Source organism: Astatotilapia calliptera, chromosome 4 (genome assembly GCF_964374335.1).
Source record: "Astatotilapia calliptera chromosome 4, fAstCal68.1, whole genome shotgun sequence".
Lineage (NCBI taxonomy): Eukaryota > Metazoa > Chordata > Actinopteri > Cichliformes > Cichlidae > Astatotilapia > Astatotilapia calliptera.
In genome coordinates, this window is record NC_137425.1 from 4,402,709 (window position 1) to 4,473,929 (window position 71,221).

A 71,221-nucleotide genomic window follows, 5' to 3' on the forward strand; every position below is an offset into this window, starting at 1 on the left:
TTGTTGTATTTCTCTTTAACAATATTGAAAATTAAACTTCATAAGCATAGAATTTGAGAGTAACATTTCAAAAGGCCATTCAACCATTTATTTGCTCTTTGGCCTAATTAATTATTAAAATTACATACATTAACCTGTATTTTTTTTCATGTAATGTAAAAATAGCAGTTATCTTACTTTTTAGGGAACGCTCATTTCAGACGACGGTAAAAAACAAACAAACAACTGACGTACTACGTCGGCTGCTGCTGTAACACTGCAGGAAACACAGCGCTATACGGCCCTTCGCACTTCCTTTCATACCGGCGCTGTGTTGGGGCAGAGCAGCGTCAGAGAAACTGCTGGATTAAAAGACTCCATATACTGAAACAGAATTCACGGTAAGAGCAGAGAAAGCACACACAGACGTGTGAAAAGCGCCTGTTTTTAGCAGCATTTTCAGTCAAACATCAGAGTTTTGTGTTTACGCGCGTGACGCGCTCCACCCGGTTAGCTTAGCATTGCTAGCATGACCACCTGGCGGTGCCTAGGGTTAGCGTTAGCCACAATGAGCTAACGGTGCAGAAAAAGCGTTTCAATGCTGCTCTATTTCTTTTAAATAATTACACTGGCTGATCTCAAGTTAGCAACTGTGCGTTTAGTCTTAGTATGTCTAGTTTTTAAGCAGCGATTATTACCAGTTGGCTACCGAAAGCCCGTAAAGAGCCCATTTATTCGTTTTTAATATCACAAATCTTAAACATCAAATCAAACGATAAAATAATGTCCTTGGACGTGCTTATGGTTGAAATCTTAGAATCGTGAATGTACCAGCAGTGAGCACCGATCATTACTTTATGTTACCAACTTTAATGCAGCATTACAGGATGATGAAATGATCCACGTCAGGTCTACTGCGCACTCAATCTGCTTTGGAGATTGTCTTGATTGGTCTTTGTTCATCGGTCTTAAAAGACACCGCGTTAGTAGGAGATGTTTTATTTTAGCCACAGAGCGGTTCTTTGTTGGTGGGAGCATGCCAGATGTTATCTTGAAGGGCTCAACACAATACCGGTTCCTTGTTTTTTTTTTTAACTGTACCACCTAAACCTTACAAAGAAATATTTGACCCAGCTGTGGCCTACATTTGCAGCTTCCTTTGGCCTACATTTAGGCTTGACTCAGGATAAGTATGATGAATGCAACCTCAGGTCCATCTGAAATGGCCCAGATGTCCCACTTGTGGGTCAATCAACATTTAAAGCATTTAAATACTGTATTTGTGGCCTGTGGTTCATGTCTGTGGGGCATGCAGCATTTGCTGTGCTGTAACTGAGCCTTGAGTGTCAAAAGTAGACCAGATTTCTACAGGTCAAACTGCCCCACACTAAAATCATTTGGGGTGCATCCACACACATTCATTTTTGTTCAAAAGCCCTTCTGTTTTGCTTTATTGTAATTAAACAGCATTGTGGTATAGAAACCCCACGGCACCCTGCTGATTTAATTATAGAGTAACAGAGACACCCTCCACCCACGCTAATAGCTCAAAAGGTGTTTGTTACATGCTTAGGCAACAGCTTGTACCATAGGATCCCAAGTGGTGTACTGCAGGATCCTATGTTGATCATACAGCTGTAATGACTGATTCACGAGCTATGCAAGTACTTTTTAGGCACTCATGTACCAGAATTCTCTTTCTGTTTTTGTCAAAGGGATCCAAAATCTCTTTGTTGATAGATGGTGGGAAATACTACAGCATGACACATTAAAAGCATTTAATGATAAAAAAACAAAAATTGAGAAGGGGCAAACCACAACTAAACATCAGTTAGATCCACCACCTAAAGAAAAGAGAAATGTGGGAAGAAACTATCCCAAAGACTTGCTTATATTGGCTAATTATGCAGGAGATAAATGAAATAAAAACTCAAACAAGGCAATTGTTGTAAAGAAAATAATTATTGCAATTCGGTTTTAACAATCAGTGGAAGCCAAAATTGTAACTAAAACGAAAATTTGTTTAACTGAAGAATCCTGTCACTGTTTTAATATGTTGTATTATAGCCATAAATCATGGAGTTGACTTTCAGGGGTCAGTGATGACTAGCCCACTGCGCAAGCTGATCAATGCCTGTTTCTTTTAGTGCATTGCTGAAGAAATCAGTGCTGCTCATTGCCTGAGACCCTGTATGTGTACCATCAGTCAGCTAGACCCAGAAGGTTTTTAATGTTTGGTCTCATAGGGTTTGTCGTCTTTTTCCGTTTCCCCTCTGTCTTCAGGCCATGGCGAAGTTCCACGCCCCTGTGATCCAGGACAACCCATCCGGCTGGGGTCCTTGTGCGGTCCCTGAGAAATTTAAAGACATGCCCTACCAGCCGTTCAGCAAAGGAGATCGTCTGGGAAAGGTTTGTTATCAGTTTTGCTCTGAAAAGAGGAAAAAGGTTTTCCAGGGTTTGTTTTTTTACTGACTTTGTGTGTTTTGTGTTTGGTAGGTTGCAGACTGGACCGGAGCTACTTACCAAGACAAGAGATACACAAGTAAGTCACAGCTGTACATAGGGCTGTGCGATATGACCAAAATCTCATATCCCGATATAAGACATTTATCGTCCTGACAACGATATAAATCACAAAAATGTAACATTTTCTGTAAATTCGATGAATCTCGGGCAGTTCGACTTGGCGTGAAGTGTTTTCAGCTGGGCGTCCTTTACCTGGAGTCGAGTGTTTTAAACGATGCATGAAACTATACATTTTTACACATAGGTTGTAACGGCCGATGTTTTCTTTGTATTTATTACACGGCGTGCTGCGGGGAAAAGCCTGTTCTAACGTTTGAGTCTAAGGTTTATTTTTTTAGCACCTGGCGGCTCTTTTTGCTTCTCATCCATAAACTCTCTGCATACTATTTCACATGATTCTGTTTATTTTGAAAAGTCTCAACAGGATCTTGAGCTTTATTGTGAAAGGTTTACATGGAAAACAAACAAGCGGACAGCGGAGCCACGCAATGGTTTTACCGTTGTTGTTGCTAATGACAACTCATAAAAACAGGCGCTTGTCCGTCCGTAGTGTGGTTATATTAAATATAAGAGAAAGAGAGAACTTTAAGAAATTAATATAGCCACTACAGTGACCATCAAAACCATGAACAAATATTGCCGTAAACAGTTTATTTCACAACACCACGAAACAAACGATAGCGTGATAGGAAATGATAGACGTTTTTTTTATCATCATCCGATATATATCGCTATATCGAACAGCCCTAGCTGTACAAAATCTGCCTCTTTGGTACGTTTTATTTGGCAGATTTTCTTTGATTTTCTTATATCTAAAATAAAGTTTTTAGATGAAAATAGACTTGAATGTAGCTGGTTTTCAAGCGAATCTGTTACACCTAAATTATGTGGAAAAGATAATTTCTTGTGTTTCATTAGAATATCAGCAGGATTAGACCACGACATCTGTTTTATTTGTATGATATCACAGTTTCTTCTCTTTTATATTCTGATTTACGTTTCTGTTTGCACAAGCATTTCAAACATCATCAAAAAACCTTCAATTTATTTTGTGGTTTCTTGCTGATTTCTTAATTGTTTATGTTTATTTTGTCCTCAGATAAATATTCCTCTCAGTTTGGAGGCGGCAGTCAGTACGCCTACTTTCACGAGGAGGATGAGACGAGCTTCCAGCTGGTGGACACTGCCAAGACCCAGAAGACGGCTTACCAGAGGAACCGCATGAGGTTTGCTCAGGTACGACAGATCGTCGCAGAGTGGGTGATATTTAAATGTTTTTAATCTAACCTTTTAGGACTTTGGTAACAGTATGTTTTTGTTTTCACAGAGGAACCTGCGCAGGGACAAAGACCGCAGGAACATGACGCAGTTCAACATGCAAACGCTCCCGAAGAGCGCTAAGCAGAAAGAGAGGTGAGAGGAGAGCACATCTGAACGCTTTTGGTCACAGGCGGTGAAATCGTCACATCTTGAAGTTTGATCCCATGTTTTTGTCTTGTCAGAGAGCGAATGCGGCTGCAGAAGAAGTTCCAAAAGCAGTTTGGTGTCCGTCAGAAATGGGACCAAAAATCCCAGGTGTTTATTTACTGTTGAAATATAAATTCAATTTTTTGTGATGTAATAATGGGAAGGTTCATGTGTTTTTGCTTCAGGTTGTTTTGGATTTTTTCATTTTTATGATGTAAACAATTAATCGAGAAAATAACTGGAAGGTAAACTGATACTGGAAGTCCAGAAAGAATATTGTCCACAGCGTAAATTTGAGTTTCACACTCTGGCTGTTTCACAAATAAGCTTAAGAAGTAAATAAATCCCAGTGAGCCTGACCTCGTATCATTTAATATTGGCTAGTTTTGTAGTGCATCTCAGTCAAAGTAATGTCAGCATATGCTGCTTTAAATCTCAGCCCTTGCCAACAGTAAGAATTACATTTTTTTCTGGTATGATTGCTTTTGTGGCTCACATCATGTTTAAACCCATTTTTAAAGATAATGTGATCTCAAGGTTTTAAGACTCAAAGGTGTGTTTGTACTGTGGTGTTATTGACTTTGTTCTTGACATCCTTGTCTGTTCACGAAGGCGCAGCTGAAGCCCAGAGACTCCTCTGTGGAGGTTAGGAGTGACTGGGAGGTGAAGGAGGAGATGGACTTCCCCAGACTGATGAAGATGAGATACATGGAGGTGTCTGACCCCCTTGACATGTAGGTGAAGCTGAGCCGCTGTTTGTAATAGATTATTATAGGGGGGAAATGCAGGTGATGATGAGGTTTCACTTCTCATTTCCTGCAGTGAGTGCTGTGGTGCTTTGGAGTACTACGATAAGGCCTTTGATCGAATCACCACCCGCAACGAGAAGCAGCTGAAGAGCATCAAAAGGATCTTCCACACTGTTACTACCACCGACGACCCCGTCATCCGCAAGGTAAAAAAATATGTTGCCTGAAAATGCATTGCTGTCTGAACCCTGTGTTTGGCAGCTTTCTTACATGATTATTTCTTTCTTTCCTCCCTCCAGCTGGCTAAGACTCAGGGTAACGTGTTTGCCACTGATGCCATCTTGGCCACCTTGATGTGCTGCACGCGCTCAGTCAACTCCTGGGACATCATCGTGCAGAGAGTGGGCAACAAGCTGTTCTTCGACAAGAGAGATAACTCAGACTTTGGTGAGCGACCTGTAGTCACCAGCAGCTGGTTTCACTCTGATGTTTTACACTTAGTTTGCTCGGAAAAACAAGTTTGACTGTAAATAAAGCCTGAGAGAACAGCTCATGACCCAGGTGTTTTTCTGCAGAGAAGAAAATTTGAAGGATTGCAATGAGAATTTTTAAACCACTCTTTTATTTACCCCGCATTTTGTTTACTTGAATGTAACATATATTTACAACCCTGAAAGACGTTCTCATTGTGGGGAAAAAATGCCCCAAAACATTCACCAGTGAACATGACTGAGTTCTATCAGACATACTGACGCTCTGATCTCCAACTGTTCCCCTCAGATCTGCTAACTGTGAGTGAGACTGCCAACGAGCCTCCCCAGGATGAGGGCAACTCCTTCAACTCTCCTCGCAACCTGGCCATGGAGGCCACGTACATTAACCACAACTTCAGCCAGCAGTGTTTACGCATGGTACGAAGTCACATGACTGGAAGCACCAACGCCTTTCTGTGCTAAGCTAAGCTAGCCTTAAACAAAATTGGCTCATGAAAGTGAGTGGTCTTTGTTTTCTTTCTTGTAGGGTGGAGACCGTTACAAGTTTCCTAACTCAAACCCATTTGTGGAGGAGGATATGGACAAGAGTGAGGTGGCATCTGTGGCTTACCGGTATGTTCAGTAGCTTCAAACCAATTTGTAATTTCTCATCTTTCCAGCAGAACAAGAGGCTGTTGTAACTGCTGTAGTAAATATTCCTGGGTTTAATTCCTGATATTTTGTATTTGTGTTAAAGGTACCGTCACTGGAAGCTCGGAGAAGACATCGATCTGATCGTCCGCTGTGAGCACGATGGCGTGATGACTGGAGCCAGTGGAGAAGTGTCCTTCATTAACGTCAAGACTCTGAATGAGTGGGACTCCAGGGTAAGACAGGAAACGGGTTTAATGAAGTAGAGCTTAGTCAGTCAGGCTCATCTGTCTGTTAGTCGAGGAAATGGCCCGAAATAATTAAAGCCCTTGCTAGGTGCAGCGTCTTCATCTGCTCAGCTTAAAATGTATTCGATATATCTCCCTGACCGTTTTTACAAAAACTTAGAAAAATAAGGAAAGAAGGTGCTCTGGAGAAAACAAATAGGCCTAAATGGCAATTCCAAAAAACCCAGAAATGTGTTTTTTCTCAGTCTTTTTCACGTGCTTCTAAAAACTGCTGCATTCTGTACTTCACATGTTTGATCACTAGATGTCAGCAAAAGGAAGTAGGACTCCTTCTGTGCTTCTGAACCTATGGTCAGCTATGTTTGTGGGTTGAGTCTATTGTTGGAGACCAAGCTCTCATACAGACATAGGTCCTTCCAGATGTTTCACCTCACACAGAACAGAGTCTATGCTGTGTTAAAAATAACCATGGTTGTACCTCTCAGCTGCATCTGTCTGATGTGAATTTTCAGTGAGTAAAAATCAGAAGTGGTGACACATCTCCAGATTCAGACTCTGTGAAATATTGCTGTAATGAAGGCAGTTTTGTTATTCCAGATGCTTTTAAGGCATCCGCTACTAGAGCCACTCCTCTGTTCACAGGCAGTTAACCTCCTCCTTCAGCTAAGTATATGCTGTTCTGTTTATAAGCTTTGGTGCGTCTGATTTGTCTTGTCCTGTAGTATTGTAATGGTGTGGACTGGCGTCAGAAGCTGGACTCTCAGAGAGGAGCCGTCTTGGCCACCGAGCTGAAGAATAACAGCTACAAACTGGCGCGCTGGACCTGCTGCGCCATGCTGGCTGGATCAGAGTACCTGAAACTGGGGTGAGGAGCGAGATTCCGATTCTGTGTGTTAAAGGAGAGGAGGCTAATTTAAATATTAAGATGCAGAAAAAGGTTTTTCACCAATCATTGATTGAGGAGCAATCCAGTTCCTTCTTGCAGTGCTCGTAGGCCAAGGCAGTAAGCTGGACTGACTGTCTCTGCATCACTCTGTGGTTTCTCCAGGTACGTTTCTCGGTACCACGTGAAAGACTCTGCTCGCCACGTCATCCTGGGCACCCAGCAGTTCAAACCCAATGAATTCGCCAGCCAGATCAACCTGAGCATGGAGAACGCCTGGGGAATCCTGCGCTGCGTCATCGACATCTGCCTCAAGCTGGACGAGGGCAAGTACCTGATCCTGAAGGACCCGAACAAGGTGAGCCAGCGCAGAGAGCAGAACTGAAAGGCAGCTGGGAGGTGTGTGAGCTCACAAGCTGATATTCTGTTTCTCATCTACAGCAAGTGATCCGTGTGTACAGCCTGCCTGATGGGACCTTCAGCTCTGATGAAGATGAGGAAGAGGAGGAGGATGAAGAAGACGAGGAGGAAGAAGGTATGGTTTAGCTCCTATTTTAAATAGAGGTTGAACTAAAGCTTGTGTGGGAAGCACAGGATGTTCCAGTTTAACATGTTGGTGCTGGTGTGAGAATGGTTTCTGTCACTGGTGTGTGTTAGCGGTGAATACAAGTGCAGGATTTCTTCAGGTACAAATGTTTCTTACACACAGGACAGCAGGGATGTGCCCGACCAGCTGACGGTGCTGCTGCCCTCATTGGTCAGGGCCACAAATGCCAGTCGATTAACTAATTCATATTTTTAAATGGATTGTAATGCATGCTACATTTGCACATTCAGTGTTTGGTGCTCAAATTTGAGTGTTTTGTCACTTTTAGCCCATTTTGGTGTAACTTTGTGGAGTAACATTATCACATCTGTACTGGACCAGACTGCATGCTTAGTTGTCAGAGAACAGATATAAACTCTGTAAAAATCCAAGAAACTGTTGGAATTTGATAAAATCACATTTTCTCTTAGTGTTTTGGTCTTTTTATAAAACTTAATTCTTAAGTCTGTTTCTGGGGTTGAGAAGGTCTTTTTCTCTCCAGTGGCTCCCTTATGCTGCATTAACAAGAAACATGGTGATTATGAAATGACCAGTGGCTATTTTTTTTGACATATTCTTTTATTTATGATTGCTGTCATTGTTTTTGAACACTTTCTTTGGAACATCCAATCACATGAACCTCTGGGGTCACAAGAAGTTACTCAGAGTTAAAAAGGAAAAAAAAGAAAAAGTAGCCTGTAACCTCAAAGAAACATTTTGGGGTTTTTTTTTTAACAGCTCATCTTTCAAATGCTATAAATGAAATAATTCAATTCCACGGTGAAGAAATGCATTTGTCTGCACTTTTTTTTTTTTAAATTATAAATTCCAAAGTTTGTGTGTCTTTGGTTTTTGAGTGTTCATTGTTCATAAATCAGATTCTTCTTGCACTTATGTTGAACCCTTTTCATTTCAGATGATGATAATTGAAGTGTGGAGTCAGCTTCAGTGACCAAAACAGCCTTGATCCTTCACTGAGAAACAAGTGAATTCCTTTTGACATTCAATAAAGGCAATAGCAGATTATACAACTACCTTTAATGTCTTGTGTTTTATTTCTTGTACTGAAGTTCAAAACATGTCATAAAGCATTTTATAGCTGAGCACAACGGACACAACACTGAGCTTGATAAACAAGGAGTGGATGTGACTGAAAACTGCTTGCTCATGGGCAGAGTAGTCAGAAGATGCTCGAATATAATCTGAAGCAAGTGACTGAACATAAACTCGGGAAATTGTTTGCAAAGGACAAGTCTGATGGTTGTTTGATTTTTTTCATAAAAGAAGAAAATGAATTTACTTAATATTTGAATAACAGTTACTATTACTTTTTTTTACAACACTGATGGGATATTTTTGTCACCCTAATGAACGGACAGGTGGACACCCAAGTTTGTAAATGTGATAACTCGAGAATGAAGCCACACAGGATTTTCAAATTGATAACAGGTGTATCTACTAAAAGTGTTGGGTGAGTATAAATCTCAGTGGCCTCAGGACAGAGATGAAGTTTACTGAAAATCTTGTGAGTGTCTACTAGGAGGCCTGAGGTGTACAACATGCCACTGCCAGTATTTTTACTGGGAGACCCTGAAGAGCTGCTCTGCTTATTCCCAGATGAACTTTAAAGGCAAATCACCAAGTTTCTCCCGAAGGACTTGATCCACTCTTTCACTCTGTGCAACAGTCAGTGTGTTCTTCCAGTCTCCAATCTGACCTGTAATGAAGACAAAAACACACCTGATACCCTGATATCACATTTGTCTGCACAGCAGCTGCAGGTCTGTTATGTTACCTTTACGCAGGAATTTCCCACTGAACTGCTCTGGTGGAAGGTGCTCATAGTTTGCTTTCGAGTCATTCTTCATGTTCTCAAACTTAGCTTTTTCCACAACTTGACTGATAGCAGCTTCAGTCAGGTCTTTCCCTAAGAAGTTGCAGATCTTCTTCACTGATCCTTTGAGGTCCTGAAATAAAAGCAAGAACGCAACAGAAAAAGAACCTTAAACTCTGCCAGTTTTGAGTGTTTCCTTAGGAACAACAGAAGTGTAAAGAAACATCTTACCAAAATCATTTCCTCGTAGGTCAGGAAGAGGATGTTGTACTGGTCTCTGTTTGAATACCACTCCCTGACATGGTCAAACCAGGATGATGCTAAAACTGTATAGTGGTATAATGCATCCAGTTATTTGGCATTGTCATTTTATTGAGTTCAGATACAACCCACATGTCACAGTCAGTTGTTACCTACAGCATGACTGCAGGCATGATCAATCCACCCTTTTGGTTCTGATGGACAAAACTCAATAATAATTTAACACTTTCTATTATTAATCATGCTAATAATGCTGTATACACTGTAAAATCTAATTAGTTCCCAGAACTCAAAAAAATTAAGGAAACTCGTTGCCTCAAAAATAATGAGTAAAGCTTAGCTAAAAATGACTAAATTAGGACAGTTCTTTAAGTTACTTGAAGACGTTTCACCTCTCATCCGAGAAGCTTCTTCATCTGATCTCAGGAATTCGCATGATAAGGTGGGGCCAGGTTTCACAATGAACTCACCCGATACTCTGGCTGATTGGGACCCACACCCAGTTTCACACCTTGGGTCAGGCGATTAGAGGATCATCAGGGGGTCCTTTTGTCCCTCTGTGGGGGGTTACTCCCACTAGGTTTATATCTGGGACTCTCCACCATTTGACCTTAGAACTGAAGAAGCTTCTCAGATGAGAGGTGAAACGTCTTCAAGTAACTTAAAGAAGTCCAGACGCTTTTCTTTGCAAGCTCCTTTGACTATAAAGCCATATTTTTTTTTCTATATGGATGTGCTATTATCCCTTAGTCTGTGCACTTGGGTAAGTATGTCAAACAGTTCAGTTTGAAATAATCAATTTCAGTTCTTCCTGATCACATTGATATCTGTTATCATTTATCAGACCTGGACTCTTCTTGGTCATCATCATTAGGCAGATAGTGGAGATGAAGACACGTACCGTTTCCCATCAGGTACCACTCGAAAAACTGAGCAAAGCTCTGAGGGGTCTCAAGGTCTGCAAAGCTGTTGCTGAAGTGATAGTAAGACACCATGTTGTCCTTTGGATTCCTCATCAAATACACAATCTGACATAAAAACAAAACGAAAAAACAGAATCCATGCCACTTTCAAAATCACTCATTCTTTAACAATATCTTGAGTTTGAGCAGTTTAGTAATTTCTACTAGTTTTAAGAGTTGTTTTATATATAAAGTTATATATGAAGTTTTATATATACAGTTGTTTTATAAGCAAACTTGTTTTCATTGGCTGTATATCAAAGCTAGATGTTGTCACCATAAGGTGACCCATTGATATGGAAACCACATTTTGAAGCTTCATTTGAGCATTCTACTTGCTGCTATGTTTGTTTTTTCTACTCAGGAGTGTCTATGTTTCAAAAAGCTGTGTGCTATTTGTGCTATTAGTGCTATGTAACTGACTAAGAAAAAACATCTGAATTTCATATGAACAAATACTGCCTCTAATCCTTTAATGCCATTCCTTAACAGTAAAACTTCAATAAAATTTTGCTTTTCTTTAACAAATGTATCTATCATTTCATACAATTACTCATAAATACTGAGCAAATTATATTTTTAACCACTTAAAGAACTTTGTCATACTACATCTCTAAACCTGCTCTTTCTTCAGGCTGCTTGAGCGTCTATACAGCTCTGACCTTTCCCTTCTTGTCCATCAGTCCTGGAGGCATGAGAACCTGGGGGAGATGTGATGTGAAGAGCCGTGGAGAGGGGCGACGAGTGTATTCACCCCCTGTGTACTCCAGCCATGGCATCTTCTGTGAGTTGATGAAATATTCATTCACATGCCCATCCAACTCATAGATTGAAGTGATGATCTGCTGAGCCCATATGGTGCCTTTTGAGGAAAAATGTATTGGATATCATATCTGACCAGTGGATCACTCTGGACAGAATAAAACTGCAAAATAATGGGATGCTACAGAGATTTCTCACTGACCTGATTTTGGATAAGACACGAGGAACACATCGCTGTCTCTTATTTCAAAACTCTGAAGAGAGTCTATGTACTCTGCAGTTGTGTAACTGGAGAGAAAGTTATAGTTCTTATACCGGCAGAGACGGTTACCGAGCTGCTCCATCTTAGTTCCGAATCACACAGGCGGATAAGGAGAGACACAGTTTATGTAGTTCTTCACCCCATGTGGCAATAGAGATCGAAAATGTGACGTCATTCAGGGGTAAAACCGCAAACAATACTAGGAACTCGTGGCAAGAGTTACTAGCGCACGCAGGCTTTCAATTGGACTCAGTTACACAGCGATAAAAATAAACACAAAAAGTGGCAAGAAGCTGTTGTATTATTAATGTGAAGATTATGAGTAAAACATATGTTATTTTATGACCACAGTCAATGTAGTTGAATTATGTTAACAGCTGTAGGACATATATTATCCTTTAGTTGAGATGGTGTGCTGTGTATCCAGAAAACACATTATATGCTGCAATAAATGCACTGCCCAAGTGTCTCCTCTCCCCACTGCCTTTCAGTGGCCACGCAGCAGCAAACAAGTCATCAGAGGAGGCCGATGTGATGATTAAGTTTAACATTGTCTACAATATAGCCAAAGAGTGCCAAAGCACTTTCAGCACAAGCACCTTTTCAGTAACTTATCTTTTTTGTAGAAATGTGCTCCGAATAAAGAACTTTGTGTTGACAAGATTGTTATTTAATTGTTTACAATTCAATATTCTCTGTATAGACAGCAATTTCTCCCCAAAAAAAGTGCACATGTAAAACTACGGTGTTAAGCGTTGCGGTTGAAAATTTGGATGCATTTTTGTGCTGGTGCGACTAAGAAAAAAAAGTTAGGCGCACCAGTGCAACCATGGCAAAAAGTTCTGGACACAAACATGTCGCAGGACCACCTGTGCTTGTGTCTTTTCAAAGCAAACAGAGACTGTTGATGACTAAACAACTTGTAATCTTTGGCACTCATACTCATGCCCTTTTGAACCTTTAAATCACTGCTATTCTGTTATCATTAACAGACATTACTTCACTTTGATTTTCAAAGTGAAAGATTTCCTAAAACACTAACTTTCTGTTGAATAATCAGATTCTCCACCCTCAACAACATGAGCTCATTCATTTGTTTTATTTTGTTTTGTTTTTAGAAAAAGAGTTCTTTATTATGTTTTAACTGGATTGACTTGCTGCAATCCTTTTGGACGGGAACTCAAACACTCATCGGTTCCCACAGTTAGGCTTCTCCTCTGCCCATTATAATCTGGAAAAACTCACCTTATATTTGTTCTCCCGAAAATTTTTACAGCGCAGTTAATTCAATCTTGCAGGCCTGCTTAGAACAAAAATGAGAAAAAGAGAGCTGATTATTAGCTCATCAAAACACAAAACATCGTCATACATGCTGCTTGACCATTCAGTATTTTAGGTCAGTTGCACTGACTTTTGCCTGCTGTTAATTCTTCAAGTACACTGTGTCGCTCTGTCTGTCTTAATCAGGAGACTGACTGTCCTTTAAGCTTCTTCTCAGGATAAGGACAGAATGAGAGGTGAAGCTGTCAAATTTTTAAGCCAAAGCCTGGCCTGTTTTCATCCCAATTCTGTTAATCTATCATTTTGCAGCTGTACTCATGTTTTCAAGTTGAGAAGAGTCCACCTGCATTAACACACTAAAACATTTATTTAATATCATTTTCATTACTATTTCTTAACACATTCATTCTCTAATTCCTCTATCTAGATTTTTAACAGGTCTCTCTCACTCGTTACACACAACACACATCAGTCAATTTCCTTTTATGGGCATGCAAACATGTTCACTTCCTGTTTCACTTCCTGCCAGACACACACACGGCAGTTTTCATACGCACACACACTCTTCATTTCACTGGATTTTCATCTGTTTCTACAGCCTAACCGAACTCTTATTTTATATTTACAGTCTATATACCCTCTGTAACTCTGCTAAGTGTTGATATAAAAAGAATGCACCCTCAGCACGCACACACACACACACACACACACACACACACACACGTATAGTCAGCTCTTTGCATTTGCAAGCATTCACATCAAAATCCAGCGTAGTTAGCAGAGCTGTTTTGGCACAAATCCCCAGCACAATTAACAGTTTTTTCCACACAGATCACCATTCTTTAACTCAGCTCTGTAGCACAATTCACACAATACTTTCATCAGCACTGTGGACTCTAACCGCCAGTTTATTTATCTGATGCTATCTCTAATCAATTATCCAAATGTCCTAATCTAATCTCTTTTCTTGACTGACGTCACACTCACACACATAACACACCAACTTCAAACACACGTCACATCAACTTTAAACTTCACCCCAGCATTAACAACCATAAGCTTTCATCAAATTTCCCTAGACTTTACTTTTATTTATCACAAATTACCCAAAATTGCCATGGACTTAACAGATTTTATAATTTACTTTAATTTCACCACTCCTGAACCAATTAACGGTTAGGACCATCCATTCGGCGAACAGATAATTTAGAATTCATCCAATGTGCACAAATTTGCGTTTTCTTTGAACAGGCTTGTGCTTACCTTTAAATCGTTTTAGACCGGTCTCCTGTTCTCCTATCAGATCCCACCTTAAGCCAATCTGTCCTCTCAGCCGCAAAAGAATCTGGGTCGAGACACTAATTATTAAATTCAGTTCTTTTAATTCTTTTGGCGGCAAAGAAAGACTGGACCCAGGGTGGTCAAAGTTAAAAAAAAAGATCTTTATTTCACATTCCCGTGAACGTAGACCTGAACACACACACACACACACACACACACACACACACACACATATATTTCCACTGCACGTCACACCCACACTAAGTTTCGATCAAAACACTCTGCTTAGTTTCACTTTCTGTCTGTACCTCCTATACTCTGCAAAAGCATGCAGTTTCCTGTCAGCCTGCGACCTAGTTTACACTCAAAGTTGGCCCTCTAATACATAAAACAATATAAGCAGCAAATAAACACTAAGAATATATATTTAAATCCCAACACTATATTTATATACTTATGTTCTGTTCTAAATGAATACAGCATTCTGGGTAAATTCCAATCTGGCTTTCGTGGAGATCAATCTACTGAAACTGCACTTCTTAGAGTCTCCGGTGACATGTTGATGAGATATGATGCAGCATGTAATGTTTTGCTGATGTTGGACATGACCTCTGCCTTTGATATTGATATTGATTATTAACAAGATATCATCTTGTTAATAATTTTACCTCCTCACTACGTATGACTCTGGATAGTGTAGTTCCTGTGAAAATTAAGGCCTCAAATCAGAAGTACTTGAGTTAGTTAAACCTTTTCTTAAAAAGCCATCTCTAGTCCCAGCTGTCTTAGCTAATTATAGGCCAATCTCCAACCTTCCTTTCATGTCAAAAATCCTTGAAAGAGTAGTTGTCAAACAGCAGATCATCTGCAGAGAAACGGCTTATTTGAAGAGTTCCAGTCAGGTTTCAGAGCTCATCACAACACAGAAACAGCTTTAGTGAAGGTTACAAATGATTTTCTTATGGCCTCTGACAGTGGACTCATCTCTGTGCTTGTCCTGCTAGACCTTAGTGCAGCGTTCGATACTGTTGGCCATAATTGTGATGGCCTAGACAAGTGTGAGCGTAAGGCACCCCATGTCTTAAAAGAGCAAGGACAATTCAAATGAAGACAGGGTATGGAATAGCCATGACCAAATGTACTCATGTTTCACTCGATAATGTTTGAGTAGTGACACTTTTGATGACTCCTCATGTTTGCAGAGTTTACACTGCCATCTCATCACCTGTGACCTAAAAAAAAATTGTGAGAAAATATGTCTCACAGTATGAAGATGACAGAATGGTGTATAACCATATTTACGCAGTTTTTGTATGATTAACTGATTGAATAACCAATACTCACTACCAATTCAGGTGGAGGATACAACTTACAAATAAGTCAACATGGAACAAAGTACAATACTTAACGACATTGAAATAATCTGAATCACATCACCACGCTGTATAAATAAAAGATAGTATGGTGACACTAGATGACAGACCATGAACTCATCAATATATTTACCGAACTGAAAAATTCTCAAAATTTAGATTTGGCATTTGTATGACCCACCACAAAACCAGTATAAATATTTAGGTGGTATCACCATCCACTACTCAGCTTGTATAAAACAATATCATATCATTCCAAAATTTAACACATCAAGTCCTCTGAGTAAAATTACCTGCTTTACTTTGTAGTTGATGCAGATTTTTTTTTCTCCTGGTGGTGAAGATGGTGCTGAAAAAATACAAATCAAAACTTTATCATTACAAAACATGTCACTGAGTAATCTGCCATAACATCAATCTCTTATAAGAAAGTTTAGCTTGGATTGAAATAAACATTTATTTATGTAAATTGGGAGTAACTATACTGGAAATGATGGTACTTTTGGCTTGACCCAAAGGACCAAAGCTTTTTTTTTTTCTCCATTATTTTCTGGGATCTGAAAGGAAGTAGGGCCCCGAGTCTAAATTTACTTAAGGCCCTATAGTACTTTGGACCGGCCCTGGATGAGGTAATCTGCTGACCCGGGCGGTCCTCTCAGCGTTCTCTCAAAAACTGGCACTGTTCGGGACAAAGCTGAAAGCAGCATCTTATATGCTCTGAAAGACCCCACATAGAACAAGAAAGCTAAGCAGCATGGTTGCTGCTATGAACTGTTCCGCGGGCAGGTCTTCTTAGTTACCAAAGCCATTGATGACGTCTGTTCATCTCCTCCTGAACAACCTGACAGAGTGAGTCAGGCCGCGTGACTACCGCAGCTCCCGCACCGCGACTCAACAGGGCCATTTTCTAGAAATGTCTGAGCACACCTGCTTTCACGTGGTTCCTAAAATGCCCCCGATTAAACGGTCAGGTCGCTGGTACCAGGACATTCCGGTCAAATTACCCAGATAGCGACTCAGAACGTAAAAGGATAAAAGGGCGCGGTTTCCCGCCGCCTTGACTGGAAGACTGGTTGAAAACTTAAATTAACGTGCACAAACACGCTGCGAAAAGTGAGCCACCATGACAAACGCTTTCTTCAGAACATGTTATAAAAGAATGGTGTGGATAAAGACAGCTAATGTAAGAATTGGTCACTTACCTGAAAACGTTACCAAGTCTGCAGTGGATGTGTGTCTGTCTCGTTCAACGTGCAGAAAATCTCCCATGAGGCCATGCTCCTTGCGCGCTACATGCCAAAGGTCATTAGTCTTACTCAAAGTTTTAAGTTAGTATAGGGCTTTGGAGTTGACGTCACGCCGCAATGCATTATGGGAGCGCAGCGCCATTTTCGGGGTCTACGAATCAACACAAACACACTGTGTTGGAACGACGACTACAAGAAAGATGCTTAAAAGCAGCTCAAAAGAGAATGAACTGTATAGAGACTGTACAGAGAGATTGACAGACCACGTGACTTTCGCGCATTGCATGCCGGTAACTCGTGGCAAAACAATCCAAGTACCTGCATCAAATGCAAGCATTTGCAGCACCGCAAAACGTTCATTCTTCGGTTCCAATAAATTCTTGCTTTTTCTTTGCCCCCCAAAAAGGTATGTACAAAACGAAGGAGAACAATGCCGGTCCGTACAAAGACAGACTTAATGAAAAGTCAAAGAAAAGATACGAGGAAAAATAAAAAATTAAACCAGTGAAAGTGTTAGACCCTTACGAGCACACAGAGTGGACAAAATACGTTAGCGTGCTGCCCACTTTCACCACGCTCATATTTATAATTATACGGTTCTTGGAGTGAGTGCATACACTCGTGAAGTTTAGTAACTTCAGGTCACTGCAACAAGCCCAGGTACTGTTTACCGACGGATGGGTACAGGACCTTGAAATGCACCGTGTAGAAAGTAAAGACCATCGTACGTATCATAAGTTTACCAGTCTCACAAATCGTCTTCATAAATACACATTCGTTAACAGTTTATTAATAGGACCTTTGAGCTCAATGGTAATTAATTAGTAGAAATAATTTCTGGTAGCATCACAGAAATGTAGCAGTGACAATAATATTGTATGCTGTATTTGTACTGGGCAATTAGTGATACAAAAAAAAAACCTGTTTTATCCTGTGAATAAAAGTATGTTTCTGTCAATGTACCATAATAACAGAAGCAAAACACAATATTGTGTCAGGACAATTCACTATTTATGCACAATAAATAAAGGAGCATAGCACGACAATTTCTGTTCAGCGCCAGACTTGCTTGTAACCTATATCACCAATTATGTTAAGAAAAATGATGCATTAACTACAACAGCAGACTGACCTTTGTGTAAATGCTTGGAGCAGACTAACCTGTGAGCTGCAGTGTTCTGGGACGTTATCTTTGAATGGCTGCAATCCAGTCGCCTCTTTGTTACTTCGGAAACATGGCTCGAACAATTTCTCTTCAACGACGTAATCCGATAACAACCGATCTCTTTACCCGTCGGCTTCCCGTGGCTGTCATGCGACCGGCTATTGCAGTTAATAATACAACAGCTTCTTGACATTTTTTGTGTTTCTTTTTATCACTGTGTAACTGAGTTCAATTGAAAGCCTGCGTGCGCTAACTCTTACCACGAGTTCCCAGTATTGTTTGCGGTTTTACCCCTGAATGACGTCACATTTTCAATCTCTATTGCCACATGGGGTGAAGAACTACATAAACTGTGTCTCTCCTTATCCGCCTGTGTGATTCGGAACTAAGATGGAGCAGCTCGGTAACCGTCTCTGCCGGTATAAGAACTATAACTTTCTCTCCAGTTACACAACTGCAGAGTACATAGACTCTCTTCAGAGTTTTGAAATAAGAGACAGCGATGTGTTCCTCGTGTCTTATCCAAAATCAGGTCAGTGAGAAATCTCTGTAGCATCCCATTATTTTGCAGTTTTATTCTGTCCAGAGTGATCCACTGGTCAGATATGATATCCAATACATTTTTCCTCAAAAGGCACCATATGGGCTCAGCAGATCATCACTTCAATCTATGAGTTGGATGGGCATGTGAATGAATATTTTACCAACTCACAGAAGATGCCATGGCTGGAGTTCACATGGGGTGCATACACTCGTCGCCCCAAAATTATATTGATTTTGAACCATTAATAATTAAAGTTAAAGACAATGATAAGTATGAATACCAGTGTCTCAGTTATTTTGAGTACTTTCTATGAGATATATTGAGTAGATTTAAATAATGCACCCTGTGTTTCAAATACAGAATTTTTTCTTTTAAATAAACTTGAACAAAAGAGCTCAGTTCAACTCAAACTGGTGTTGAAAATTTAAGCATTCTTTTCAGTATTTTCAACTCAAGATAACACGTTTGTGATTTTCAAAGATTTAATCAAGGTCATCTAACTTAGAATTATGATATTTAATAAGCCCCTGAATAATTTTTTAGGGTGTATGTAAATTTCTACAGAAGATGTATTTTCATAATACTGATGGTGCAATACAATTTATGTTAAGCTGTCGTTACTTTTGTACAAGGTGAAGTGTTTGCTATGTGCCAGGGAGCTGGGATATAACAACAACACCTCATCCATGCTTAGGCACTACAGAGCTTTGCATGAGAATAAGGGGAACACCGATTGTGGAGCAAGACCAGGTGAGCCATCAAATGCCATGATAATATAGCATGCAGTAATGTTACTAAATGATATAACAATACTATACAGCTGTTATAAGTTACGTGTGTGATATTTATATTTGTGCTTTGTCTTTATTGTCTTTCCTCAGGAGAACAATCTTCAATAGATGAAGACCTGGTTAGCATGGTGATTGAGGACTCCTAGCCATTTAGCATTGTGGAGGACAAAGGATTCAAAAGATTTGTTAAATCATTAAATCCGAGCTATGTTCTCCCCACTAAAAAGGCCATAAAAGCAGTGAAAATTTAGTTTTTACTGAATAAAATATGGGCAGGACTTACGCCTCAGTGTGTAGCTGTCCATACCTCAACGTTACAAAAGCACAACCACTGTCCACACCCCAACCACACCTCACAGTAAATGATCATTTCCATTTTAAACCTTTCCAAATAATCATTTTCCATACTGCCAGTATAAATATACACAGTATACTGCCATTACTACAATATACATGTTTTACACACTCCTTTTGTTGTTGACATTTACAGGCTGTGTGCAAAAGGCCACGCTCTTCAAATTCATGCCAATATTTTTACGTCCAGTAGATGTCCTACTAGAGCAAATGAAGCTTCAAGAAGCTTTGTGCTGGGGTGAACCAATTTGATGAAAAGCTTCAGTACTTCATGAAGCTTCATCTGCCCATCACTAGTTAACAATATGTAAGAAGAAAGTATATTCCCCACTATTGAGATTAAGGCCACGCCATGTGTCGCAAAGTAAATAATCGCTCAAATACTGTGTAACTATATTTGTGGGATTGCCAGTTACGCTGAGTTCCAGCTGTACTGAGCCTGTCTTTCTTTATTCAGTCCAAAGTTGAGGTCTCCCCCAACAATAAGTGAGCAATCTAGGTGATCAGAGGGTGCCAAAAAAAATAAAAAATACCAAACTACACACAGAAGAATGAGGGGTCATCAATATTTGGGCGCCCCACACACACACAAAATAAAATGTGTTGTGTCAAGTCAAACATTAACTAAAATTCTACCCACACTCCCCCCAGTCCTGCCTACTCAGAATTTAGCCTGACCTAGCTTCTGGAGCATACCAGGCTCGAGGCCACATTAAAGGCAAATCATCAAGTGCCAAAGGCACCGAAAAGCCTACCCCCAACAGAATTCATCCCCACCCGGGTTTGCTCCAAAAATAACAAAGACAAAACAAAAAACGAGTGTCCGAAGGAAGAGCAAATGCTCAGCTAGACACTCCCCTGTGCTAGCTGGGGAGAGCAGCAGCAGCTAGTCAAACGACCCTCACACAACACACAAACACCTGTTCACACTTGTAATCAATTCAATTCCTTTCATTCATTCCAATCCCAGACGAGCCACCACTTTGTTACGTCCCCACATAAAAGCTAGGCGATGAGGGTGGGGGACAGTAACAGTTTGATCCGGGTGAAATGAAAAGAACGCCAGGCAGAGGTATGTCACACAAAACAAATCTTTATTATAATCAAATACCTCAATCACATAAATGGTAACAACAAAAAGAGACAGCACCGCTGCTTTAATGATAAATCAGACAGGTCAACCCAAAGAGATAGTGACCACTTCAACAAAAGAAAACAACAAGGCTTCAACAGAAAAAGACAGCAACGCTGCTATTAACAATAACCAGGCAGGCTAAACAAAATAATGGAGGCCGCCATTACTTAAGGGAAACCACCGCTCGGTTAAAAACTACTCACAAAGAGCCACGCACGGTGGGGCTGATCACACGCAGCAGGCCGTTTCCATACCTAAACCAGTATCACACACTGACCAGCACAGAGGAAATCCACCGGCAGCCTCTCCCACCCCACCACACTGCTCTTCTCCAGCTTATCACCTCTGAGGGTAATTGGTGGTAACGAGGGCAGATGAGCAGTAGGTGTGTCCTAAAGGAGAAGGCAGGGGCAGAGAGAGACAAGGGGAGGGGCAAGAAAGAAGGAGGAGAGGGAAAAGACAACACCACGCCCACACACTCCCACAGCCTCACAGGATGTAACAATAACTTTTTGTTAAGTATAGATAATTTGAGGATTAGAAATCTACCCTCTGTATCTATAAGTGTTTTAATTACTGTGAAATTAACAGTTTTATGTATTAAAATTGTGAATCCCCTTTGCCTAGAGTTATAGTGGGATGGGGACAGAATGAGAGGTCAAGCTGTAAAATTTCAAGCCAAAGGCTGGCCTGTTCCGCGTCCCAATTCTGTTAATCTATCCTTTTGCCGCTGTACTCATGTTTTTAGGTTGAAAAGAGTCCACCTGTATTGACACACTAAATATGTAATTAATATCATTTTATTACTTTTTTAAGACATTCAGTCTCTAATTTCTCTGCTTTCATGTTGCAACGTCACAAGCTCACAGTTTCCTGCTTCTTCCTTGCTGAAACACACACACAGCCACACACACTCAGCATCCTTTCAGCCTTTAAATCACTGTTAAATTGCAAAGTTCTTTTAAATACCAAAAATACTTATTTTATATTACAAATATATTATTATAATATTATATATATTATATTAGTCATTACAACAAACACAGGGATCCTTGACATACTCAACACAAAATCCTACACAATTTTGACAAATTTAACAAGCGTCCAATGCTAAGGTCCAACCTTTTTGTGATCAATTAACCAGTATCAGTTACAAACTGTGCCTGGCCCAATTTCTAAACACCCTATTTTAATTTTAAAAGCATCCAACGCCAGAGATCCAACCTTTGCTGCCCAAAAAAGTGCAGATACCGTTCCAAACGTCAAAGTGATCCAATCACTGGCTATTTTAGCCCAAGGCCCCAAATCTTGGCAGGTGCCACCTGGAGTAATTACCCACGCCGGAGGGTCTTTTTACACGTCTGTAAAAAGTGGGAGGTCTCCACCTCGAAGCTTATGCACTTCTTAGAAGTCAAACTTACGTCCTAGGATACTTTATAATAATTTGAAACAAAAACCAAAAGTCCACCAGAACTATTTGACCGATGCAGGTCCAACCTTATGATCAATAGGGACTTAAACCCATAAAAATGACCAATTACCTAATATCCTAAACACACATAACTTCTTTTTCTCTTTTACCATGAAATACCATATCCCTTTTAACTCAGTACTGTCATTCTCCAAGTTTCATTATCATTGCTTCAAAGTTTTACTTTATTCTCAAGACTTTAGTTTTACCACTACTGAGTTAATTTAATAGTTAAGATCAGCAACTCAGCGAACAGATAATTTAGAATTCATCCAATATGCACAGATTTGCTTTTTCTCTGAACAGGTTTGTGCCTACCTTTTTAGACCGGTCTTCTGTTTGCCTCATATCAGATCCAACTTTCGGCCACATTTGTTCTCTCTGTTGCAAGGAGAACCGGGCGGAAACACCAAATATTAACCCCGATTCTTTTGTCGCCGTGATAGAACAGAGAAAACAGACTCATAGTGTGTTAAAACATTTATATTTCTTTTTATTCAATCATCTTCTGGAAGAGAGAGACCCCTGCACAGCCCAAAACGCCAGTTGCAGGATCTCTAATATTTGAAGCTCAACGTGTCTTATATGGTGTTATTTCGGTACTTTGCATGTCACAGTTTCAATACAAAAATTCCTTATATGGTACAAGTTCCTCTTTTCTGTCTGATTTATTAATATGCCTGTGCACTAAAACGTCCTGTGCAGCTTGCAATACTTTCCCCTTTCTGAGGTCTGTTGCCAGGGCAACCTGTCTAAACTTAGTCTCACTCTGTCTGTTCCCCATATTCTGCAAAAACATGCAGTTTCTGGTCGGCCTGTGACCTAGTCAAGTCTGGGCCTCTCATAAAACAATCTAACGAGCAGATACGCATTAAAAAATATCTCTCTATTTCTTAACACACTCCCATTACCATGGCAACCATCTCTTGCCCTCCGGTCAGTCCTGTATGAACAGTGTGCAGTAAAGGATAAAACAAATGTGTGATGGTAATTATGAAGTACAGTGGTCCTTCGCTATAATGTGGTTCACCTTTCGTGGCCTCGCTGTTTCGCAGATTTTTTTTTGTGTGCAATTTTGCATGCTTTTTTTTTTTACAGCGCATTTTTACAGCGCATTGTCAATCAATCTCGTGCCGTGTCTCCTGTACAGTACAGAATGCGTTCAGCTTGTCAAATTGACATTAACATAAAAATCCCATCCTTTACAGAGGTGGGAACATTGGGTTCTCAACCAATAAACTTGTGCAAATCCACAAAAAGCAGCAAACATCAAAGCAGCAGCAGCACAGGTCAGCTGATCACAGCCTGTACACAAAGAAAATCTACCAGAGCTCACAACAGAAATTATGGCGAGTTGTGATTCTTTTTCACTGAGCCATCGATCTTATAGTTCCCCCATGAGCTAAAATCTCATTTGGCATTTTCAATTAAAATCAAGTGTCTGTTGATTATATTTACCCCACTATCACTCAAGTACAAACAGCACGATAACAGGTGGAGGAAGAAAAAAGTTTATGCTAGACAAACAAATAACTTTTTGCAGTTTTTATTATAGCAATAGATGTGGAACTACACTGTCCTCTTTGCAAGTGGTCCACTTAGCATGTTAGAAGCTAATTTGAAGCAAGTCATTTAAATCTTATCAAAAGTAAAGAAAGAAAAAAAAGGGGGAAAAAACAGAACAAAGTCAGTTCTTCAGGAAATCTTTCACTTTAATTTTCTTTGGATTAAATTGTGTTTGAGTTTTTAAAATTAAGATGTATTTAAACCTGAGATGGTACAAGAATAGCAGTGATTTAAAGGTTGAAAAGGAGAATGATTTCAAAAGATTACAAGCTGTTTTTGAGCGTTGGCTTTGTTTGCTTTGGAACGGTGCAGGTACACTGCGTAAGTGGGTAGAACATCCTTTGACATTTTTATGACAGGTTATTATGACATTTTCATTGTCATAATAACCTGTCAATGATTACTATCTCTTCAACCCACAGACTTATCTTCTAATAGCTCAATTTGGAGCAAAGGTTTTACGTTTTACGTAATGTAAGGAGTCAAATAACTGAGGTACCACTGTTTTAATTTATAAAGTAACAAACAAATATGCAGTATGTGAGATACTAAAAATATTTTACTGAAACAGAATGTGGGAAAAGTATAAAGCAACTTGAATTCTTTCATATGGATGTGCTATTATCCACTGGATAATAACTGGGTAAGTATGTCAAACACAGTTCAGTTTGAAATAATCAATTTAAGTTCTTACTGATCACATTGATATCTGTTATCATTTATCAGACCTGGACTCTTCTTCGTCATCATCATTAGGCAGATAGTGGAGATGAGGACACGTACTGTTTCCCGTCAGGTATCACTCAAAAAACTGATCGAAGCTCTGAGGAGTCTCAAGGTCTGCAGTGTTTTGCTGAAGTGATAGTTTTGAGAGTTGTTTTATATAAATGTATAAACAATTTGTTTTCATTGGCTGTATATAAAAGCTAGATGTTGTCACCATAAAGTGACCCATTTGAAGCTTTAAGCTGCCACTATGTGTATTGTTTGCATTCAGGAGTGTTCATGTTTCAAAAAGCTGTGTGCTAAGTTATCAACAATTTGATTGATATATGATGATAGTGCTATGTAACTGACTAAGAAGAAAATCTGAATTTTCATATGAACTTGTTACAAATACAAAGCTTCTAATCCTTGAATGCCTTTCCTTAACAATAAAACTTCAATAGAACTCTGCTTTTCGGCAACAAAGTTATCTTTTATTTCATACAATTAAACACAAAAATTATGAGCAAATAATTTTTTAACCACTTAAAGAACTTTGTCATACTATATCTCAAAACCAGCTCTTTCTTCAGGCTGGCTTGAGCGTCTATACAGCTCTGACCTTTCCCTTCTTGTCCATCAGTCCTGGAAACATTAGAGCCTGAGACAGATGTGATCTGAAGAGCTGTGGATGAGTGTATGCACCCCTGTGAACTCCAGCCATGGCATCTTCATGCGAGTTTATAGAATATTGATTCAGATGCCCGTCCAACTCATAGATAGAAGTGATGATCTGCTGAGCTCATATGGTGCCTTTTGAGGGAAGATTTTTGGGATATTATATGTAACCAGCAGATCAGTCTGGACAGAATAAAACTGCAAAATAATGGGATGCTGCAGAGATTTCTCACTGACTTGACTTTGTAAAAGATGCAAGACATTGCTGTTTCTTATTTCAAAACTCTGAAGAGAGTACTGGCCAGAAACGACGGCTATTCAGATTTAATTTAAGTCAGGTCAGATTTCTCACTGACCTGACTTTGGATAAGACACGAGGCACACATCTTTTATTTCAAAATTCTGAAAGAGTCTATGTGCTCGGGAGTTGTGTGACTGGCCAGGAAGTTGAAGTTATTATACCTGCACAGACGATCACTGATCAACTCGATCTTAGTTGTGAATCACACAAACAGATAAGGGGAAGAGACACAGTTTGTATTGTTCTTCACCCCATGTGAATGAATGAATGTGAATGTACATTCTTTTAGAGGTACTATAGTTAATGTTAAACTAAAGTGTTAAGCATTTATGTTTTACTTTTACTAGAAAATGTGTTCGTTTGACCTATGCTGTGCCCCGACTACTGCATTATAATGCTGCTGCTGGAAGATTGGCTTGACGATAGAAGGCTGTTCTCATTTAAAACCACAAATGGAGTGACATTAAAAGACTCTCAAAACCTGACATACCTGTGTTTGAAACATGAAATTTTATTCCAGACAGCTATATAAAGATGAATAATGTGGAGTTTAGTCCATCTTTGGATCAGTTTACTTGAATAAGAAGAGTTTCTCACAGATAAATCCAAATGTTACTCTTGGATCACGGATCAGAGCGTTGTTGTGTGAAAATCAAATTTACATTTTGCAGCCCTGATGTTGAGAAAATCTTCAGTAATGTTCAGAAAAAGAAGTCCCATTAAAGAAATAAGATTGTTATTTTTAATAGACTATTAGCTTACACTAACATGTGTTAACAAGCTGTATTTCACTTATTAATTAAATGATATTCAGTGGATGCCATTTACAGGTCTGAGGTTTGATTCTGTATAGGATTAAACAAAGGAAGAATGTCATGCTGAACCACACTTTAACCAAAATAACACTGCAATTGCACCATTTCTTTTTGTAATGTTTTGTTTGTTACCAAAGTAGGATCCTTTCCTTTTAATTCTTCTACACAAATGAATAAGATACTTCTGTCTTGGCTGCTGACTCATGGGAAGAGAAATCACTTGTAGGTTAATCAAAGGTCAGACTTTCTTCATGGCAAAAGTACATTTATTTCAAGAATTTTCTTCTATTTGAAGGTCAGGGCATACTGTCAAAAGTGATGTGATTAAAAAAAATCAATAGTTAATGACTATTCAGAAATTATGAGAATCCAAAGTGCCGTGTACTGGTTTCAGACATGTCAGATATGTTGACTGATTTACATTTTACTGTTGATTCCTGGAATCATGATCTACGTAACATGAATCAATCTTGGGTAAACAAACATTAATCATTTGTTGTTTTTTTGAAAATTAAAATAGCAGAAAAACACATTTTAAGGCTTTCCAATGAATGAAATCAATGCTTTTAAAACTCCTGGGAGACCCTGAAGAGCTGCTCTGCTTATTCCCAGATGAACTTTAAAGGCAAATCACCAAGTTTCTCCTGAAGGACTTGATCCACTCTTTCACTCTGTGCAACAGTCAGTGTGTTCTTCCAGTCTCCAATCTGACCTGTAATGAAGACAAAAACACAACACCTGATACCCTGATATCACATTTTTCTGCACAGCAGCTGCAGGTCTGTTATGTTACCTTTGCGCAAGAATTTTCCACTGAACTGCTCTGGTGGAATGTGCTCATAGTTTGCTTTCGAGTCCTTCTTCATGTTCTCAAACTTAGCTTTTTCCACAACTTGACTGATGGTGGCTTCAGTCAGGTTTTTCCCTAAGAAGTTGCAGATCTTCTTCACTGATCCTTTCAGGTCCTGAAAGAAAAGCAGGAAGGCAAGAGAAAAAGAACCTTAAACTCAGCCAGATATTTTGTTTGAGTTTTTTAATGAACAACAAAAGTTTGAAGAAACATCTTACCAAAATCATTTCCTCGTAGGTCAGGAAGAGGATGTTGTACTGGTCTCTGTTTAAATACCACTCCCTGACATGGTCAAACCAGGATGACCCATAAACTGTATATTGGCATAATGCATCCAGTTATTTGGCGTTCTCATTTAATTGAGTTTACACACACACACACACGCACACACACACACAAAATGGTGCCTGTGCTAACATACTAGCACAGCACCACAAAGTCACTAAAGTGGTACCACTGTTGTCTCACACTGAAACCTTCAGGTCAAGTCTTTCAAACATGTAGAGCTGCGAGATGAATCACATGACAGAAAAGACAAAACATTTAGAGATATAGATTTCTTTAAACATTGATTGATCGCCGTTTTTGTCTGCGACTCTTGGTGCCATTGCGTGCCTTGGACCCGGTGGATTCCTGGTTGATTCCTGTTGTTGGGTCTTTCAAAAATGGTCCTGCATTTCTGTACTTTTAGGTGACAGAAGGAGACATGTGGCCTGGTCAAAACACAGAGAGATGCACTCTAAAAGATCTTTAAACATAGTAAACATACCTTGTGTGCCACAGACTGCTCCCAAACACGAGGGGACAAGTAATACCTCTAAAACACTTAAGTTGGCTTTATTAAACATTAGATCTCTAGCTGGGAAAACATTTTTAATTAATGATTTAATCACTGAGCACAGCCTTGATTTTATGTTTTTAACTGAAACTTGGTTGGACCAAAGTAACAGTGGAGCTGTTCTCATCGAGACGACCCCTCCTAACTACAGTTTTATCAGTGAGGTCAGGGCGAGCAGGAGAGGAGGAGGGGTTGCTGTCTTATTTAATGAATCATTTCAATGTAAGCAGCTATCTCCTGGAAGTTTTCAGTCTTTTGAATATGTGGCTTTACAGCTGAAGGCCCCATCCAAAGTTGTGTTTCTTAATGTTTACAGGCCTCCCAAATACTGCACAGACTTTTTTAATGACCTCAGTGAACTGCTGTCTGTGATCTGTGTTGATTTTGACTGTGTAATTATTGTTGGGGATTTTAACATTCATGTGGACAACCCTCAGGACAAAGGGACTAAAGACCTGAGTAACACTCTGGGCAACTTTGGGCTGACTCAGCATGTAACAGAGGCCACACATAATAGAGGACACACTCTTGACCTACTGATCTCCAAAGGCCTGAGCATTTCAAAGGTTACTGTGTCTGATGTGGGCCTGTCTGATCATTACTGTGTTTTCTTTGAAAGTAAAATCTCAGCCCACACAAATATATCAACAACAGTGATCACAAAACGGTGTATAACTGAACACAGTAGTGCAATTTTTAACCAGGTCTTCCCATTAACACCTGACCTGCCCAGAGGGTCAGTCAATGAGCTCGTCAATAGCTTCAATGCTAACATGTTAAATGTAATGGACACTATTGCTCCCATTAAGGTGAAGGTTATCTCTGGAAGGAAAAAGTCTCCATGGAGAAACTCCACACTGGTGAAAAAAGAAAAAAGAGAGTGTAGGAAAGCTGAGCGCAGATGGAGAAAAACAAACCTCCAGGTTCATTATGACATTTATAAAGAGAAACTTCACAATTATAATTTACAACTGAGGAATGCAAGGAGGTCCTACTTCTCTGACATCATCACTAAAAACAGCCATAATGCTCGGGTCTTATTTTCTACAGTTGACAGGCTAACAAACCCTCCTGTGTCAGTGGCAGCTGAACTTCATTCGACCATGGCCTGCAATGACTTTGCCAAATTCTTCACTGAAAAAATCCAAAAAATTAGACAAGCAATTGGTACATCAACAGCAGATCCAGGATATGTACTGTGTCCACCAAAAAACTGTTTAAACACCATGAAACAGTTTCAACCTATTAACAGCAAAGACCTGGAGGACATCTTAGGTAAACTGAACTCCTCCTCCTGCTGTTTAGATGTCCTGCCAACAAGTTTTTTCAAAAAGGTCTCAAAGACTTTAGAGTCAGACCTGTTACAGATCGTCAACTTTTCTTTATTATCAGGTGTGTTTCCAGAATCACTAAAAACTGCTGTAATCAAACCTATACTGAAAAAGGACAATCTTGACAAGACACAAATGAACAACTACAGGCCAATCTCAAATCTCCCGTTTTTAAGTAAGATCATTGAAAAAGCAGTTTCTCAACAGCTCAGTTACTTCTTAAAACAGAATAATTGCTACGATGCCTTCCAGTCAGGTTTTAGACAGAACCACAGCACTGAAACCGCTCTGACCAAAGTGTTTAATGACATATGTCTGAATACAGACAGTGGAAAAATGTCAGTCCTAGTTTTACTGGATCTCAGTGCAGCATTTGATACAGTTGACCACAACATATTACTCAAACGACTGGAGAACTGGACAGGTCTTTCAGGAACTGTACTAAACTGGTTCAAAACATACGTAGAAAACAGGAAATACTTTGTATCAATAGGTAACTTCACATCTGAGCAGACAAGTATCACATGTGGAGTTCCCCAAGGTTCCATCTTGGGACCCCTTCTGTTTAACATCTACATGCTCCCACTGGCACAGATTATAAACAACAACAAAATAAACTATCACAGCTATGCAGATGACACACAAATATATATCACAATGTCACCAGGAGACCGAGGCCCTGTACAGGCTCTTGGTAAATGCATTGAGGAAATCAATGACTGGTTGTGCCACAATTTTCTCCAGCTAAACAAAAACAAAACTGAGGTAATAGTCTTTGGCGCCAAAGAAAAACGATTACAGGTCACCAGAGAACTTCAATCTATACATCTAAAAATCACAAACCAGGCGAGAAATTTGGGTGTAGTGATGGATGCAGACCTAAACTTAGAAAAACACATTAAGACAATAACAAAGTCAGCTTACTATCACCTCAAGAATATATCAAGGATAAAAGATCTGATGTCTCAACAGGACCTGGAAAAACTAGTCCATGCATTCATCTTTAGTAGGCTTGATTACTGTAACAGCATCTTTACAGGTCTACCTAAAAAATCAGTCAGACAACTACAGCTCATTCAGAACTCTGCTGCTCGAGTCCTCACTAAGACCAAAAAAGTGGACCACATCAGTCCAGCTCTGAGGTCCTTACACTGGCTGCCAGAGGATAGACTTTAAAGTTCTGATGCTGGCCTATAAAGCTCTGAATGGTTTAGGACCAAAATACATCAATGACCTCCTGACCCAGTATGAACCATCCAGATCCCTCAGGTCATCTGGATCCGGTCTTTTATCAGTGCCCAGAGTCAGAACCAGACACGGAGAAGCTGCATTCAGCTTTTATGCTCCTTATATCTGGAACAAACTCCCAGAAAGCCTCAGATCAGCTGAAACACTCAGTTTATTTAAATCCAGGTTGAAGACTCACCTGTTCTCAGCTGCATTTGAATAAAGCACCAAATCCACACTTTAAGCTTAAATTTCAAAACTTACATTTAACTACTGATTTTATCTACTGTTCTGATTTTATCTGTTTTGATTTTATATACTGTTTTGTTTGTTTGTTTGTTTGTTTGTTAATTAGTTAGTTAGTTTATTTGCTTGTTTTAATCAATTTTAAATCATGCTTTTTATTTGTTCTTGTTTCTAATGTCTCTGTAAAGCACTTTGAATCACCTTGTTGTTGAATTGTGCTATACAAATAAACTTGCCTTGCCTTGCCTTGCCTTGCCTTGCAAATTTCTTTCCTCTACGACATTTACACTGGCACGGAGTTGACAAGAAAAACCTTCGACCGGTGGATCTGCTTGCTAATGCGTTGGAAGTTTTGGACCCAGTTCCTCTCAGGCTGGGTGTAATAAATACCAGGTCGGTGGCAAATAAGACCTTCATATTGAAGGATTTTTTTTCTTTCTCGTGTTCTGGATTTGCTCTTCCTGACTGAAACCTGGATTTCTCCCGGTGAGTTGAGCGGTTTCATTGAACTAGTACCTGCTGACTGTACCTTTTTTAATGTTCCGAGAGCTGCTGGCTTGCTGCTGTTTTTAAGGCTCACTTGGACTTGAAGCAGCTTTTCCCTTCGTCTCACTACACCAGTTTTGAACTCTGTTTATGTAAACTGGGCCACTCGCATTCGTTGTTATGTGCGATTGTTTATCGCCCCCCGAAATATAACAAGGTCTTCTTATCCGAGTTCTCAGAGTTTCTTGCTGACTGTGCCTCACGGTATGACCAGATCCTCCTGCTTGGTGATTTTAACATACACTTTTGCTGTCTGGGGAAGCCTCTGGCCAAGGACTTCCTTGCCTTAGTGAACTCTTTTAATTTTGTCCCATCTGTTAGTGGTGCCACTCAAGAACGTGGTCACCAGTGTTGGTCAAGTTACTTGAAAAAAGTAATCAGTAACTAATTACTGATTACTTCCCCAAAAAGTAATCCTGTTACTTTACTGATTACTTGTATTCAAAAGTAATTAATTACTTAGTTACTTTTTAAAAAACACGATTTACAATCTGAATAGGTGATAAAGCGATAGATCTTTCAGACCAAATTTTACTTTTTCTGCATAATCCATCATACAAAATGTAATCAATGGAAAAGTCTCTTTTTTTAAAACTTGTTTTAACAGTTTTAATCTTTTAACTTTATGCATCAAGCAACAATTAAATTATATGCAGCATTCACTGACTGGAAGAAATTAGTTTAACATTTAAACCTATTTTCTGCACATTCCAGCACATAAAATAAAATATTTTTTGTGTTTACACTCACTCTTTCAAATAGATGCAAGTAAAACACAGCAGAAAATAAATAAAATCAAAGACTCAGCGGTCCTGTTGCTCTATTTTCACTTGTAAAGCAGGAGTGGGGTAGGCGGAGGTTTGCCCTGGTGCAGGTGTGCTGCAGCGGTCAGTGGAAGAATCCGCGAGTTTCTATGTGAATTTCCCATTACGTCGTTGCGCACTCGGTGCTTGTTTAGGGGTTTTTTTTCGCTGTAAAAAGAAGTTTTCTTCCCACGCACAATGGACGCTAATGTTTTTGTCACTTTTTATGGAAGTAGTCAGTACTTCCACGCTTTAAACGCTGCACGCTCATACTCTCTCCTGCACTCGATATATGATCCATTGTTGATCTGCATACAGCTGTTGTCACGAACGTCGCACTCGCTTGCATCATTGTCATGAGACATTCTCGCAAAACGATCACGGTTTTAGTAACGCAGTGTTCCTACGGGAAAGTAACGGTAATCTAATTACCTTTTTTGCAATAGTAATCCCTTACTTTACTCGTTACTTGAAAAAAGTAATCAGATTACAGTAACACGTAACGCGTTACTACCCATCTCTGGTGGTCACACACTGGACTTAGTTTTATCTCATGGTTTATCTGTTTGCAATGTACGTGTTGAAGATGCAGTTTTCTCTGATCATATGCCTATCTTATTTGATATTGCTCCTGCTAATGCTTTTGCAAATCAGGCTCCATGTTATCGTGCCTTTGGCTCTGATTCTGCTGAGCGGTTTTCTATACTGTTTGAAAAATTAATGTCTTATGCCCCTGACTTGCCCACTGCAGATGACCTACTTTTGTATTTTGACTTTGCTTGTAAATCTGTGCTTGATGTTGTTGCCCCTTTGAGACTAAGAAAATGTAAATCTAAGACTAGTTCATGGTTAACAGATCGTACCCGAGCTATTAGAAGACAATGTAGGAAATGTGAAAGACAGTGGAAAAAAGATAGATTGCATGTCTCCCTGGAAGCCCTAAAGATTAGTTGGAAAACTTATCAGAGGGCAGTTAAGGCCGATAAACACTCCTACTTTTCTCAACTTATTTTGGCCAACTCTCATAACCCTCGTGTTTTATACAATACTAGAAATTCTGTACTTAACTTGGAGGGTTATGACCTGTTGCCGTCCTCTGAGGCTATGTGCAATAAGTTTATTACCTGTTTTGTGGACAAGATTGCTAGCCTGAGGCCTCTGATCCCACCTATTGTTGATCCGGCCATGCATGCTCCTTGCTCAAGCCTATTCTCTGCTTTTGCACCGATTTCTCTGCGTGATTTAGAGGAGTTGGTGCTACATGCTAAGCCTTGTGGCTCCCCGAACAATGTTGTTACTCCCTGCTTTCTCCAAAAAGTATTTCCCCTCTGCTTTTGGGTGTGCCCCAGGGATCTATCCTTGGGCCATTATTTTTCTCGCTGTATTTACTCCCCCTTGGTGCGATTTTTCGTAAACACGGAGTGTCATTTCATTTGTATGCCGATGACTGTCAGCTTTATTTACCTTTTAGTCATTTGGATACCTCCCCATGTCAATCACTGCTTGACTGTCTCAGCGATATAAAATTATGGATGGCAAATAATTTTTTGAATTTTAATGGTCGCAAAACGGAAGCAATTTTATATGGCCCACATCGCTCCAGATTCTCCAGATGTTGATTTTGGTGATTTGACCTCTCATCTGAAAAGTTCAATCACTAATCTTGGTGTTAAACTTGATTCTGTGCTTACTTTTGAAGGTCATGTAAATGGGGTGGTAAAATCAGCTTTTTATCACTTCAGACGCCTGTCGAAGGTTAAGCCTTTCCTTTCCAAACCCAATTTGGAAACTCTTATTCATGCTTTTATCACCTCATGTCTGGACTATTGTAATTCCCTTTTAATAGGGGTCAGGTCGGGCACCTTGTCACGCCTGCAGTTAGTGCAAAATGCGGCGGCACGATTTTTAACCGGTAGTAGGAAATTCGATCACATCACTCCGGTTCTCGCTTCCTTGCATTGGCTTCCCATTGAATTTAGGGTTCGTTTTAAAGTCCTTTTATTGGTTTTTAAATCTTTAAATGGTCTGGCTCCTGTCTACTTATCTGACTTGCTGAAGCCACATGTTCCTCCTCGCTCGCTCCGTTCAGCTGAGCAGCTGTTGCTGTCGGTCCCTAAGTTGCGGCTGAAATACAGAGGAGACCGAGCATTTTCAATTGCGGCTCCGATGCTCTGGAATAACCTTCCCCTCCAAATTAGATAAGCGTCATCAGGAAAGAGACATTTCATCTTTAAGTCCAGATTGAAAACCTATTTTTATTCCCTGGCTTTTAACTCTGTAGGAAACTGACACCTTCTTATTTATTTTATTGTATGTAATGATTTTATGGTATGTTTAATTTGGTAGTTGTTTTGATCTGTGTTGTTCAGCATTTTGGTCTGCCTGGTGTGTTCTTAAAGTGTTATACAAATAAACAATGATGATGATGATGATGATGATAATAAACAGTTTTATTTGTTTCTGTCTGCTGTCTATGGTGCATGGCCCATGGTCATGATAATCTATCAATAATTCTTCCTCGACGATTCTCAAATATTTATGTGAATAAAGGTATGACAGGATTAGAGGATGAGAGTGTGGGGAGTGAGTTGGAGGGTGGGGTGGGCTGCTTTTAACCATGTAAAGCACTTTGTGCTACATTTTTTTTTGTATGAAAAGTGCTTTATAAATAAAGATTGATTGATTGATTGATTGATTGATTGATTGATTGATTAGCGAATCAATTCAGTTCTATTTGTATAGTCACCTAAAGGCAAATGTTATTGCCATTTGAATGAAAAATAACCTTAGAGATCAAATGTGTCTACAAACAACTGAAAATGCAGTTAAGCCAAACAAGCCAAATAATTAGAATTTTTAACGCAAAATCTGTTACTAAAAGTAACTAATGAAGAAACAGTACATGTCAATTTATTAACATATGTCAACATGTTACTTCGTATATTTTTATACATACATATACACATACATGTATACGTGTAAATATATATATACATATATACATATATATATATATATATATATACAGTGGGGCAAAAAAGTATTTAGTCAGCCACCGATTGTGCAAGTTCCCCCACTTAAAATGATGACAGAGGTCAGTAATTTGCACCAGATGTACACTTCAACTGTGAGAGACAGAATGTGAAAAAAAAAATCCATGAATCCACATGGTAGGATTTGTAATTTTGGGTGTTGGGTGTTGATGTCATTAGACCACACCCCTTCTCATTACAGAGATGCACATCACCTAATATGCTTAATCGGTAGTAGGCTTTCGAGCCTATACAGCTTGGAGTAAGACAACATGCATGAAGAGGATGATGTGGACAAAATACTCATTTGCCTAATAATTCTGCACTCCCTGTATATATATATGTATTTATTTATTTATTTATTAGGGATGCAACGATCCACAAAATTCATGGTTCGGTTCGATACTTTGGTGTCACGGTTCGATATTTTTTCGATACATTTTTAATTTGTCATTTATTCAAATTATAAATATATATTTTAACTGAAAAGTACAGTTTTTAAATTTAACCCTAACCCTTGTGCGTGTTTTTTATTTTGACAGCGAATGCGCACCTGCGGACCACTTATGTGCAGCCCTGGTTATTTAGCTCGTCATATCGCAGCCACAGAAATGATTTTGATTTCCAAGCCACCCTCATAAAAGTTCTCTAGATCCACCCCTGGCCATGGGACAGTTTGACAGTATCTTTTGTGTGGTTTTAGACTTGGACGAGTTTCTAAAACACTAGATCAACAAAAACATCAGAACATACACTCTTTTGCCCATTAATCATGCCTACTTATGGGGCACCGTTTGTAAAGTGACGCATTTCGGGCAATTTGTCCAAAGTTTGTTGATTGCGTTAAAAATTTTAATTGCGTTAATCGTGATCGTTGACAGCCTTAGTTTGTTGGCGTGTTCGCCCAGGGCACCAAACAGGCTAGGACCACCCCTGCTGACATGCAACAATATTTTATTGAAATCAACAACCGGTCCTAGATATTGTACAATGTACTTTTTCCAGAATGTATATAAAAGATGCAGAAATGACTTTACATTATATGCCTGGTTAGGAATAATTAAATGGCCTATTTACTCCAACAGGTTTCTAAAGTCTGCAAGATCTGGTCACCTTGTAGTGCACAGTTAAGGAACTAAGAATGATATATATATATATATATATATATATATATATATATATATATATATATATATATATATATTAGGGGTGCAACGATACACAAAATTCACGGTTCGATATTTTTTCGATACAAAAAATGTTCATGCCTTTTTAATTTGTCATTTATTAAAATTATAAATATATATTTTAACTCAAAAGTACAGTTTTTAAATTTAACCCTAACCCTTGTGCGTGTTTTTTATTTTGACAGCGAATGCGCACCTGCGGACCACTTATGTGCACCCCTGGTTATTTAGCTCATCATATCGCAGCCACAGAAATTATTTTGTCCATGAAACCATAAAGCTGCACTTTCTTTTTGCCTTATAGTCTGATTTGTCATAACTTCTCCGTTTTGTGGTAAGCTTTTATTTGGCTGTCACTTCTTCACCCTGACCTGTCTTATCCTGCTGCTTTTACACACACACTCACATAAGCTCAGCGATTCTCTGCGCGATCAACCTCTCATATGTTTAAGCTGCGGGAGATTTCACTTGTCATGTTTGCATAGTAAGCTAACGATTAATAAGACGATGTCAGAGGAATTGGTGCACAAATTATCATCACTCACAGATCAGTGCTGTCGCTCTCTATACACAGTTCGCACGATTGCAAAGTGAAAGCAAAAAAACAAGCGCAAATTCAAACGCGATTTCAATATGTCACATATTGACAGTGGCTCACCGATGCCAATGACATCATTACCCAGCTACATTTCTGAAAGAATGCAAAAGCATTGACATATATTTTTCCTTCCTACAATAGCCCGACGGGCAGGGCAGAGAAAGATTTTGGTAGCCCGACTGGAAAAATCGCTAGCCCCGGGACGTCGGGCTAGCGATTTTGCAAGCCCTGTATCTGATTGAGTAATCACTCATCTTTGGAAAAGAGAGTTTATTACAGAGAAATGTCTCTTTCCAAAATAAAAGCTATACTATCCGCTTCTCAGCAGCATATTAAACACATGAGGTCCCCATAAGGAGAATCATGTGCTAACGGCTGTCTAAATGACTCGGCTAAAGTTAGTAGCATGCTTGCTTGTTTTTGTCTGCTTCCACTTGTCTTTGCACTAGGATGATGTCGGCGTAAATGTGCAGTCATATTTGTTGTGTTCCCACTAGAGCTTTCAGGTTAATCTCGTTGAAATGACCTTAACGCCACAACACGGCAAATCTCCGTTAACGAGCTACCCCTGATAGTCCCGTGCATGGGGCTAGACGGCCAACACGTTAACGAGCTAACTGCGCTAACACACTAGTTCCCACCCATGTAGTTGAGCATTGCATGGCACATCCAACATACTGTTTTACTTTAGTCCATGACGCGCTTACCTTCAGGGTCATACGTCACATGAAAACCAAAATAATTCCAAACACCAGATCTGAAGGGTGGGGGAGGTCTATGTTGCAAGGAGAGCTTAACTTCTGTCTTGCTAGCTTGCCCTGCACTATTCCTTCTGACGATGCTGTCTGTGTTGAGCGCTCAGTGGATCTGCGCTCGACAGTACATATATATATATATATATATATATATATATATATATATATATATATATATATAAACACAAATTAAAATATATATATATATATATATATATATATATATATATATATATATATATATATATATTTTAATTTGTGTTTATATATATATATATATATATATATATATATATATATATATATATATATATATATATATATATATATATATATATATATATATTGTACATACATACATACATATACACAAGTTAAAATATTACTTTATAGTAATCAGTAATTGATATACCATTATGGGGATTAAAGGTGAGGAAACTTACCGTTTCCTGTTATGTACCACTCAAAAAACTGGTCAAAACTCTCGGGAGTCTCCAGGTCTGCTAGAGCACTGCTGAAGTGATAAAAAGACACCATGTTGTCCTTTGGATTCCTCATCAAATACACGATCTGAAATATATTTAAAAAAAAATTTGAATATTAAAAGTCTGTCACTTAAATGTAATAATTCACAAAAAAAAACTAAATTGAAATCTTAAATCTTAATAAACATTTTTTTAAAAATGTAATAATTCACTATTTAATGTCATTAGTTTAAAAGAAAAGCAATTTAAAATTTAATGTTACAATTTGATTTCAGATAATATTTTTATAAATTCATTTTAAAGTCTGTATTTGAGCTTCCGTGAAGCCGAATGCTGACAACCTTCTAGCAGTTTTCTTGCCACCCGACATACGGTCCGCTACGTTGCTCAAGCAAGTTGGCACTTGGGATGCTAGTGTCACGGCTGGAGCAGCAGTTGTGTGGTGGAATGAATGAGGACCCAAGATGCAGATAGAAGTGGAGATGCAAGTGGAGATTTATTTACAGAGAGAAAACCAAGGTGAGGGCAGAACAGAACATAAACCTAAACTGGGAAAACTAACACAAAGGGAGGACATGAGGCGAGGGGAAGAGAGACACGGAAAAAACACCAAAAGAATGCAGAGTAACGCAGAAGCTTCACAGAGAAACACAGAGGACACGACGAGGAGCACAGGCAGACACATACTATAAATACACACACCAGGTAATCAGGAAATGGCACACAGGAGGGGACACAGCTGGAACTAATGGGCATAACGAGACACAGACGTACAAAGTAGAACAGGAAACACACAGACTGCTTTACAACACAAAACTCGGGGACCCGAGCAGAGCACAGAGGGAGACACAGGTTGGGATAATAAACATGACAACCAAACCCAAAGAACTAATACAAAATCAGAATAAACTAGAAAAAATTATAATAATAAACTCAAAGCGCTGGGTCACCGACCCAGAACCATGACAGCTAGATTCTCTTCCTCTATCTATCTCCTCTATCTGAAATCAAACAGAATCATTAAAAATAAAACAAATGCTAGTGCTAGCTTTTTGGACCTGGGACCATGTGTTTGTGTAGAAGTGTATGATTAAAAATGACCCTCATATTCCTCGATTTATGACCCCAGAGGATCATTGTTTTAATTCTTGCAGAACATAAAACAACATTTGTTTTGAAGATCAACCACTCTATTTTCATTTGCTAGGATTTCCTGGTTTCTAAAAGCTACCAGTAGTCAAAGTGCAAGCCTCAAAAACTGAACTTCAGTGACCAATAGGTAACATCACAAAAAATTAAATTAATCTTCACAAGTACAAATTTAATTTGCTTTATTTTTGCAACAATAAGTAATCAAATGCTTTTAACTTTCTCAAACTTTAAGACTGTCTCTTTCTTCAATAAGATTTCAACTTCTATAAAGTACTGACTTTTGGCTTCTTCTCCTTCACTCCTGGAGGCATGATGTGTACAGGGAGATGCGAGGCGAAGAGCCGTGGAGAGGGAAGAAGAGCGTATTCAGCTGTCTTGTACTCCAGCCACGGCATCCTCTCAATGTTGGTTGAATATTTAGTCTGATAGCTATGCATTTCGTGGATGGAAATCATGATCTGCTGAACCCATACAGTACCTGATGTGGGGAAAGACATTAGAGGTGATCAGTGGATCAGTCTGGCCAGCACAAAACAGCAAATACCAACAATGTGTGAAATTTTTCACCAACCTGACTTTGGATAAGTGACAAGGAAGACATCGCTGTCTTTTATTTCAAAGCTTTCAAGGGAGTCTAGGTACTCTGGAGTTGTAAGACTGGTCACAAAGTTGAAGTTCTTATGCCTGAACAGACGGTCACTGATCCCCTCCATACTAGTTCTAAATAAGACAGATATAAAAAAGAAATAGGGATGTAAAATCTGTGAATTGCTACCTTATCATGGTGGAGAGGTTTATGTGTCCCAGGGATCCCAGGGCCTATATTGTTGGGGGGCGTTTTGCCCCATGGTAGGGTCTCGCATGGCAAATTGATGCTGGGTGCAAGCCCAGACAAAGAGCAATTCAAAAACCTGTTTGAATGTGACTCTGAAATGAAGAAATGCAGTAAAATGTGTTACACTCAACACAAGCAGCACAGAAGAAAATGTTGATCCAATCAACAAATTTATTCTTGTGAATGATGGACACTGAAAATGGTATTTGGATGGTTTTACAGTTGTTCAATATGGGAATAGTCTGGAGAAATAGAATTTCTCTCTCACACATCTCATGAAGGACTTCATGTCACCAATGAAACCAACTCTACTTGAAATAGAATATTTAGCTATGGCACAGACAAAACTCATAAGATTAAGTCAGCAAAAAGTACTATGAGGAAGAAATCATAGACCTGAAAAAAAATGTAACTGGTAAGAAAATCATTCAACAATCCTGCCAAAGAATTCTCATATTGCTGACCTGATCTTATAGCATATTCACCAAAAAGTCTTCACACATCCTCAGCCTTCCAGGCAAGAAGATTCCCAAAAAGTTGATTCTGTTCATCTGGATGTAGCATTTTCACATTTACATAATGACTGAAGCTTCAGTCATTATGTAAATGTACTGTTTAAAATAGGGCTGCTCGATTATGGCAAAAATGATAATCACGATTATTTTCACTGAAATTGAGATCTCGATTATTTGACGATATTTATTTAACCCTTTAAGACCTACCATAGAACCAAGTCCGCCAGAGCTTATATATATATATTTTTTTTACATGTTGTAGTGCCAATTGTGGGAGCATTTCAAGTTGCTATACATCAATACAACTGTTATAGCCCATATTTTAATAATCTGTATGCATTAAGTCCATAGTAATTACATTAATTGCAAAAAAGTGCAATAAACTACAAAAAAATTGAAAATAGTTTTTGTTTTTTTTTACATATATATTTCTACTTGGGCAAATTTAAGAGGCTTATCCCTCAAAACTTTAAATACAAAAAAGTTGTACAAAATAGTTTCCCACCACAGGAAATTTATTTTGAGTGTCTTCATAGTTTTATTTTGGAGATACAGCAATGATGCAAATTTGCAAAGAAAACAGCATGTGCATCAAAATAAACTATTTCCAGCAGTGCAATTCGAGTTCTAAGCATTCCAGAAACTATTCATAAAAGTATAGAGTCAAACATGACTTATAAAAACACCAGTATAGGCTTTTAAGGCCTACAAGTAAAAAACTACATTTTCCGCGAAAATGACGTCACTTCCGGTTTCGGACAGGAAATGGCGGACATGCGACAGTTCGCGTTGACGTCTTGTTCAATGTGGGAAGTGTTACGAACAGCTGATCGGATCGGCAAAGCGTGTTTCTGGAATATTATGTTTTTGTTGCTGCAAGTGCCTTTTTATGCAATTTTTACAAAGCTTTATGTGGAAGGAAACTGTGACCTAGGACAAGCTGATGGCATAAGATGTAAGTTCAACTCCTCTGGTTTCATATGCAAAACAAATTATTGCGCTAGCTTACGCGGTTCTATAATAATGACTTTAAAAAATAATATAAAATAGTGTGCAAATACTGATAACAATGCAAATGTTAGCAATATAAAAAAAATAAATGAAAAATGTAAACATCTATGTTTCGTGAACTTTGCAGTGTTGCTCTGTGGTGCAGTTACGACACCGTAGCAAAGTTTACACACTATGCCTACTTGATCCACGTTTGACTCCGCGAATCCATAATGTTTCCAACCACTGAAGTTTTTTTTTACTTCTCTTTTCAACCAACGGCAGTCACTCTCCTCCAAATAACTTCTGCTTAGCTTTCCGAGCTTTCCTCGGGTCCTCTTAATTGTTGTGACAGTGTTCGAAATGCAGAGAGGTGCGCTCGATTTGCCACATGGAGCAGCGCGAGAGTAAAGCACGAGGGAGGGGCTAATAATCGGCTCAGTCATTTTTAATGATCGTTGAAAGCCCAGATCGTAATCGTGATTACAATTCGATTAATTGAGCAGCCCTAGTTTAAAAGCCATTCATCCACTGAACACATCCACACTATAAATGCTAATAAATAAACACTCATAATAGCAATTATCATAGCCACATTAGGAGCAATGTTAGACTTTTACCTGTGTAATTTACATTACAAGATTACATTGCATCTTGCAACCCTTAGTAATTGTATATGTTAATATGAATTACTGAAATAATTTACTCCAAATCCTCCTTGGCCACACCTCTGTTTACCGTTAATCTGAAATAATAAATAATCACTCCCATTGTAGCTTCCCATTGTAAACAACAAAGCATAGAAACAGTCTGATAATATATGCAAATAAATTCTCAAGACAGAATACTACAAAAAGAAATTCACAAAACAGATTTTTACTGAACCTGCATTACATTTAGAACCATTTTAATAGTAGAAAGGTAAGTGTTGTATTACCTGGATGTTTGCAGCAAGACCAATAGAGTGAATGACCCCTACACCTCTTATCATCATGCACATGCTCTGAGCCTCACACCTCTTTTTATTGACATGTGTGTGCTCCGAGCCTCCACAATCTTTCACAACATTGCCACAGCATAATTTGCTGATAAGATAACATGAGTCCAGAGTGCTGATTTCTTTCTTATGTTGGCATTCATTCAGAGAGTCACAGATCTCCACCTCTGGCTCTGAAGAACTGGGAGACCACAGACTCAGAATAGTTATACAGGCACCTCTAGATTAGTTGATTGTACTTCATTAACTTTTCAAAATTAAATATGGTACACTGATTGGAGAGGGAGTTGGCAAGTTCTTACTTAGCTCAAGAAACTGTTTCAAATCTGCTTAATTAAAAACAGAAATTTTTTAATGGAAAGACAATGCATTGACTTCTCTGCCCAGTCTGGAAGGCAGCCATGCTGACATTGAATGAATGTCACACCCTGGCTCAAGAGTTATTACAAAAAAAAGGGAGAAAGACACCAAACAAAGATTTACGAATGTTTGTTTGAGTGACACCTGACTCCTTGTCCCAACCCTGATCTTCACACCAGCTTGTCAGCAGTCACCAGCTGTTCATTTCCTGTGATTACTCAGTTGCTAATTGTACTTACCTCTGTTAGTGTGCCCCAGCTCTCTCTGTGATTTCTCTAGTCTTCCATCATGTTCGCTGGTTTTCTTCTAACAACATACACACACACATACATATATATATATATATATATATATATATATATATATATATATATATATATATATATATATATATATATATATATATATATATATATATATATATATATATATATATATATATATATAGTGGAGGGTGAAGGTAACGGTGGTCCCCGTGGTAATCGGAGCACTAGGTGCAGTGACACCCAAGCTAGGCGAGTGGCTCCAGCAGATCCCGGGAACAACATCGGAGATCTCTGTCCAGAAGAGCGCAGTCCTGGGAACAGCTAAGATACTGCGCAGGACCCTCAAGCAGTGTTGCCAACTTAGCGACTTTGTCGCTATATTTAGCGAGTTTTCAGACCCCTTAGACGTGAAAAGCGCGTATCGCTTTTACTCTCAACAAGCAGCGGGTGCTGTAACGCAGTCAGTTCTTTTACTCTTTTACTCTTATGCTGTTTTGTGGATCACAAGGTTTAAAACTACTTATAAACACACACACAAAGTAACTCCACCAGAGTGCCTATTTCGGGTCACTTTTGCCGGTCCAAGCCCGGGTAGAGGAGCAGGGTTGGAATTGTGACATTAAAAAAACCAATAATTGCTAAAAGAAATTTAATTTGTAGTTCTAAATAAACTCTAAATGTATTTAGGACGTTTTTTACTCACTTTATGTCCCTTCCACAATGTTATTTCTCTCTCCAACAACATAAGTTACAATTAGATTAGCATGACCAATTATGCAAATTAGGCGATGACGTCATTTAGTGACTTCTAGCGACTTTTAGGACAACCAATAGTGATTTTCCTTACTGAGGAGTTGGCAACACTGCCCTCAAGCTCCCAGGCCTCTGGTAGAGGACCCGAGCTTGAAAGATAAATCGCCCGCAGGGGCGTGCTGGGTGTTTTTTTTTTTCTATACATATATACATGTGTGTGTGTGTGTATATATATATATATATATTATATATGCAACTAAGAGTGAGATATATATATGTATATATCTCACTCTTTGTTTTATATATATATATATATATATATATATATGGACGATCTGATATCCTTGTGTTGGTGTTGTTCCCACATCATCATGATTAATGTTGTTCCAGGTTCAACATTGCAAGTGACCAATCACGCTCTTGTGACGTCATTCCTTTGCGTCTTCGAAATACCCGCCTTCGAGAATTTTTTCGAAATACAAGTGAAGAAGCGAGAAACCGCCGCCTGTCCGCCGAATTTGAAGTCAATTTAGGATACTTTTCTTTAATAAACGGTAAGCATTATACATATGTTCCTCACTTGGCTTGCTGTTTGTTTGCTAGTGATAGGCTACTTGACGACAGCATTAGCTAACCACTATTCTCTAGACCAGCGTTCCCCAACTTTTTGGGTGTTTCGTGGCCCGGGGGTTGGGTCAGGCAAAATTGCAGTAGCTTCCCTGATCATTTTACAAACATAAGTGAAGAGAATTTGAACTAAAAGGCCTAGACTTATGGTTGTGTGCTGAATCTATGAATCAAACTGGAAACATAATTAACTGGTCCATAGCTGTGAAACTTGACATGAGTTCTTGATTCTATGGAGATTAACAGTAATCCAGAAATTTACAAATTTGTCCTGGGACATCGTGTAGATGTTGTCCCTGGGACATCGTGTAAATGTTGTCCCTGGGACATCGTGTAAATGTTGTCCCTGGGACACTGTGTAAATGTTGTCCCTGGGACACCGTGTAGATGTTGTCCCTGGGACATCGTGTGATAGCTTGTTAATAATGGAATGAAAATTATTGATTGTTATTAACTTGTGAAAAATAAGTGTGACAAATCCACATGTTATGTTCTTACACCCTTACAGAAACTGTGACTCCTTCACAATGTCAGGTAAATGTCAACTCATGTTGAATAATCAACCAATCAAGCCTTTTATTATCACATGCAATGTTACACGTACAACTGCAATGGAAATTTCACTCCCTTCTGACCATACATATATTGCTTAAACATCACATTGGGAAGACAGGTCGGAAACAGTTAGGAAGGTCAGAAAACAATTTAATTAATAGATGAGGGGAGAGGAGGAGAAAAAAGAACTACAACCAGACAAAGCTCCTAGAAGACTGAAATGGATGATGGTTGCAGCATGCAAAAAGAAAATGATATCTGTTGACTACAGCATATGCTTTCTCACAGATTACCTTGTGGGAGTAGCTGGAGTAGCTCTATTCTATTTCAAGTTTGAAATCCCTGTTTGACCAGACAAACATTTCAGATGAGGTACCTCTTGACATAAAAATCCTTTTATGTTGTCATAAAACTAATGTTAAATTCTGCTTTAAATACACTTTATTGTACAATTTACTTAATGAATCGTGTTCCTTAGTTCTGTTTTTATTTATATGTATTTATTTATTTGTTTTATAAGGTAATAGATGGCCTAATCTATTTGCAGTGTGAGGTATGTTGAAAAGCTGGTTTGATCATAATGACATAGCATGTTTACGTTTTTTGTAATGTATTTGAAAACATAGGTGTATTTATGTTATTTTTATAGAATTTCCCTCACATTTATCCAATACCAAGCCAAATCACTGGAAAATTTTTGGATGGGTCCACAAGAGCACAAAGTGCATACTTTTTGAAGGTATGACTTGGACTGTGGTAACTATGTTCTTATCACAAAGGGTTTATAAGTTGACACTATAAACAAACAGCATTTTCCAAAATTGAAGCCTTGTCAGAAGAACCTGAAAAATACCTTTCTGAAACCTTTTCTGTGTAAAGACTTGCTCAAAAGCAATGCACACAGATTAAAACATTTCTTTCTTGGCCAACTGATAAAGAACACCAAAAATTGAGTGGTACGTGTTGAGTCTGTGGTCTTGATTTGTTTCATGCACACTATAGAACTTAATTAATGTAAACAAAAAATGACACTTTCTATATGTTTGTGTATCTGCAGAATTAATTACAAGTCTCACCTGACAAGCTTTCGCAGTTTTGCAGTGTCATTCTTGACAGAAAAACATACTTGTCACATTCTTTTTATTTCCAGAAAAACATCTTTCAGATGTATGAGAAATTGATTGGAGCCTGTCTGGAAAACGGCAGCCACTGGACCTTGTTTGTAAGTTGCACAGATTTTGCACTCTCTCTAGTGCATGATACTTTTCAGTGTCCCTCATTAGGAAAGCTCAAGGCACAAGCCTACCATATCCATCTTTTTACAAAACAGTTTTGTGACATACCCAAGAGGACCATAGTCTATATGAATTCATTTGGAGAGTCGGAGGCCAGAAAAAGTGCGGTGTTGAAAAACTGGAGGTAATTAATTAACATATTTAACATAACATATTTAATTTAATTGAAATCATTACCGAACGTGGTTATTGATTTCTCTATATGCTTTTTATTTGTAATAACTGCGATCTCTCAGCTCATTTGCTTCAGCAAGAGGCTGCACTGGAGAGTGGACTTTGTCACATGTGAGCCACCCACATCAACAGGATGAGAACTCATGTGGAGTGCATGTCATAATGGTACTGAAAACTATAGCTTTAATCTATATAAGTAATGTTTACATTTTTGCCTATTCAGTTTTTAAAGCCTTAGAGGCAGGATGGTAAAATCTAAATTTTTTTTGTAGATTGAACGATTTCAGCAGTAATGCTGAAAAAAAAATCATTTCTTTGTTAACCTAATTTCTTTTGTTCTTTTTTTTTCTTCTTCGTCAATTATTAGTTTGCCCAATCTCTCATTGACGGTAAAGCACAAGTGGAGGAGTACAACACTGAAATCCCAAAGCTCAGGGGCCTGTTCTTCGTACGTCGCTTACTACATCCAAGATCAAATGACACATCCAAGACCAAACCATCGCGCTAACCGTGAGCTCGCTAATCCGGTTCCCCGAACACACCTGCTGTTGACGATTAGTACAGCTGGACGCAGGAATGTGACATCAATGGGTGTCGTAAAAGGGGCTACGCATCGATAGTAGAAACATTGATCGGCAACCCGCTGATTGGTCGGCGAAAATGTCGAAGGGGCGTGCTCGGTATTTTCCGGCAGCAGAGCAAGAACTCATGAGTGAGGGATTTCAGGAGTTTCAGAGTTTAATTAAAACGCAAGGGAACACTGCAAAGGCTGCAAAAGCAAGGAGAGAGGGCTGGCAGAAAGTTGCTGACAAATCAAACTCGTAGGTAATTTAATAATAATAATAATAATAATGGATTGGATTTATATAGCGCTTTCCAAGGCACCCAAAGCGCTTTACGATACCACTATTCATTCACTCCCACATTCACACACTGGTGGAGGCAAGCTACGGTTGTAGCCAGGCTGCCATATCGCGCCATCGGCCCCTCTGGCCAACACCAGTAGGCGGTAGGGTAGATCTATCATATGACACTATATTGTCCAATATCATATGGCATTATATTATATTATAATATGTTATATTATATCCCCTTTCACATTAGAGCCACAACAAGACCCACAAGAACATGGGAACAAGTAAAAGTGGAATACAGGAGTATTCTACAGAATGGTAATATTTATCTCTTAGATTGCTTTGCGTCTCTTGGCAAGGTAATACTGGCCTGTAATACTCTGTTAGTTTGTTCATAACAGCAACCAAGAAAAGGGCAGAGGAAAAAAAGACAGGTGGTGGTCCTGCACCCCCTCGTCAACAAGTTGGTTAAGTAAATAATACCCTCACGGGAATATCGATATCTCTCAATGAGCACACTGTCGCGCTGAGCTAAAGGATCCTGTCTGTCCCGCAATATACGCTGAATTCTGAGGACTCTCCTTATCAATCTTGCACCTTCCGCAATGGGTTGGTCGCGTATACGGACAGGACATGGCTGCGACAGGCTTCCCAAATCCACCTTCGCTTTTATAGCCGTGGTCTCTCATCTTGATTACACGAAGTAATTTACAATTACTACTCTGAAATATGAATTACATCTGTAATAATCACATACATGTAATAGAATGTTAATAGTTCATTTCCCTTTTTTAGGGAATGACCTGTATGTATCTGTGTGACATCAATAAAAGGATCAAGTGCTGCATTATCTTTGGTTACAGTGATGTTATTTATTTATGGTGAAACAGTGGTGGAATATCGCTGTTGCTTTCGTATGAATGACGCGGGCATACCTGCGTGGCCGCGATCTAATCCTCTTTACATAAAGTAAACCTGCTCCCCAGCAGGTTTACGCTTACGGCTCTGTTGCTATGACAGCAAGTCCCGGATGGGCTTCGGGGAACCGAACGATCCAGGATCACGCGAAATCGTCAACAATCTAATCCAGCTAACTTACTTAGCGAGGTACGAAGAACAGGCCCCAGGTCCTGACTTTGCCACTACTTATTTTCCTCAATAGGTAAAGATAGAATTAGCCGCCTTCTTTTTCTCTAACATTGGAAAATGCAGTCAGGAAGTGCAGTCAGTGCTGGTGTGTGATTGCAGCCAAAGACCGGGTACACTATGACATGTCCTTAGCCATATAGATTGTTTATATAATGGACTTTGTTCATTTGTTTTTTGTTTGTTTATTTCTTCTTCTTTTTTTTTTAAATTCACAGGTGCAGTGCCAGAAATGTGGTGCATACAAACACATGCGTTGTTCAAAGTCTGTTTGTGGCATCTGTATCTTCTGTGAGAGTAAGTCACAATATAACTAAACAATGTCCAAAAATGTTTAAAGTGAAAGATTTTTCGTAATTTTGCCTTTGCACACCAGGACTGTGTAATTAAAGTGGACATTTAAAGATCCAGTTTTTACACAAAACTATTTTAGACATAACTGTGTCGTAGTGTGGGGATTTCCCTTCACAATTAAATTGATATAGTGTTGTTTATATCATTCTTCTTTATGTAACAGCACAGTGCAGCACAGCAGAGGGAAAGGAGTTGTGCAGCATAGTAGGTGGCTATACAGGAGGAGCAATAGAAGTAGCCAGTGAAGAATGTCATCAGGGAAAGCATCAGGCAGCGAATGACAAAGGAAAAGTTCCTAAGGGAGAGAACATCTGCAGCAAATCGACAAGTAACAGTGAGATAGGAAGACTGACAGTCAGAGATGAAGGTACACAGACTGAAGACAAAGAAAAAGAAACAGAAGTATACGGCACAAGTCTGAGTACAGATAATGCTGCTGCTGCTGATGTTGACAGGATCGATGCAGATACAGAATTCCAAACTGATTCAGAAGGAACTAGTACAGTTTACAGAGTGCATGGTCGCTTATCTGTACCAAGCTCAAAAAAGAAAACCTACACAATAACAGAAGACGAGATCAAGCGCATGTTTGATTGGGGTAGGTATACATTTCGTGATTTTGATGTCACCTGAAATAAATCCGGGTTACTCGTATCAATAAAGTGACAATGTGGCTGGAAATTGTGCATTTGCTGCAACATATACACAATTACACCATGTAAACAAAAGCATTTAACTTTGTTTGTGCGTGTGTGTGTGTGTGTGTCTCTCTCTGCTCTTTTGGTGTTTGCACTTTTTCTTTTTTAGGGCCGTAAAGCCAAACTGCCCGCAATGATTCTTGACAGGCCTAAGAAGGCCAAAACTAAAGTAACAGTGTTTAGTGTTCTGAGTGAAGAGGAGGCTGGGGAGCTAGCCCTCAGGTTTGCCGGAAGATTGGCCTGCGATGTCACAAGAGACATGGTCTGTAAAGGCATCGACCATTCAAGTGCTGATATGACAAAGTAAGTTAGTAAAATAATATGAAAGTTGTATCTTTTTTTGTATTATTTGTCATTTCCCCGTATTTGGGTTATTGGTGTAACATTGTTAATCTTACTTTCTAATAACAGACAGACTCTTCTCAAAATCCAACACAATCTTAAACATGAGCTGACTGATTCCTCAACCTTCAGTTTGCTGACACACACCTTTGGCCCCGCTGCACTGGATTCTGTCATTTTGTTCCTGTGTGAAAAACTTGATCTTGTCTCTTGAATAATGAAACCTTTTGTTTGTTCTGTAAATCAGAATCTTGAAAATTGTTCACTGTTGTTCTAAGTTTGTGTTAACTATTTGGCAAAAATGTTTGGTTCCTAATCCAAACAGGATAATGACTGTTCTAACACGTATCTTAAAAATGCTACAAAGAAAGAAAATTATCACGTTTCAATATGAATGTAACTGTGTCACACTCGATTTGTAGTAGCTTTCCTGTTTTATTTTGAGTTTTGGTATGTTTACACTGTTGTCATTTTTATTTCCCTTGTGTTCGTCTTCCCTTATTAATTTTACTGTATTTAATTAGTCTGATTTAATAACTTATAATTATTAACTTTCCAGTGTGTGTGGATTATTGTTTGTTTGATTTCTGCCTGTCTTTTCTATTAAAGATTTGGACTTTTGGACTATTAGTGGACCTCGTAGGTTTTTATTCTGTGCAATTAGTAATTGACTGGGTTTAATTTAGTGGCCTGGAAAACAGGCCCCAGGGATCTGGTCATTTTAACCCCCTAAGACCCGAAATCTTCCATGGCATGCATTTTTAATTTCTCTTTGATATTTGGCCAGATTGGAACCCAGATTGGAAATCTCAAAGCACCACTTCAATGCCAAATTAAACATTTCAACTCACAAGTAGTTATATAAAATACTGCATACAGCCTATAGGAATAACTTTAACAACTGGAAAGGAAAGTTTTTTGCAGCCCATGCTGCAGCTATAGCATTAGATTCTGGCATGTTATAACTGTTTTGAGAAGGAATTATTTCAAAATTAATAGCTGTCAATGTATTATTTACCTCGGGGAAGTTGGGAAATGCTCACAAACTATTCCAAGAAAAGTTTCCTGGGTTTTCTGACTTTCATTGCTGACAATAGCATAGGCCACAGGGACTCCATGCCCATGATCATCTCTTACAACAAGTGTGAATAAGGGAAATGAATACTGGTTAACGCAGTGCGTGGTGTCAACAAATACTGTTTTGCATAGTTCTCCATGTTTGATTTCATTACAGGTGTCTGCAAAACAATTAGGTCTTGGTCAGATGTGTATGGTTGATAGAAGAGAACATGTTCTTGATGTTTTCCATTAAGTAAGGTATGTACACTTTGACTGTCTCCACAGTTAATGTCACGTGGTGTGACAAAATGCCCTCTGTTGTGAAGATCTCTGTGTCTGTTAAGGAAAATGTTATAAAACACTTCTTCAGTAAAGACTCAGAGAAGAGAAACACACAGAACTTCTTGCTAGCAAGGGCAGCCTCCAGACAGAGAGACTCGCCCTGAGCACTGCCCCTGTCTTTATTTTATACTTCAGTGTGTGTGTGTGTGTGTGTGTGTGTGTGTGTGTGTGTGTGTGTCCTGCTGATCAAAGGGTCATATAACATGAAGGCACAAAAGGTACATCCTTGGTCACAAAGAGGGCAGTCTCCCCCTCACCCTAAATAACATGGTGAGGAAGTCCAGCAGTTCATCTATATGTAAAGAAGCACTTAAACTAAAACAGACATAGCTACGTTAATCCTACCGTAAAACAATAAAACAAGGTACGAACTCTCATGCTCCCAGGACGTGGGGGTGCATTCCTGGAGTGCACACCAAGCCTGCAGCCTGTTAGAGATCACACACAATTGATTATATGCCTCTAAGTATACATGGTTGAATATTTCCTAATACAAATAACTACATGCAGTATTCTATCATATGCAAACTTATATCACTAAAAGATTATACTGACTACTAAATACAATTTTCCATTGACAGTGTCCATGTTCTTTGGCCCATTTATGACATTCGGTTAGTATGATGGCTGGCTTAGTTCCAAGGGAAAGCAGTTCCTCAATCTTCCTCCTCAAATCACTGGAAATATTGTTGAAATGTGCGTCTTTTGGGTCCGAAGGATCATGCCCATCATGCTTATCATATGTATGCTGCAGGATGACTGTGTGGTCTTTCCAACATTTGAGTACTTTAAATGAAACATAGGCCTTACAGCCCACTGCTCTGTAGCTGTTTCGACTTTTTTTTCCAGCTCTGATGCAGTTGAATTTGTAATAGTCTCTTTTCCTGTCTTTACCTGAGGCCATATTTAAACATTTATAATGTCCATGAAGGGTTAATGAGTTCAATTTTTCTAACACAACACTGAATGGGTCCTCCTGGCATTGTGACACATGCACACAAAGTTGTGTATCTTTTCCAGTTCTTTTTTTTTTCGTCATTCAGAACACTTCTTCTAATTATATCGTCCATTTCTGGTGGAAAAATAACAAAGGTTGAATTAGTCAATAGTCATTAATTCATTTTAACTTGTTTTGGGGTTTTTTGCAATACAATGTGGTTATTAAATATAATCTTAAATATATACAGTGGGGCAAAAAAGTATTTAGTCAGCCACCGATTGTGCAAGTTCCCCCACTTAAAATGATGACAGAGGTCAGTAATTTGCACCAGAGGTACACTTCAACTGTGAGAGACAGAATGTGAAAAAAAAATCCATGAATCCACATGGTAGGATTTGTAAAGAATTTATTCGTAAATTAGGGTGAAAAATAAGTATTTGGTCACCTCAAACAAGGAAAATCTCTGGCTCTCACAGACCTGTAACGTCTTCTGTAAGAAGCTTTTCTGTCCCCCACTCGTTACCTGTATGAATGGCACCTGTTTGAACTCATCATCTGTATAAAAGACACCTGTCCACAGCCTCAAACAGTCAGACTCCAAACGCCGCCATGGCCAAGACCAAAGAGCTTTCGAAGGACACCAGGAAAAGTATTGTAGACCTGCACCAGACTGGGAAGAGTGAATCTACAATAGGCAAGCAGCTTGGTGTGAAAAAATCAACTGTGGGAGCAATCATCAGAAAATGGAAGACATACAAGACCACTGATAATCTCCCTCGATCTGGGGCTCCACGCAAGATCTCATCCCGTGGGGTCAAAATGATCATGAGAACGGTGAGCAAAGATCCCAGAACCACACGGGGGGACCTGGTGAATGACCTGCAGAGAGCTGGGACCAAAGTAACAAAGGTCACCATCAGTAACACACTACAACGGCAGGGAATCAAATCCCGCAGTGCCAGACGTGTTCCGCTGCTGAAGCCAGTGCATGTCCAGGCCCGTCTGAAGTTTGCCAGAGAGCACATGGATGATACAGCAGAGGATTGGGAGAATGTCATGTGGTCAGATGAAACCAAAGTAGAACTTTTTGGTATAAACTCAACTCGTCGTGTTTGGAGGAAGAAGAATACTGAGTTGCATCCCAAGAACACCATACCTACTGTGAAGCATGGGGGTGGAAACATCATGCTATGGGGCTGTTTTTCTGCCAAGGGGACAGGACGACTGATCCGTGTTAAGGACAGAATGAATGGGGCCATGTCTCGTGAGATTTTGAGCCAAAACCTCCTTCCATCAGTGAGAACTTTGAAGATGAAACGAGGCTGGGTCTTCCAACATGACAATGATCCAAAACACACCGCCCGGGCAACAAAGGAGTGGCTCCGTAAGAAGCATTTGAAAGTCCTGGAGTGGCCTAGCCAGTCTCCAGACCTCAACCCCATAGAAAATCTGTGGCGGGAGTTGAAAGTCCGTGTTGCTCGGCGACAGCCCCAAAACATCACTGCTCTCGAGAAGATCTGCATGGAGGAATGGGCCAAAATACCAGCTACTGTGTGTGCAAACCTGGTAAAGACCTATAGTAAACGTTTGACCTCTGTTATTGCCAACAAAGGTTATGTTACAAAGTATTGAGTTGTATTTTTGTTATTGACCAAATACTTATTTTCCACCCTGATTTACGAATAAATTCTTTACAAATCCTACCATGTGGATTCATGGATTTTTTTTTTCACATTCTGTCTCTCACAGTTGAAGTGTACCTCTGGTGCAAATTACTGACCTCTGTCATCATTTTAGGTGGGGGAACTTGCACAATCGGTGGCTGACTAAATACTTTTTTGCCCCACTGTATATATACAATATAAAACAAACAGGGACTAAAAGAAGCTAAACTTTCATATGGTATGTCTCTGGCAACTTTAACATGATGTCCCAGGGACAACATTTACATCATTGTGAAGTTTGCGGACGACACTACAGTGGTGGGTCTTATCACCAACGGTGATGAGACGGCTTACAGGGAGGAGGTCAGCGCCCTGACCCACTGGTGTCAAGACAACCATCTCACCCTCAACGTCGCAAAGACAAAGGAGTTGATAGTGGACTTCCGGAGGTGCAGAGAAGTACACACCCCCATCACCATCAACGGCGCTGCTGTGGAGAGAGTCAGCAGCTTCCGGTTCCTTGGAGTACATCTGGCTGAGGATCTTACGTGGTCAGTACACACAAACAAAACAGTGAAGAAGGCGCAGCAGCGCCTCTTCTTTCTCAGGAGACTGAAAAGATTCGGCATGAGCCCCCGCATCCTCAGGACCTTCTATCACTGTGCCATTGAGAGCATCCTCACTGGATGCATCACCACCTGGTATGGCAACAGCACCGCCTACAACCGCAAAGCTCTCCAGCGAGTAGTGCGGTGCTCTGAACGGATAATTGGAGGTGAGCTTCCCTCCCTCCAAGACATCTACAGGAAGCGCTGCCTGAGGAAAGCGGGGAGGATCATCAAGGACTCCAGTCACCCCAGCCATAAACTGTTCAGACTGCTTCCATCAGGAAGGAGGTTCTGCAGCATCCGGTCCCGTACCAGCAGACTGAGAGACAGCTTTTTCCATCAGGCCATCAGACTGCTGAACACGTCATAGACACCTCAGCTTCACTACTGGAACTTCAACATTATGCACTCCACACTGTATATAAATGCCACTTGTTTTGCACATATTCAACTCTGTATATTTTATATATTTTATTATTATTATTATTATTATTTTATTTTATTTTTTTTTTTACTATTTAATTTGTAAAAATGTGTATACACACACACACACACACACACACACACACACACACACACACACACACACACACACACGTAGGAAAATATTTAGTATACACATCCAGAAATGCATACACTATTATATATTGTACATATATTTATTAGTTTCAGGTTGGCCATTCTTGTATTTTGCTCGTTTGTGCTGTTGTGTTTGCACATCTCTGTTGCTTGTGGGGCTCGCACACAAGAATTTCACTCGCATGTGCTGTGCCAGTGTGCCTGCACATGTGATGTGACAATAAAAGTGATTTGATTTGATTTGATTTGATTTGATGTCCCTGGGACAACATTTACACGATGTCCCAGGACAAATTTGTAAATTTCTGGATTACTGTTAATCTCCATAGAATCAAGAACTCATGTCCAGTTTCACAGCTATGGACCAGTTATTTATGTTTCCAGGTGATAGTTTGATTCATAGATTTAGCACACAACCATAAGTCTAGGCCTTTTAGTCCAGATTCTCTTCAATTATGTTTGTAAAATGATCAGGGAAGCTACTGCAATTTTGTCTGACATTGTTATGACAGCTATATTCACCTGTACATTTATTATATATCATAATATATTGACGGGAGAGCTATATTCACCTGTACTTTCATAATAAATCATAATACATTGATTAATAAACTCTCTTTTCCAAAGATGAGTGATTCCTCAATCAGATACAGGGCTCGCAAAATCGCTAGCCCGACGTCCTGGGGCTAGCGATTTTTCCAGTTGGGCTACCAAAATCTATCTCTGCCCTGCCCGTCCGGCTATTGTAGGAAAGAAAAATATATGTTAATGCTTTTGCATTCTTTCGGAAATGTAGCTGGGTAATTATGTCATTGGCATCGGTGAGCCACTGTCAATATGTGACATATTGAATTTGCGCTTGTTTTTTTGCTTTCACTTTGCAATCGCGTGAACTGTGTATAGAGAGCGACAGTACTGATTGGTGAGTGATGATAATTTGTGCACCAATTCCTCTGACATTGTCTTATTAATCGTTAGCTTACTACGCAAACATGACAAGTGAAATCTCCCGCAGCTTAAACATGTGAGAGGTTGATCGCGCAGAGAATCGCTGAGCTTATGTGAGTGCGTGTGTAAAAGCAGCAGGATATATATTTCAGTTCTGCTGAGCCAAATAAAACAGGTCAGGGTGAAGAAGTGACAGCCAAAGAAAAGCTTACCACAAAACGGAAAAGTTATGACAAATCAGACTTTTTTATAAGGCAAAAAGAAAGTGCAGCTTTATGGTTTCATGGACAAAATAATTTCTGTGGCAGCGATATGATGAGCTAAATAACCAGGGGTGCACATAAGTGGTCCGCAGGTGCGCATTCGCTGTCAAAATAAAAAACACGCACAAGGGTTAGGGTTAAATTTAAAAACTGTACTTTTGAGTTAAAATATATATTTATAATTTTAATAAATGACAACTTAAAAAGGCATGAACATTTTATTTTGTATCGAATAAATATCGAACCGTGACACCAAAGTATCGAACCGAACCGAACTGTGAATTTTGTGTATCGTTGCACCCCTAATATATATATATATATATATATATATATATATATATATATATATATATATATATATATATATATATATATATATATATATATATATATATATATATATATATATATATATATATGTATATATATATATATGTATATATATATATATATATATATATATATGTATATATATATATGTATATATATATATATATATATATATATATATGTATATATATATATATATATATATATATATATATATGTATATAGCATATATATAGCAGCTGGATAGCGTAGTGGTTAAACTACACGCCTTTGGAACAGAGGATCGCAAGTTCGATTCCTGCCTGGGGCGTCTGTATCCAGTAAGGGTCCTAAGGCTAGACCCCCTATGCTAAGCAAGCCTACCGCAGACATGAGCGAGACAGATAAATATGAAGGCATGCCGGCTCGGACGTCGCCCGGATCAACAAGGTCCGCGTCAGGTGTTGAGGAACCAGGGCACCCTGACGAAAAGTGGGCTACTGGAACAAGAAGGCATCGGTGGGCAAGGGACGAAAACAGGGCGTTGTTGGAATGCTACTACGCAAGTAACCCCGGCGGAAGGGGCTACATGAATAGGATGAGGGACCTATGGATTCTTCGATACCCAACATCCACAATGACGGCGAAACAACTAGTAGCTCAGTGTTCCAACATTCGAAAGAAGGGACTGCTCTCACAGCTAGAGATTGACGAGGTACAACACAAATGCTACGGCAAGGAGGAGTCAGGACGCCAGGTCAGGGGGGAGATATTATCACCCCCACCCGAGATTGGGTACATAGCCCCAAGTGCGATAGGAGAAGGATCGTTGAGTGCGAGAGGAACTGACCTGAAAAATAGGATCATGGCCAAGCTTGAAACCTGGATCCCCCGTAGCCGGTTACCAAGATTACGTGAAGTACCCTCAGAAGGTCTGCTAGATGATGTTAATGCAGCACTACGGGCAATACCTACAACCACGATTACCGACACTAACAAGCTGATCTACAATACGGCAGCAGTGATCAGTGAGATGCTTGGCTACAAGTTGAACAGCCACAAGGGGCAGTACCCTCCATGGAGAAGGAGGCTAGAGGGCAAGATCAAAGTAGCACGGAGGGAGGTTAGCCAACTAACAGAGTTGCAGAAAGGTGCGACAAATAAGGTGCCTAAGAAATACAGCAAGCTGTCCATACCTGAGGCCTTGGAAACTGCCAAGCAAAGACTCACAGCCTTGGCCAGCCGCTTGAGGAGGTACACCAGAGAGATAGAAGGCAGGAGAATAAACCAGCTGTTCTCCACAGAACCAGCAAAGGTGTACTCTCAGTGGCAAGGGAACAATAAGAGAACAGCACCACCAAGGCTGGAGACGGAGCAATACTGGAAGAGCATATGGGAGAAGGATGCAACCCATAACGGCAATGCTCAGTGGCTAGAGGATTTGAGGGCAGACCACAGCGACCTCCCTGAACAGGGTCCAGTAACCATCACAGTGGCAGATATCCAAGAAAGGGTCTCCAGTATGAAGAGTTGGACAGCACCAGGGCCCGACATGGTTCACGCCTACTGGCTGAAGAAGCTGACTGCACTCCACGAGCGTCTGGCAGCACAAATGAACCAGCTGCTAGTTAACGAGAGACACCCGGAATGGCTAACTGAAGGCCGGACGGTCCTGATCCCCAAGGACCCCAAGAAGGGACCGGTCCCCTCCAACTACCGACCAATAACCTGCCTCAGTACTACATGGAAGCTCCTGTCAGGCATCATATCGGCTAAGATGAACAGGCACATGGGTCAATACATGAGCGGGACACAGAAAGGAATTGGCAAGAATACCAGAGGTGCAAAACACCAGCTACTGGTAGACAGAACAATCAGCCGAGACTGCAAGACCAGACTGACCAACCTGTGCACTGCCTGGATTGATTACAAGAAGGCCTATGACTCAATGCCCCACAGCTGGATACTGGAATGCCTAGAATTGTACAAGATCAATGGGACCCTAAGAGCCTTCATCAGGAACTCAATGGGGATGTGGCGTACAACACTAGAGGCCAACTCCAAGCCCATAGCACAAGTTACCATCAAGTGCGGGATCTACCAAGGAGATGCTCTGTCCCCACTGCTGTTCTGCATAGGCCTGAACCCCCTCAGTGAGATCATTAACAAGACTGGCTACGGATACCGACTACGGAACGGAGCAGTTGTCAGCCACCTCCTGTACATGGATGACATCAAGCTGTATGCCAAGAGTGAACGAGACATCGATTCACTGATCCACACTACCAGGCTATACAGCAATGACATTGGAATGTCGTTCGGACTGGAGAAGTGTAGTCGGATGGTAACAAAGAGAGGGAAGGTAGTCAGAACTGAGGGGATTGAACTACCAGAAGGCAACATTGCAGACATAGAGGACAGTTACAAGTACCTGGGGATCCCGCAGGCAAATGGGAACCATGAAGAGGCCGCTAGAAAGGCTGCAACCACCAAGTACCTGCAGAGGGTCAGGCAAGTCCTGAGGAGTCAGCTGAATGGTAAGAACAAGATCCGGGCCATCAACACATACGCCCTGCCCGTGATCAGGTACCCTGCTGGGGTAATAGGCTGGCCAAAGGAGGAGATAGAAGCCACTGACATAAAGACAAGAAAGCTCCTGACCATGCATGGAGGGTTTCACCCCAAGTCCAGCACCCTGAGGCTGTACGCTAAGCGGAAGGAAGGGGGCCGGGGACTGGTGAGTGTCAGCACCACAGTCCAGGATGAGACAAGGAACATCCAAGAATACATTGGGAAGATGGCCCCAACTGACCGAGTGCTCAGTGAATACCTCAGGCAGCAGAAACCCAAGAAAGAGGAGGGAGACGAGGAACCATCATGGAAGGACAGGCCCCTGCACGGTATGTACCACCGGCAGATAGAGGAGGTGGCTGATATCCAGAAATCCTACCAGTGGCTGGACAAAGCTGGACTGAAAGACAGCACAGAGGCACTAATCATGGCAGCACAAGAACAAGCTCTGAGTACAAGATCCATAGAGGCTGGGGTCTATCACACCAGGCAAGACCCCAGGTGCAGGCTGTGTAAAGATGCCCCAGAGACAATCCAGCACATAACAGCAGGGTGCAAGATGCTAGCAGGCAAGGCATACATGGAACGCCATAACCAAGTGGCCGGCATAGTGTACAGGAACATCTGTGCCGAGTATAACCTAGAAGTCCCGAGGTCAAAATGGGAGATGCCCCCAAGGGTGGTGGAGAATGACCGAGCTAAGATCCTGTGGGACTTCCAGATACAGACGGACAAAATGGTGGTGGCTAACCAACCGGACATAGTGGTGGTAGACAAACAGAAGAAGACGGCCGTAGTGATCGATGTAGCGGTTCCGAATGACAGCAATATCAGGAAGAAGGAACACGAGAAGCTGGAGAAATACCAAGGGCTCAGAGAAGAGCTCGAGAGGATGTGGAGGGTGAAGGTAACGGTGGTCCCCGTGGTAATCGGAGCACTAGGTGCGGTGACTCCCAAGCTAGGCGAGTGGCTCCAGCAGATCCCGGGAATAACATCGGAGATCTCTGTCCAGAAGAGCGCAGTCCTGGGAACAGCTAAGATACTGCGCAGGACCCTCAAGCTCCCAGGCCTCTGGTAGAGGACCCGAGCTTGAAGGATAAACCGCCCGCAGGGGCGTGCTGGGTGTTTTTTGTATATATATATGTATATATATATGTATATATATATATGTATATATATATATGTATATATATATGTATATATATATATGTATATATATATATGTATATATATATATATATATATATATATATATATATATATATATATATATATATTAAAAAAAAAACACCCAGCACGCCCCTGCGGGCGGTTTATCCTTCAAGCTCGGGTCCTCTACCAGAGGCCTGGGAGCTTGAGGGTCCTGCGCAGTATCTTAGCTGTTCCCAGGACTGCGCTCTTCTGGACAGAGATCTCCGATGTTGTTCCCGGGATCTGCTGGAGCCACTCACCTAGCTTGGGAGTCACCGCACCTAGTGCTCCGATTACCACGGGGACCACCGTTACCTTCACCCTCCACATCCTCTCGAGCTCTTCTCTGAGCCCTTGGTATTTCTCCAGCTTCTCGTGTTCCTTCTTCCTGATATTGCTGTCATTCGGAACCGCTACATTGATCACTACGGCCGTCTTCTTCTGTTTGTCTACCACCACTATGTCCGGTTGGTTAGCCACCACCATTTTGTCCGTCTGTATCTGGAAGTCCCACAGGATCTTAGCTCGGTCATTCTCCACCACCCTTGGGGGCATCTCCCATTTTGACCTCGGGACTTCCAGGTTATACTCGGCACAGATGTTCCTGTACACTATGCCGGCCACTTGGTTATGGCGTTCCATGTATGCCTTGCCTGCTAGCATCTTGCACCCTGCTGTTATGTGCTGGATTGTCTCTGGGGCATCTTTACACAGCCTGCACCTGGGGTCTTGCCTGGTGTGATAGACCCCAGCCTCTATGGATCTTGTACTCAGAGCTTGTTCTTGTGCTGCCATGATTAGTGCCTCTGTGCTGTCTTTCAGTCCAGCTTTGTCCAGCCACTGGTAGGATTTCTGGATATCAGCCACCTCCTCTATCTGCCGGTGGTACATACCGTGCAGGGGCCTGTCCTTCCATGACGGTTCCTCGTCTCCCTCCTCTTTCTTGGGTTTCTGCTGCCTGAGGTATTCACTGAGCACTCGGTCAGTTGGGGCCATCTTCCCAATGTATTCTTGGATGTTCCTTGTCTCATCCTGGACTGTGGTGCTGACACTCACCAGTCCCCGGCCCCCTTCCTTCCGCTTAGCGTACAGCCTCAGGGTGCTGGACTTGGGGTGAAACCCTCCATGCATGGTAAGGAGCTTTCTTGTCTTTATGTCAGTGGCTTCTATCTCCTCCTTTGGCCAGCCTATTACCCCAGCAGGGTACCTGATCACGGGCAGGGCGTACGTGTTGATGGCCCAGATCTTGTTCTTACCATTCAGCTGACTCCTCAGGACTTGCCTGACACTCTGCAGGTACTTGGTGGTTGCAGCTTTTCTAGCGGCCTCTTCATATATATATATATATATATATATATATACATGGGAACCATGGAACACCACAACCAAGTGGCCGGCATAGTGTACAGGAACATCTGTGCCGAGTATAATCTGGAAGTCCCGAGGTCAAAATGGGAGATGCCCCCAAGGGTGGTGGAGAATGACCGAGCTAAGATCCTGTGGGACTTCCAGATACAGACGGACAAAATGGTGGTGGCTAACCAACCGGACATAGTGGTGGTAGACAAACAGAAGAAGACGGCCGTAGTGATCGATGTAGAGGTTCCGAATGACAGCAATATCAGGAAGAAGGAACACGAGAAGCTGGAGAAATACCAAGGGCTCAGAGAAGAGCTCGAGAGGATGTGGAGGGTGAAGGTAACGGTGGTCCCCGTGGTAATCGGAGCACTAGGTGCGGTGACTCCCAAGCTAGGCGAGTGGCTCCAACAGATCCCGGGAATAACATCAGAGATCTCTGTCCAGAAGAGCGCAGTCCTGGGAACAGCTAAGATACTGCGCAGGACCCTCAAGCTCCCAGGCCTCTGGTAGAGGACCCGAGCTTGAAGGATAAACCGCCCGCAGGGGCGTGCTGGGTGTTTATATATATACATATATATATATACATATATATATATATATATACACACACACACACACACACACACACACACACATATATATATATATATATATATATATATATATATATATATATATATATATATATATATATATATATCATTCTTAGTTCCTTAACTGTGCACTACAAGGTGACCAGATCTTGCAGACTTTAGAAACCTGTTAGGTTTGTATGCAGTAAATAGGCCATTTAATTATTCCTAACCAGGCATATAATGTAAAGTCATTTCTGCATCTTTTATATACATTCTGGAAAAAGTACATTGTACAATATCTAGGACCGTTGTTGATTTCAATAAAATATTGTTGCATGTCAGCAGGGGTGGTCCTAGCCTGTTTGGTGCCCTGGGCGAACACGCCAACAAACTAAGGCTGTCAACGATCACGATTAACGCAATTAAAATTTTTAACGCAATCAACAAACTTTGGACAAATTGCCCGAAATGCGTCACTTTACAAACGGTGCCCCATAAGTAGGCATGATTAATGGGCAAAAGAGTGTATGTTCTGATGTTTTTGTTGATCTAGTGTTTTAGAAACTCGTCCAAGTCTAAAACCACACAAAAGATACTGTCAAACTGTCCCATGGCCAGGGGTGGATCTAGAGAACTTTTATGAGGGTGGCTTGGAAATCAAATTGGGTGGCAAAATCAAAGCCTTTGTTTTTAAGCATATATGCTGGTGTTACAAATGGTTAAAATGATTCAAATGCAGTAAGTATACAATGTTTCATACATATATAGTCTATAACTTAATTATTTTCTGTAACCCACATAATTAAACATTTCAGTTACATAAAATATGTGAATTTAGATTTTATGTACTGTATAGCCTGTATAATAAATAAATATGTAACCCAATAAGTATAAATTCCAGAAAGCTACACAACATGTGTGTGTGTGTGTGTGGGGGGGGTGTTACAAACACAAGTCTTAAACAACAAACAACTTAAGTTTCACACCTTTTTGTTAGAAAAAATCAAATTGCTACATGCTTAAATTTACACAAAATGTCAGAATCCTGCACTGTTATGAACTAAAATTTAAACCTAAGTTTTAAATGTTTTGTTGGGTTAACCCTATGGGGTCCAAAATACAATTGGCCATTTCTGACTACTTTTGATGTTACATTTGTATTTCACCTTTAAATTATTTTATTTATTTATTTTTATCTTGCCTCGCTTGGTATCATTCTTTTCAGCTTAACCTCACAAATGTAAGTACCATTAAAGAAATAAGATTATTTTATATTATTATTATTATTTTTTAATAGACTATTATCTTGCAATAAATTACGTGTTAAGAACCTGTATTGCACATATTAATTACATGATATCCAGTGGATGCTGTTTGCAGGTCTGAGGTTTGATTCTGTATCAGATTAAATAACGAAAGACTGTCTTCATGGCAAAAGTACATTTATGTCATGGTCCTGCGACCATGACTCAGTGACTTTGTGTTTGTGTTCTTTATTGTTATTATTCTCTTTATTATTCATGGGCTGTTTTGGGATGGTTTGTGTTTTGGGATTTTAGATACTGGGTTCTGGGTTTGTGCTCCCTCTATTGGTCCCTGGTGTTAGTGTTCCCCTGTCTCGTCAGGTTAATCGGGTCCAGCTGTGTCTCCCACCTGTGTGTAATTTCCCAGTGTCTCTCTGTGAACTTATGGTGTGTGTTACCTCTGTTCCTCGTCGCGTTGTCTGTGTTCATACCCTGTGAAATTCCCTGCGTGCTCTCCCTGCTGTTTCTCACTTCGATGTTCAGGTTTGCTACTCCTTGGCTTAGTTTCTCCCAGTTTAGTTCATCCTTAGTTCTGTTTGCCATCTCCACTTTATGTTTGGTATTGTTAATAAATCACCCTCACGTCTGAATAAGTGCTGCATTTGAGTCCTCCTTTCCACCCTTCACACGGCCGCTGACCCGAGCCGTGACAATTTATGTAAAAACATTTCTTATATTTGAAGGTCAAGGCTACTTTCAAAAGCAATGTAATTCAAAAACACAATTAATAGTTAGTGACTATTCAGACATTATGAGAATCCAAAGCACCGTGTACTGACTGATAAACATTTTATTAATGAACGTTGTTGATTTCTGGAATCATGATCTACATGACATGAATCCATCTTGGGTGAACAAACATTAATCTTTTGTTGATGTTTTTTTTTATTATTTAAATAGCAGAAAAACACATTTTTATGGTTTTCTGATTAATGCACTTAATGATCAATGCTTTAAAAACTCCTGGGAGACGGGTTTCTCTGCTTATTCCCAGATGAACTTTAAAGGCAAATCACCAAGTTTCTCCCGAAGGACTTGATCCACTCTTTCACTCTGTGCAACAGTCAGTGTGTTCTTCCAGTCTCCAATCTGACCTGTAATGAAGAGAAAAGCACAAAACCTGATACCCTGAAGTCACATTTACCTGCACAGCAGCTGCAGGTCTGTTATGCTACCTTTGCGCAGGAATATTCCACTGAACTGCTCTGGCGGAAGATGCTGATAATTTGCTTTCGAGTCATTCTTCATGTTCTGAAATGTAGCTTTTTCCACAACTTGACTGATAGCAGCTTCAGTCAGGTTTTTCCCTAAGAAGTTGCAGATCTTCTTCACTGATCCTTTCAGGTCCTGAAAGAAAAGCAGGAACACAACAGAAAAAGAACCTTAAACTCTGCCAGATATTTTATTTGAGTTTCCTTAGGAACAACAAAAAATGCGAAGAAACATCTTACCAAAATCATTTCCTCGTAGGTCAGGAAGAGGATGTTGTACTGGTCTCTGTTTAAATACCACTCCCTGACGTGGTCAAACCAGGATGACGCAAAAACTGTGTAGTGGCATAATGCATCCAGTCATTTGGCATTGTCATTTAATTGAGTTCACATACAACCCTCATGTCAGAGGAGGAGCTCAAGTGTAAGCTCTGTAGTTACCTACAGCATGACTGCAGGCATGATCAGTCCCCCATGCTAATCATGCAGTGGTAATGTGCCTCCGAATGTAGTACAGATTTTGTCAATGTGCTCAATCCGCACATGACACACACACACACACACACACAAAACTGGAGTCGGTGCTAAATACTAGCACAGCACCACAAAATCACTGGGTACTAAAGCGCAGGCCCTCTAACAGAGGGTCCACACATAATGATGAATCAATTACTGATTACTATAAAGTGAGGAAACTTACCGTTTCCTGTTATGTACCACTCAAAAAACTGGTCAAAGCTCTCGGGAGTTTCCAGGTCTGCCAGGGCTTTGCTGAAGTGATAAAAAGACACCATGTTGTCCTTTGGATTCCTCATCAAATACACGATCTGATATATATTTTAAAAAAAATTCAGAATATTAACAGTTAGTTACTTAAATGTAAAAATTATAAAAGTCAATAGTTTAAAAAAAAACAATTTAAAATTTAGGGTCAAAATTTGATTTCAAATAATATCTTTTAAAATATGTTTTAAAGCCTGTACATTTTTATAGCTCTTTTTCTCCTATTTCTACTTGATTTGATGAACCTCTTAGGCTACGTTCACACTGCAGGTCTTAGTGCACAATTCCAATTTTTTGATCAAATCTGATTTTTGTGTCTGCTTGTTCACACTACAAATAAAATGTGACAGCAAATGCGCTCTAGTGTGAACCCTCAAAGGGGCCTGCATGCGCAAAAGAAGACATCACACACAACACGCTCTGTTTAGACCCAGACCAAACAGTATTGTTTGACAGATGGTCCTTAATATAAAGACTTGTTTCGGACTTTACGTTTCCCAATTTTGCTTTAAGTTATAAAGTTATTTTGTTATTTACAAATGGCCTAATAATGATCCTTATTGCTGTTTTAGAGAGGAGCAATGCTTCAAAGGATAGGGATAGTTGCAGATTTCTGTCAGAATCTGCAGATTATACAGTACAAATAAAATGTTCACGTTTCTCCAACGTTGTATTCCCAAAAGTTTCACTGGATGGCCAGGAAGCGTTCACAATGTCTTCTTGGGCGCTGATAATTGGCATCTGTCTTGTGTCAGTGACGTAAAAGACGGATTTAATGCGACATGACCATTCAAACAACAGTCGCTTTCTAAAACATCAGATATGTATCGGATTCAGTACCACATACGAAAGTAACTTAGGTCGGATTTGAAAATGTCGGACTTCTGCTGTTCACACTGTCATACCATGAACGGATATGGGTCGCATAGGGTCAAAAAAGTCGGATTTGATGCGCTTTCGCCTGCAGTGTGAACGTAGCCTTACTCTGCAATGACCTCATTGTACGAAAGGAAAAGGACAAAAAAAATATACTGAAATAAAAACACAGAATTGCCAGTCTTGGTAGACGGAGATTGGTCCGCAGCCCGGCTCACACTGCACCCGACCCCTACGGTGAATCCTGCGGGTGGTGGGCCCGCAGGAAGATGGGCCCATGTCCCTCCCCAGGGCCTGGCTCCAGGGCAGGGCCCAGGTAACCCTATCCCGGGCAGGGTGAACTGCTCCCTCTCTGGTTTTTTCATAGGGGACTTCTGAATCGCTCTTTGTCTGGTCCCTCACCCAGAACCAATTTGCCATGGGAGACCCTACCAGGGATAGCCCTGGGATCCTTGGGACACACAAACCCCTCCACCACCGGAAGCCCACCACCGGAAGCCCACCACCATGGGGCGATCGTGGCTCAAGAGTTGAGAGTTGGGAGTTCGCCTTGTAATCGGAAGGTTGCCAGTTCGAGTCCCGGCCCGGACAGTCTCGGTCGTTGTGTCCTTGGGCAAGACCTACTGCCTACTGGTGTTGGCCAGAAGGGCCGATGGTGCGATATGGCAGCCTCGCTTCTGTCAGTCTGCTGTGGGTACAACTTTAGCTTGCCTCCACCAGTGTGTGAGAGTGTGTGTGTGAATGGGTGGATGACTGAGTGTGTAAAGCACTTTGGTCCCCTAGGGGGGACTAGTAAAAGCGCTATACAAATGCAGGCCATTTACCATTTACCACGATAAGGTGGCGATTCGCGGGCATGTCGCACCGGGAGGAGGCCCCGGGGTAGACCCAGGACACGCTGGAGAGATTATATCTCTCGGCCTTGGTTTTCCCCCGGACAAGCTAGAGGAAATGGCTGGGGAGAGGGAGGTCTGGGCTTCTCTGCTTGTTCTGCTGCCCTCGCGACCCGGACCCCGGATAAGCAGAAGAAAATGGACGGATGGAAAAACACAGAATTATTTAAAATAAAACAAATGCTAGTGCTAGCTTTTTGGACCTGGAACCACGTGTTTGTGCAGAAGTCTATGATAAAAATGACCCTCAGATTCCTTGATTTATGATCCCATTACAAAATTGTGTTAGAGGCTCATTGTTTTAAGTCTCACTTGCTTGGGGCACCCTATACACTGTCAAATAAACAACATTTGTTTTGAAAATAATTAAAGATCAACCACTCTATTTTCATTTGCTAGGATTTGCTGGTTTGTAAAAGCTACCAAGTGTCAAAGTGCAAGTCCCAAAAAACTGGACTTCAGTGACCAATAGGTAACATCACAAAAATGTAATTAAACTTAGCAAGTACAAATCTAATTTAATTTGCTCTATTTTTGCAAAAAAAAAAAAAACAGAAGAAAATTGAGCTTCTATAAGGTACTGACTTTTGGCTTCTTCTCCTTCACTCCTGGAGGCATGATGTGTTCAGGGAGATGCGAGGCGAAGAGTCGTGGAGAGGGAAGAAGAGTGTATTCAGCCATCTTGTACTCCAGCCACGGCATCCTCTCCATGTTGTTTGAATATTTAGTCTGATTCCCATCCAGTTCGTGGATGGAAATGATGATCTGCTGAACCCATACAGTGCCTGATGTGGGGAAAGACATTAGAGGTGATCAGTGGATCAGTCTGGCTAGCACAAAACAGCAAATATAAATAATGTATGAAATTTTTCACCAACCTGATTTTGGATAAGTGACAAGGAAGACATCACTGTCTTTTATTTCAAAACTCTCAAGAGAGTCTATGTACTCTGGAGTTGTAAGACTGACCACAAAATTGTAGTTTTTATGCTTGAAAACACGGTCTCTGATCTGCTCCATACTGGTTCTACATAAGACAGATAAAAAAATATACACAGGAACGAAAAATCTGTGAGTCACATGGTGTTTGTTGATGCTGGGTGAGCAGTGTTGGGGAGTAAGGGAATACTCTGATTTTGATTGCTGGAAACCCAGACAAAACGTGCAATAAGAAGCTCTAATGTAAGCGTCCTGTTAATGTTGGTGGCGTCAGTTACACAATGGACCCAGAGCCAGAATAACAGGGCCAGCAGTGAACGGGCATGAATGGTTTTCTTACTTGGAAACTAAAACACCACTTCATAAAAAGAAAGGGATGGGCGAAACCTCAGTATCTTTGATGTATTATTGCTGTGTGATTTTTATTACAATTACTGAATGCTACTCGCCACCAAGCTAACATTGTTAGCTGGCGTTAGCTGGCGTTAGTTCATAGACTGCAGACTGTTAGGCCATTTCTAAATACTCAAGTACGCCAGTCCTTGTGTTCTTGCTAGTCCAGACTTCATAAGTTTACACGGGAGTCCTCCCGAGAATGCAGTGCGATCGTTCTACAGCAGTGTACTTGATGGCATCACACCTCCAGAGTTTTTACTGCCATCCTCTCTTAATTTAACTGTGGTTAATATTTGCAATGGAAATTATACATGACAAAAAAATTACACATGATGTAGTAGATTTCTTTAAGAAAAAAAAGATAATTTAAAAAAAGAAGCACTTTGGCAAAATTCGCTTTTACGTATCATCTGTTTCATAATGTCTGATAACCTTCATTCAGTTGAGCACAATCCCTCCATGACAGAAACACAAGCTTAACCTCTCTGAATAAACATAGTGCACATGTACGCCTGAATATAAATTAGAATATAACCTGATCATTTTTGATCAGATTATCTCCACATTGTAACATACTGTTTTTAGACTTGATGGATAGCATTAGCAACCTGCTAGCTGCAAATAATCATGTGCAGTTCCACATGATTATCAACAGAGAAAAAGAAAACATATTACTGATACAGAAATAGTTTTCTATATGAGGTCACTGCAAAAAGTGGAGCCTTGCCTAATGTGTCCACCATACTGTTACTCGTTTTACATTAAGATTTTGAAAAAATCTAGTTAGCCTTCAGTAATAGTAAAAAAAAATCACATAGCAATAGTACATTCATGTAGTTGTAAAAAACATAACGATAAATCAAATCAAATCACTTTTATTGTCACATCACAAGTGCAGGTACACTGGTACAGTACATGCAAGTGAAATTCTTGTGTGCGAGCTTCACAAGCAACAGAGGTGTGCAAAAAATACAATAACATAAAACAAGTAAAATATAAGAATGGCTAAATCTGAGAGTAATAAATATATGTACAATATAAGAGTGTATGCATTACTGGATGTGTATACTAAATATGTTTTTCTACGTGTGTGTGTGTGTTTATGTGTGTGTGTATACATATTTTACAAATTAAATAGAGTAAACAATAAATAAAATATCTAAAATATACAGAGGTTGGTAGTTGGATATTGTGTAAAACAAGTGGCATTTATATACAGTGTGGAGTGCATAATGTTGAAGTTCCTGGCCTGGTGGAAAAAGCTGTCAGTAGTAATATAATGGCACTTTTTTTTGCTCAGGACCTTCTTGCTGTGCGGCCACAGTGCTAACCACCGTGCCACCATGCTGCCAAATAACAGGTATCCCTTTAGAAATAAACAGTGATACTTCTAAAAACCGTGTATTCCCACACAGCATTTAATTTAACTAGTTTAGGAAGATTTCACTTTTTCTAATAGTTTCACAGGCTAATAGTTTTTAAACAGAATACCACAAACAACATGTATCCCTTTAGAAATAAACTGTGATACTTCTAAAAGCACATATTCACACCTAGCCACACTAGCACTGTATCAACCCCCAATGTTCCTTTAATGCAACTAGCCCTATAATTATCTACTAGTCACAAATACACTGCAACAGTAAGACTTGTTGATTACACATAGATGAGTTAACTACTTTAGGAGCATTTTACTTTTTTCTTTAGCGCTCCGAAAAGACACAGAGGCTAATAGCTTTAAATAGAGCACCACAAACAACAGGTATTCCTTTAGAAATAAACTTTTCTTGTGTTACTTCTAAAAACTACAGATTCTTAACTCTGCAACAGTTAGACAGAGGGGGTTACAGTTAGGCCCCCAACAGTCAGCAAAAGAAGTCATGAAACAATAAAAGAGGCTCCCTTATCAAGAGCATCCCAGCACTCTCACATCCCAACTGTAGTTCCCTTACAAACAGTTCCATTATCTTATCTTATCATGTCAGAGGTCAACTGAAACCATGACCAACCCCCGGGGGGTAATGACACCTCCTAGTGGTCTGGTCTAACCCTTATACATATAAAGACTCTTTCATCATTTGGAACATCAACAGAGTGACCTAAGGAACACAGACACCTCTAACTAAGGAGTGCATGATGACGTCGGTATCAACCATCACGAACAGCTGGAACATCATCCAAGCCACAGCCGCTCTAGGTACGTCTACAGGTGTATGCACCCGATGCACTCATCGTAAAAAGCAATGCTTG

The 71,221-nt window shown here is 40.0% G+C and overlaps 5 protein-coding genes and 1 long non-coding RNA gene across 17 annotated transcripts in view; 3 read left to right on the plus strand and 3 right to left on the minus strand.

Moving 5' to 3' along the window:
• The first annotated feature begins 225 nt into the window (after positions 1–225).
• Positions 226–8,596, plus strand: eif3d (eukaryotic translation initiation factor 3, subunit D). Of its 4 annotated transcripts, none has more exons than XM_080300094.1 (16): positions 226–380; positions 2,263–2,388; positions 2,476–2,521; positions 3,605–3,741; positions 3,833–3,918; positions 4,008–4,080; positions 4,585–4,706; positions 4,795–4,927; positions 5,021–5,168; positions 5,502–5,632; positions 5,742–5,827; positions 5,952–6,081; positions 6,816–6,958; positions 7,142–7,334; positions 7,418–7,511; positions 7,686–8,596. In XM_080300094.1, the coding sequence occupies exons 2-16, from the start codon at positions 2,266–2,268 to the stop codon at positions 7,763–7,765; spliced, it is 1,725 nt and encodes a 574-aa protein (XP_080156220.1). In that variant the 5' UTR covers positions 226–380; positions 2,263–2,265; the 3' UTR covers positions 7,766–8,596. The 4 variants fall into 4 exon arrangements, with proteins under 4 accessions (XP_080156220.1, XP_026019859.1, XP_080156221.1 ...); XM_026164074.2 differs by having other exon boundaries at positions 8,479–8,596; XM_080300095.1 differs by having other exon boundaries at positions 4,591–4,706.
• Positions 8,595–11,783, minus strand: LOC113020270 (amine sulfotransferase-like). The gene is made up of 6 exons (XM_026164080.2): positions 11,584–11,783; positions 11,282–11,481; positions 10,559–10,685; positions 9,628–9,722; positions 9,358–9,529; positions 8,595–9,279 (listed from the first exon to the last, which is right to left on the minus strand). Exons 1-6 carry the CDS (start codon positions 11,723–11,725, stop codon positions 9,170–9,172), a joined length of 846 nt encoding a protein of 281 aa, XP_026019865.2. The 5' UTR covers positions 11,726–11,783; the 3' UTR covers positions 8,595–9,169.
• A 6,445-nt stretch (positions 11,784–18,228) lies between these two features.
• On the plus strand, positions 18,229–18,805 carry LOC145428227 (uncharacterized). Its single transcript, XR_013908456.1, has 2 exons — positions 18,229–18,522; positions 18,625–18,805. It is a non-coding gene; the product is annotated as an uncharacterized LOC145428227 (long non-coding RNA).
• Positions 18,806–26,594: 7,789 nt separating this feature from the next.
• LOC113020274 (amine sulfotransferase-like) lies at positions 26,595–42,778 on the minus strand. Its single transcript, XM_080300104.1, has 7 exons — positions 42,678–42,778; positions 39,972–40,120; positions 39,679–39,878; positions 38,207–38,333; positions 27,419–27,513; positions 27,144–27,315; positions 26,595–27,062 (listed from the first exon to the last, which is right to left on the minus strand). Exons 2-7 carry the CDS (start codon positions 40,111–40,113, stop codon positions 26,953–26,955), a joined length of 846 nt encoding a protein of 281 aa, XP_080156230.1. The 5' UTR covers positions 40,114–40,120; positions 42,678–42,778; the 3' UTR covers positions 26,595–26,952.
• A 2,876-nt stretch (positions 42,779–45,654) lies between these two features.
• LOC145428226 (uncharacterized) lies at positions 45,655–50,791 on the plus strand. Its single transcript, XM_080300105.1, has 8 exons — positions 45,655–45,670; positions 45,819–45,851; positions 45,948–46,037; positions 46,449–46,717; positions 46,830–46,932; positions 47,135–49,064; positions 49,929–50,122; positions 50,231–50,791. The coding sequence occupies exons 4-6, from the start codon at positions 46,464–46,466 to the stop codon at positions 47,273–47,275; spliced, it is 498 nt and encodes a 165-aa protein (XP_080156231.1). The 5' UTR covers positions 45,655–45,670; positions 45,819–45,851; positions 45,948–46,037; positions 46,449–46,463; the 3' UTR covers positions 47,276–49,064; positions 49,929–50,122; positions 50,231–50,791.
• A 13,854-nt stretch (positions 50,792–64,645) lies between these two features.
• Positions 64,646–71,221, minus strand: part of LOC113020275 (amine sulfotransferase-like) — a 13,998-nt gene continuing 7,422 nt past the window's right edge. For all 9 annotated transcript variants that reach the window (XM_026164086.2, XM_080300101.1, XM_080300096.1 and 6 more), the window contains 6 exons: positions 68,515–68,663; positions 68,222–68,421; positions 65,785–65,911; positions 65,325–65,419; positions 65,049–65,220; positions 64,646–64,967 (listed from right to left, as the gene is read on the minus strand). In XM_026164086.2, the coding sequence (XP_026019871.2) occupies positions 64,858–64,967; positions 65,049–65,220; positions 65,325–65,419; positions 65,785–65,911; positions 68,222–68,421; positions 68,515–68,656 (846 nt within the window). In that variant the 5' untranslated portion in view covers positions 68,657–68,663 and the 3' untranslated portion in view covers positions 64,646–64,857. The remainder of the gene's footprint in view (positions 64,968–65,048; positions 65,221–65,324; positions 65,420–65,784; positions 65,912–68,221; positions 68,422–68,514; positions 68,664–71,221) is intronic.

What these genes read in the sequence shown, in the direction of transcription:
- eif3d (XM_080300094.1), top strand. Translation starts at nt 2,266, where the DNA reads ATGGCGAAGTTCCACGCCCCTGTGATCCAGGACAACCCATCCGGCTGG. An exon ending in GTGTCTGACCCCCTTGACAT is followed by an intron (nt 4,707 to 4,794) that starts GTAGGTGAAGCT and finishes CATTTCCTGCAG; the next exon opens with TGAGTGCTGTGGTGCTTTGG. An exon ending in TCAGAGTACCTGAAACTGGG is followed by an intron (nt 6,959 to 7,141) that starts GTGAGGAGCGAG and finishes TGGTTTCTCCAG; the next exon opens with GTACGTTTCTCGGTACCACG.
- LOC113020270 (XM_026164080.2), bottom strand. Translation starts at nt 11,725, where the DNA reads ATGGAGCAGCTCGGTAACCGTCTCTGCCGGTATAAGAACTATAACTTT. An exon ending in CCTACGAGGAAATGATTTTG is followed by an intron (nt 9,530 to 9,627) that starts GTAAGATGTTTC and finishes CTTTTATTTCAG; the next exon opens with GACCTCAAAGGATCAGTGAA. An exon ending in TGGGAAATTCCTGCGTAAAG is followed by an intron (nt 9,280 to 9,357) that starts GTAACATAACAG and finishes TCTTCATTACAG; the next exon opens with GTCAGATTGGAGACTGGAAG.
- LOC113020274 (XM_080300104.1), bottom strand. Translation starts at nt 40,113, where the DNA reads ATGGAGGGGATCAGTGACCGTCTGTTCAGGCATAAGAACTTCAACTTT. An exon ending in TGAAGGAGAAGAAGCCAAAA is followed by an intron (nt 38,334 to 39,678) that starts GTCAGTACTTTA and finishes AATATATTTCAG; the next exon opens with ATCGTGTATTTGATGAGGAA. An exon ending in GTGGTACATAACAGGAAACG is followed by an intron (nt 27,514 to 38,206) that starts GTAAGTTTCCTC and finishes GCCAATATACAG; the next exon opens with TTTATGGGTCATCCTGGTTT.
- LOC145428226 (XM_080300105.1), top strand. Translation starts at nt 46,464, where the DNA reads ATGTATGAGAAATTGATTGGAGCCTGTCTGGAAAACGGCAGCCACTGG. An exon ending in GCGGTGTTGAAAAACTGGAG is followed by an intron (nt 46,718 to 46,829) that starts GTAATTAATTAA and finishes GCGATCTCTCAG; the next exon opens with CTCATTTGCTTCAGCAAGAG. An exon ending in GTGGAGTGCATGTCATAATG is followed by an intron (nt 46,933 to 47,134) that starts GTACTGAAAACT and finishes GTCAATTATTAG; the next exon opens with TTTGCCCAATCTCTCATTGA.